Source organism: Stegastes partitus, unplaced genomic scaffold (assembly GCF_000690725.1).
Source record: "Stegastes partitus isolate 25-593 unplaced genomic scaffold, Stegastes_partitus-1.0.2 Scaffold498, whole genome shotgun sequence".
NCBI lineage: Eukaryota > Metazoa > Chordata > Actinopteri > Pomacentridae > Stegastes > Stegastes partitus.
In genome coordinates this window covers 149,097-221,185 of record NW_007578229.1, presented here as the reverse complement: position 1 = coordinate 221,185, position 72,089 = coordinate 149,097, and the positions used below count along the sequence as shown (strand labels likewise).

The window sequence follows — 72,089 nt, the reverse complement described above, 5'->3', positions numbered from 1 at the left end:
ACAGTGCAATCAGGTGCAGAGAGCATTTTTCTTCAACAGAGGTATTAGAAATGTATTAATTATTAGCTGTAAAGGGACCACAGAGACTGAAAAATATCTGAGCATACTGTTTCTTTGCACTGATTACTAATGAACCAAACTACTAATGCACCAATATGGTTTTCTAAAGCTAACATATTTTCAATCATATTTGCCAAAAAAATAACCAGTAAACAGATACAAAAACTGTGAAGTGATTATATGGGTTACCACAGCTAAAATTCACCGTTTTTCTGGAAGCCAATGAAGTCTTCTTTAAAATTATTAAAACAAAAACAAACCAAAAAAAAAACAGTGGTCCTATTGTTTTAAATAATTGCGCCAAAATTTGACTTATAAATTGTCGGTGCAATGTGCTTTTCACCACACATAGACAAGTTTGTCATCACACAACCATCCTGAGTTGTCTGCAGCAACAGTTATGTGTTGTTGGAACATGGATCACTGGAATATCTGATTTCCATTTTTGGGAAAGGCTCCATCACCCCCACGGTCCTCTACAGGTGTATAGATAAATGAACAGATGGGTGGATAATATCCATTCTGCAGTACCATGATGTGAATTAGAAAACACCAGATCTCAATCCAGCTCAACACTGACACGGGTTTATGAAGTAAAAACAAATGAGAAGAGTTCACCTGATTCCATTCACAATAAATCTTTGCTGGGTGGCATTGACAGAGTGACAGAGAGCTTTGTGGTGACCTTATTCTAGGCCTCTTATGTCATGGTCCAGAAAATTCTCCCTTTTCATTTGTTTTCTCGTTTCTCCCCTCCCTGGTGTTTCTTGTCTCTTCTGGTTGTCACAAGGCTCATCTCATTTCACTGATTTCAGCCTCCTCGACTCCTTGACCCTCAGTCCTCCGGCCTGTGACACGGAAATCAATCTTGGTGCATCATAACAAAGGATGTCTCATTTCCTAAAATGCATTTGAAGGATTAATCGCGGATACGTAGGCTTGAATCTCTGGCCAGAGGAGAGAAGTCAAGGAAAGGAATCAAGGATGTGCAATTATTGAATTATTATACGGGAACAGTGTGTGTTTGTTTCAGGGCGTGGCAACCCACTTTCCTTGTAGCAGGAACTCATCAAACACACCTGTTCCTCATCACCCAATCAACCAGCCACAGCCCATAAACCCCGGTTCAGCGCTCCATTCTCTGCCAGATCGTCCTGCCTGCTTTAGTATTCGGCCAACTCCATGTTTGCTTCCTTGTTAGTTCTTCACTAACCCTGCTATCTCCTGTTCCTCAGGTTTCTCTGCCTTCAAGATGTTTTCAAACTGGGGAGTTATCTGCAACTCCAGACCTCCGTGCTCAGCTTTCCAGCCCTCTGCCAGTTACCATCCACCTCCCAAAACACCCTCCTACAGAGTTTTGTGGGGGTCCAACACCTTACTGAAGGTTTGTTCTGTCATAGTAAAGACTTTTCCTCTATTACTTTTGTTTTCTCACTTCCCTCGCTCTCTTGGGAGAGCCTCAGCCCATCTGAATCTGAATCTGTAATAAACTGCACTTTAAACACTGAGTCTTGAGTCCTGCAGTTTGGTCCAGGTTGAACACCGTCTTTCACATAACACCTTGTGATTTAAGACTCTCCCAGCAAGAAGATGATCTTCTTGGCAAATCTTTAATGTTATTCCGACAGAAATTAAGGACCGTAATCCCACGTTACTACCGCTACAGCCCCCTGCCTCGTCTTTTTTTTTTTTAAATCATGCAATCAGAACATAACATGAAATGACACCAAACACACCAGAGCTCTCATATAATCCTTTGACTAAAACCGCAGTTGGCATTTCATATTTCCTGTTGCCCTTTTGTCCCCCGACCACAGCAAATTGACAACATCTCTGCTTGCATCTGTTTGTTGTTGTTGTTTTGTTTTTTTTATTCATATCATACAGCTTCAATTCGACAGGCGTTCATCAGACAATCTGACAAGCTTTAAAACTGATGTTACACAGTGTGACACAGATTGTGACCAGGACTGTATTAGAGCCTTTTCCCACATTGGACACACAATGAACCGAAAAAGTAACCCTTTAAAAGCATGCTGTGTATTTTCCTTTCATTTTACCATCATCTTTGGGTTTTACTTTTTTTTGCTTTAGCTAAGTATATTTACTCAAGTACTACACTTGAGTACAATTCGTGGGTATTTGAACTCCACTGGATTATTCACATTCTATTTCCTGCTACTTTACACTTCAACTTACTTAGTGCTTAGACCACTAACTCAGTTTGTTCAAGATGAGTTGTTTTGCTTATTAAGATTATCAATAATGCAAAATCTAATCAGCAAAAAATCATGATAGCAGTCTTTTATTGCCTGAATGTCTTGCAGAGGTGCTACATTACTATATTAAGATGAAACTTTATTGATCCCCAGAGGCAAATTTACAAATGTAAATATGAAAATCAGCTTCATCTTTACCCAGTGCGACAAAGTGACGAATGCATCAGCAAATATAATCCAGTAATACAATACACCTTTTACTAAAATGGCCCATTCTGCATAATACCTACTTTTCAAACTTCATGCATATTTTACAGCTAATACTTTAGGTTTTGTCTTCATTTAAGTAAAAATCTAAATGTAGATTTACTTTTAGAAATATTTCTACCTTGTTTACTGCCAGTCGTCTTAAAATCTAATTTATTCCTCACTCTAGTTTATACTATTGCACTCTAAAAAGCAGTTCAAGGACTTAATTAAATGCCTGGTTGCAGGATCTAATTTGTAAACATTATTTTGATGGGTTGGACTGACAAACAAATGTTGGTATTTTCATCAACTTAATATTATGGAGCTTTAGTTCAAACAGGCAGGGAGTCACAAAGCCCTTTTTCTGTCCAACCGTTCACTACTTCAGTTCACCCACCCAGTTAGCTGCTTTATAACCGAGGCAGTGTTTATTCATTCATTCATTCATTCATTCATTCATTCTGCTCCACCAGCCGCTGCACATGCGTACATCACCACTGCTGTTCATCTCTTCCTCAGAAATCTCCCATGTAGGTTATAAAATTCAGTTTCTGGAGATTTGATCTTACCTTCTGACTATGATCATGCCAATCCATCTTTAAAGTAGAATTGCAGCGATCAAACCGAATTGGTCTCCTCCTGCAGAAGTTCAGATGATTCGGCTCATCAGCTCCAGCTCCTCCAGGAACAGCCAAGATCTAAATCCGACTCCTCCCCTCGTCATGGCTCCTCCAGGCCTCCATCAGTCTCCCCTCTGAACACCATTAACTTTCATTGAAGCCCCTCCAAGTTTCCTCAGCGCCCATTACCTGCCGTTCAGCTTCCGGGTTCGTCTGCTGACTCCGCCCACCACGATGACATCCTAGTCCAGGGGTGTCGAACTGCGGTCCTCGAGGGCCGCAGTCCTGCATGTTTTAGATTTTTCCGTCTTCCAACACACCTGATTCAAATGATCAGCTGATCATCAAGCTCTGCAGAAACCTGATAACGATCCTGATCATTTGAATCAGGTGTGTTGGAAGAGGGAAACATGCAGGATTGCGGTCCTCGAGGACCGGATGTCGACACCCCTGTCCTAGTCGATCCACCGGAGCACCTCTGTGGCCACATACCGGCAGATAATGATACCAGTCTAGTTAGACTTTGTTTGGTTCATCTGAATCAGTCTGGGGAGGAAAAGTCTTGATGGTTGTGCTCAAATACCAGTTATTCTCAAGAGCTTGATTCAAGGCTATAAAACATTCCAATGACCATCTTTAAGGTTTCTTTTAAGGCTTTTAGATAAAACTTGCATTAGTGTTGCACAGTAAAATCATTTGCTTGTTAGCTCCTCATGACCAAGAGGCTTAAGGCACCAACAGTCCCACCCAGGGCTCCAGACTGCAACAAGTTTATTTATTTTTGAGTGTGTCAGTTAAAATTTCAAGTGGTCACATTTGTGCGACTAAATCATGAAGCTGTTTTGGTGTTGCTCTCACTGGGATTGGCAGCTACTATGTTGGCTATATTGGTGAGAAACAGTACTTTTATAACTTCAGTGGCTCTGTCAGTCTGTTCCTGCCCGATGCGTAAACCAAGCTGTTCAGCTGTCGTGTGTTCCAGGTTCCTTGGTCATCTTGGACATTTCTGACAGTAGAGCTCCTTTTTTCACTCTTTTCAAACAGCATAACCTTATTTTATTATGACAAACTACACTACACCTCAAGGTTCTCATCTTACGCTGCTTCTTTAGCAGGTTTTGGAGACCTTCTTTAACTAACGTTCTTCAGACGTATGGCCAAGGAGCTCCCATCCTTACCCGCTGGCCTCCAGCCTGCCACTCTGTTAGAATCTATTGCCCTACCTCCAGGAAGATAAATGGTAGAGGAAACATCGTGTTCTACGACAAAGTATCAGTCAGCATTATTCAGAGTGCAGAACAGGTCTGAGGCTCAAGCGTACAGAACAAAGACACAGCAGACAGAATATTCAAATAATTTTATTTACAATATCTGAACACAGAATCACACATGAGGGTAAAGGGTTAGGGGAACTGATGGAACTAGGTTTCTTACTAGGCTGACTTCTCACAAGGGAGACTAGTGTTTGGAGGGGAAAATGCACCCAACTGGAAGTGGAAGCCGAGGCAGGATAAAATACTAAGCGTGGTTTACTGAAAAACAAGACAGACTTAATCTTACAGAAGCGTATATATTTTACAAGGGCTGACTAAGGACTTGGTACGACCAAGCTAGGAAAGCCCACATAGGAAATGCTGTACAATGCAGACACCGTGAAACACACACTCGACAAAAGCCCACACGCACTGACAGCTATCGTATGAGGCTGAGAGAATGTGTGGTAAAAACTTAGCTGACAGCCTGACTGGGAGAGCAGGTTAGTGAATGTGGACGGAGGAGGTGTGTGACTTGGCAGGAGTGGAAGCTTCAGCAGGTGCAGGGGCCAGGTGGAGGATATGTAAGATAAATCAGAGCTGAACCAGGTTGGAATTGGCAAGGCAGGAGCTCAGGGTTCAGCAGGAGGCAGGTGGAGCATGAAGGGAAAGTCACAGAACTGAGGCAGAGGGGAATACTGGTTAACACAGAGCATAAGGATCAAGAACAGAACAGTGGCCCAGGTTGACTAACTGGTGTTTTTCAACAGTCCGGTGTCACGTAGTGGTCTGAGTCTGGTTTTTATGGAGCGAGTACTTGATTTGCAGGTGACGATTCCCCGCCGCAGGTGTGCTCACTCAGGTAACTGTCCAATGGCCTGCACCTGCACACATTCCACACACACACCTCACTCATGCCCACATGAGGGAAAAGGGAAAGGAGGGAAAAGGAAGGGAAGGCCTGCCATGCCACCATTTGACCAAACCAATCGAATCCAAGCCTAATCTGGTTTAATACCTGTTCACCTCCTCCACCTCTTGAGTCTTAAAACTTAATTTCTGAAATCTAGTCTATTTAAGACATTTAGACCCTTCAGTTTCTAGCTTTTTTGGGAATAGATATTGTTACATCCTCTTCAGCGGATCAAACAAGTTTACCCAGAAGGCAATGATACACATCTTATTACACTTCCTTGGTCCAAAGTCTGTTTTCACTTAAGGTCCAGGTGTTTTGTCTATATGTAGATATACTCTGAAGTTTGTTTTATTTTTGGCTTAGGGTGTTTCTTAGCTGCAGGAAGTCCATCCTACACACTGAGAAATTCTATCCCTTGCATGACCTCACTATAACTGTCTTTTCTTAAGATAAGCATAAGGAATGCATTCACCTCAGGCTTTCAAAGCTGATTATTATTATTGTTATTATAAAGGTGCTTCGACCTTCATTGCCAGCGCTCATAGGCTTTCTGTTCCTTTTCTATGATTCAGTGCCTGCTATGGTTAACCAATGCAAGCGGAGATGAGCCTCTGTTCAACACAGACTCTGGGAAGGCCCTGCCCAGACCTTGGTTTACACATCTCCACATCTCATGCCAACGCCGTGGTCTCTCCCCTAAGCTACACAACGTATCCCTTCCACTGATTCTCCGCAGTGTACAGAGTTTAATGGCCACAAATAGCTCATATTATACACAATCTGCGACAACTACATATAACTGGGTCACCATTTCATGTCAGTTCATAAAGGTTGCGCATGCTTGCACAAATTCAAAAGGAACATGTCATGCTTGATGCCACTCATGGTCTCATATCTCACATGGTGTATTTCCTTTGTATGAAGGCACTATAATGGTGCTTTGCCAGATGTTCATCTGTGTGCGTTCACCATGCCGCTGATCCCTGCATCCAGACGTGAAGCTTGTGCATGTTTGCATTTTAAGGTGACTCTGTTCATCTGCAGGTTTCAGGGTTTGTGATCTCAGAGACTGTGTCAAGCTGGCTCAGATTGTTCCAGAGCATCACTTGAGCAGAGTCACCGCCCAATACATGTGCATGTCATTCTGAAATAAATGGTTAAATCTGACAAGGTGTCCTGTCTGAAGTGTGAATTTAAAAACTCTAATTTCTGAACCTAAACCTAAATTCAAGAAAAGGTATCTTAATGAAATTGGCTTGTTAAGTATAAGAATTTTTCCCCTTCACGATCTTGACATGCCTGGACAATCTGAGATGGTTAAGACTGGTAATAAAAAAAACAAAAAAAAAAAGTTTTTGAGGAAAAGCTAAAGCCGCTAAGTCAGTGTAGTTTGTTTTGCAGAACATAATTCATTAGAACCTGTCTAACTAGAACCGATGCAAACAGTTGCATTACTGTTTTTGTTGCAATCAATAAGCAGCGGAATAGTAAATGAGGAATTTCAATTCACAGCATATAGTGAAGAGTAATCTGCCATAGTTCACTACATGTACAAAGATGACAGTAACCACCTAAATATTTAGGTTCCATATGGTGTGAAGTGTAAACAAACCAAAAGCCAAAGGAAGTGCAACGGTGTGTTTGACTTTAAAAAGCATTCTCAGAGCCATGTTGTTGACCGCTCTGTGTGCAGACCTTTAATAAAAGCTCAGGACAGCTGTCCCAGTCGCCACCTCACCCCACCTTCCTCATGAGTCCACCAGGATCCTGTTTATTCAACCAACGCTGCTGTTTGTTGCACCCTGTCTAGTCAACGGCAATTTAATTAGAGCTTTTCAGGGACAGGCAAAAATAATAATGCAACGTTATGTCATAACGCTAGACTGTGAAATCCTCTTATTGTTTTGTCTCTCGGCCTGCTACCCTTCATTCTGCACAAAGTAGAGATTACAGTGCAGGCCGTGAAACAACAGTGGAATGTATTTCGAGTTTTTCACAAATGGTCCACTTTTGAGTGTGAATCAACAACTTCACATTTATAAAACCCCCACTGAACGCTATTTTCCCCCTCGTCCACTTCTCTCTGCCAGAGCAGCTTTTCAATGATATCCCATTGGGTTAAAAATGAAGTGTACCATGCACTTATGATGAAATTACATTTCTGGAATTGAAAATATTTAGTTGTAGTCACTTTTATGGTATTAGAGTCCAGCAGGGAACTGCAGTAGTGTGTGTATTATTACTAAGCCCCTGAGTCGAGCATCTGATTCAGTGATAGTTATTGATCTGAAAAAGGCAGCAGATACTTGCAGTTTTAGTTTGTGTGCGAGAAAGTACACAAAGAGGGCTGTAATGTGTGCGAGAGGCAAGCTGTTAGATTACAGCCTGCTTGTTTGGTTTGGGAAGATGCTGCAGTCTGTGCTGTAGTCTGCTGCTGACAGTTTGATAGCACAGCTTCTCCTTCTGATAATGATGCAAAGATGCATCAGCTACTGTACGAAGAAAAACAATGTAAACAACCTTTTGATACAAACGGATACCTTAAGGCCCCAGTGTGTACTTAATATAACAACAGAAAGATGAAGCTGTTGTGCTTTCCTTGCACAGGAGAAACAAGCCATTGTTTTTATATTTGACAGACACATTTTGCTTGTTAATTTCAGCATCACTCACATTTTCCTATTTATTCTGTCTGCGAGTATTCTGGGCCAAAGAAGAAGATGTTAAAATTCAAAGCTGTATAATAATTGCTCCTGCTAGCTGCTGAAATATTGAAGGCACATCACCTGATGCCCATTAATTTTCCTCTAGCTTTCGAGTAATAGGCTTTCTAAGTATAGGCCTTGGTGGTTCTTTCTACACAGAGGAGCCACGCAAGCGAGTGAAAAGGAGGAGGAAACGTGTGTATTCCACATCTTCAAGGTCTCTCCATGAGCATAATAACATTACTTGGACTCACACGCTGGGATAATGCCCGTCTTCCATTCTGCCTAATGAAAATAAACAAATGTGTGCATGTCTAATCCCTTTAATTTTGGTGGTGGGGAGGAAATTAAAAAACACGGGAATGTAAATCACTGCCAGTTTTCATTTCTGGTATTGTTTTACATCTTGAATCCCTGGGTTATGCTAGGAGCTCATAATTTGTGGTAAGTGAATTATACAGAGAAGCTTTTGTGAGAAGGGGGAGGAGTAATTTTGTAAGAACTTAAAAAGAAATAAAGCGATAACTTCTGGCTTCACTGGAGCCTTTGAAGTCCTCTAACTGTTTCTACAGCCGTAATGTCTCTTTCATGTTACACAGAAAGGAAGCAGATACAGGTCTAAAAAAACTGTATCACATCTGACATGAAAGGGAAAGGAGTATTAACTCTACTGCATGAATTATGTTCATATTTGAGGGAACAAGCTCTATTTTTGAGGGTATTAAGAAAATGTCTCAATACAAAAATGGAAAGTTTCCTTCACTACTTTAGATCAGAAAATATAATATACTCGCCCATTGTTGCCAATTAGTATTAGCAGATAGCTAGAACACAGACATAGGTCATCACTTTACATAATACATGATAAATCTTTATCATCGTGCATTTCATTATCCGAACCAATGACTAAATGCATTTGCTAAATGCAAAGTTAGACCTCTCCGTTCTAGAGGTCAGCATGATTTATTTAGATGAAATAACAATTGCCGATCTTGTCAGCTGTGACTTTGTACTGTTTAAAGGCAATTTGTTTGAAAACAAATGGTGCGAAGGGGTTTTAAGTCGGCATTTGATGGCGATCGTCATGACATTGTGCTAAAAGACTGAGACTAAAGGTGTTATCCCACAAATATGTCAGGATTTTAACCAGTTGATGAAAGAAAAGGGGCAACATTTTTCTCATTTAAGGTCAAATATCCACTCTGCTCAACTTATCTCATCAATTAAGAGATTATTGATTGATAATGATGCACGCTATTGATTAGGCAAAGTACCCAAAAGTTAAATCCATAGCACTGTGCCACAGATGATGCTCTCCCTTTACAACACCTGTGTGACTGCAGGCCTACACAGAGAATTGAGGATAGGTTCGTGCTGATAAAAGTCACTTAAAAAATGGCTTAATCGGCCCCATTCCCGAGTTCCAAGATTGTATCGGGACATCCCTAATTTTTAGCATAATACTGTTTACCAAAAATCTGTGGACAAGCAAAACAGAGGGTAGATGTATGCCTTATTGTTTTTTTTTTTAGAGGGCGTTCTGACTGGTATTGTTGTAATAGCAAAGGCTTTTAGGGCTTGTTTCTGTTTGGCAAAGTGAACACTAACTCTTAACGTATCCTTGCTTTGGAATTAATGCTGGGTAAAGTTATTTCTATAGGTCTGCAAGCTAGTCAGCCAGACATGCCAATATTTGCAGTATATAATAAAGCAGAAAAAAAAAACATTTTAAAATCAATGTCTTACACCTAATCTCCTTTTTCAGCTTTAGGGGAGGATTTTCATCACATAGCAAGTATTAAATCTTACTGCAGCTCTATGCACCACTTGGGGCATGTGAAGTCCAATACTTCACTCCTCGTTAGGCCTTTTGTGCTCAGTTATATCTGGGATAATTTGGGATAATTGGTGGTTTGGACAGAAGGTAGTGAATAGTTTTTTAGTGACCCATACACATACTTGTCAAGTTATCTTAATTTAAAGATGTCATTTGAAGATATCACTCTTCTCTTTCATCTGGCTCTACCTACTAAAAGTGTACGCCACAATAAAATGTGACTAAATTTGAATGTGTTAAAGTTGAAATGTTTGTAAATGAGAAGGTTTACAGGTTAAAAAGACTTTGTTTCCTCACAGAAACAATATGTAAGAGGGTTACAAACATTGATTAATGTCAACTAACAATTAATATGTTGTGGTGATTTCATTAAAAAGATAAATCATGTGGTCCTTTACAGACATTTTAATCCTCTAGCTGTAGCAGTTGGTGTTCACAAAGTCTGCTTTCATTTTACCCACAGTATGTAGGCCAAATACATTTTTAGAACATAGCAGACTTCCCCATAATGATAAGTCTGGTTCATCAACTGCAAAACAGTGGGGAATTAATTCCTCACCCTTTTCACAATGCATGTGGAAATGGCTTATCATTCTTTACTTTTGAAAAGTGACAATTATGTAATAGTACATGGGTAACACACTTCATTGCACTTCAAGTGAAGTGTTACTAAAACTAGAAGATTACTGGCCTGTGTGTAATCAATAAGAAATAACAATAGATGAAATACCATTCCAGCAACTGGAGATGGAAATGAGTTCTCATTAGAGACAATGACTGGAACATTAAGCTGTTCGAATAATAGATATTGATACATGAATAATGTATTAAGAAGTTGGCAGTTTGTTGGAATAAAAAACTGCCATTACCAACAACTGAGATGAACGTGTCTAAGGGGGAAAATGTCCATTTCCATGTGAAGATTAAGCCCTGCAACAAATCAGCAAACAAACTGGACAAACACCGCTCAGACACAACTAGCACTGACAAAGTCATTATCAACCAAAAAAAATCTAATTCAACTCCCCCAGCTTTCACAGACTGTGCCTGATTAAAAAGGCAGATTGAATGTGTAGCGTCTGAATCCAATTATTTTTGGAAATGCATACCATGGCATTGTTTCTTTTTGATTTGCACTTGCCTGTTTGCCAGCTGAGGCACCTTGCTCATTGAAACAAAATGTTCCAAAGCCTCTTATATTTAGTGGGAGTAATGTCCTGCCATTCTGAATCTGAAGTGTGATCAGAACATTAAAAAAAAAATCCTATTCCAAAATCATGAAAAACATCAGTGAACTGACACTCTCAGGGGTACAATGGCTGAAAGACATGATGTACAGTTGGGCGATGCCATTCAAAATACAGCAGCAGAACACTGGGCCTGCATTTGAGCTGGTGAGCTTCAGTAGGCAGTTATTTGTTGGTGTCACTGAGCTAAAATTCCACACGAACCTTTCACCACATTGTAATTTAAGTGGATTAAGGGAAAACCAAACTTCTGGTGCTCCTCTTGGCTTTGTTTTTAAGCTTTAGAAAAGATATTCATTGACATAGACCTCAGACTTCATAGCTAATCAGAGGTCTTTTCAGAGAGAGCATAGTATTGCTATTGGTGGTTCTACAAACGCAGATGCATATGAACATCCCTTCAGATTTTGAAACACTTGATTCAGTGGAAGAAAATATTGCAAGAGAAGTTGGCAACTATGGTGGTCTCAGTTAAGATCTGAATTACTGCATATTTCGTACTTTCTTATACTGGATACCATTTTCTAGACAATACACATGTCACGTACTTTAAATTAGCTGTAGTATCTAGTTGCTTACTGTTTAATACTGCAGTGACAAAGAAGAGGTGGTCAGTTGGACTATGGGCAGTTGTGTGTTTGCAAATAGCCTTATAGGTGTCAACCACAGGGCCACCATGACAAAGACCTCTGTGACGCTTAAGGAAACGTCTGTGGCTCATATTGTATGTGCATCGACTACAGCAGCACTACTACTACAGGGCAAATGTCCACTGTTTTCAACTAACCAATTATTAACTGATAATGCCACAGACTATGAAGAATATTATTCAAAATTTGCATGTCTAGTGTTTTAATCCACAACACCCTGCCACAAATTGCACATTCCCTTGATGCAACTGCACCCAAAGGAACAAGGTTTGGTTTGTGCAGAAACCAGTCAAGATCCTGAGCTTTCAGACTGCTGTTTTAACTGCAAAGCAACCCAAAAAACAGGAAGTTGGACTTTTCAAGAAGAGAGTCTGACAATAAACACAATAAAACATGTATTAATAGACAGTAATGGTGACGCATACTTAGGTGCAGTAATTAGTATAAGCTGCTAACTTCATTTCCCTGTGGTTGTGGTCATGTAGTGGTTGGTAAAGTTGTGCTGTTCACCTGCAAGCTGGCGATGAATGGCTATGTTGAATGTTGCTAATAGTTAAGCCGTCTGCCAACTGTAGCCAAATTCTCAACTGTGGCTAATTCAACGTTAAGTTTCTGCAATGTTTACATCATACTTGTGTTGCATACATATATGAAGCATGTGTATACACCAGTGCTTGTATAGTTAAAATTAAGATTTTTCCCCCTTTTTTTTCAGTTTTCTGCTTTCCCAAGCTTTAAAGAGCTAACAAAAATGCACACAACTAGACAAAGCACAAGCAAATTAAGAAAACATCTTCATCTATTTGACAACACATGTTCTTAAATACACACATCCCAAGTCTGAGATGTGAAATTGTCGGGCAAATTAAACTAGAAAAGTGTTTTTTTTTTTTTAATTTCTTTTGGCACACAAATTATGTTTTTGGACCAATTTTGATGTCACAATGTAAAAACCACTGAACAGGACTTTAAGTGAGCAGGGTGCTCATTTAGACAAAGAGCTGACACATTTGGATGCTGTCAGATAAATGGAAAGGATCGCAAGTCTGAAAGGGACTATGGACAAATGTGCTGCAAATGCTTACCTTCCTAATTATGTTTCAAACGCTGACGTAAGAAACGACACTGCAACAAGCAAGACAACCAGCGAAAGTAAGCTATGACAAGAAAGGTATACTATTAATGTAAGTAGGTGCAGTCACATTTCCAGTGCTGTCCTCACGTCCTCTTTCTCCAACTTTCCCTCCATGCTGTAGAATAAACAGTCTTAAGACTTAAGAACACACACAAACCCGTTCACTTTTCATTTGGGGAGCTGTGAATGCAGGTAAACAAACATTCTTGATCCCACAGTTATAACTTGAGCTGAGGTGTCACTGCCTACAGCCAACACAACTGGAGCCGAGTCTGTGCTCAAATCAATTATCCTTCCACTCAGTGTATCTGAAAACCAGTTAGGCTTTTAGTCAGGAATATTGCATTTCTTTTACACTATCGGCTTTTCAGCAGCTACTCCAATGCAGCCAAAAGTCTTATCACAGCTTAACAACGTGTAATCAGTTCATTAACACTTGCAGCATTGTTATGTTGTGTTTCAGTCGTGGCAGGAGGTCACTAAAATTGTAATCTGATTGCTGTGATAACAAAGAAGACATTTATCCAATTTGTTGAAAAAAAGGTAAATGTAAAGGATGTAATCTGTACTAGAAAAATCTATAAGGTCTCAAGGAAGCTTTTTCCATTACATGGCAGGAAAATAACACTCACTGTGGTTCCTGCAGCAAATAGTGGATGCAACATTAAATAAGTAAATATACGCTCCCCGTTTGTCACAGTAATAAGCACGAATCAGTGTTTGCCTGGAGATACTGTCATGCACAGTGTATACATGAAAAACACATTTTCGATAGAATTATATTATTTAATTCGTGGGCAAACAGGCCATTTTAAAATTCAACTGCAGCTCACCTCCCACAGATTTGCTCAAGGACATGTTGCATACATATGAACCCATTTAATGGTAAATACAGAACACATAAACTGAACATGCCCACACACACCAGGAACAGAGAGCACACTGTAACAATACACCTACGGTAAAACATGTGAGCACCAATTATATGTAACAAAAGGGAAGAATAAGTGAATGTGTTTTATACCATATAAATACAAATGTATAAATAGTATATTATTGAAAACAATGAGAATGTGTAAACATTTGAAACCATAGTAGAGGCTACAATGAAGAAGATAAATAGCTTTCTATAAATAAATAGCTGAATAAATATTTAAGAAATATGTTTAAACCTGAACATTTTTCCAACTGGACAAAAGTCGACCCCAAGTACTGTCAAGGTGTCCTTGAGCAAGGCACTTATTCCCTGAATGGTGCACCAGAGCTGCTCAGTGGACAAGCCACAGCAGAGTGTGAGTATACGGGGAAACTCCCGAGAGGGTATGTGAATGTGTAAAGGTGAAAAAGGACATTTTGTGGATTATGTGGCTCAAGGGGCAGTTAAAATGTATAGAAACCAGAACCACTCACAAAAACCAACAGAGAACACAAGAAAACCGTGAAAAATACAAATTAGAACCTTGAATATTGGAAGTAACGGAACTTTTAAGGAGTTTTTTTCACCTTGACTGCATGTCCGTCGTTCATTTATAGGGGTGGGGTCGGTGCAGGTGTTTGGTCTTGGCTCTCTTTGAAAGTCCGACCCGGATCGGTCGTGTGCATGTCTTCAGGGGCTCCAGTCTCCTTGGCTGCACTGGTGGTCCTGCACACACAGCAGTAGCACATAAATATAACATTGTATGCATTGGTCCTGCTGGCTGCCTGAGGGCTCTGCGCTGGATTTCCATTAACTGCTGCAAAGAAACCACAAGAAAATGAGAAAAAATGTACACGCTGCCATTTGTACTGTTTTCTTTTTTTTTTAAACCAAAGCTGACAAGATTAACATAATGTTTGTCAATGTTTGGAGACAGTAGCCGTGGTATTAGACTGATTTTGTCCCTCAAACTGACAAGGTGAGCACATTGCAATCACCAGGTAGGCAGGTTGTTAGGCTGCCTCCCCTGTTAAATATTCAGAGGGAAGCCCGCTTTATTCCCAGCAGACACACATGGGTTCATACTGCAGTGAGGACCAGGAGAGTGAGGAGGAGGAAGGAAAAGGTGAGACTGGCTGAAGCAGACTATGTGTCACTTTCAGTACTTCCATGAGGTTTATTTGTCTCTTTTCTTTGCCATTTTTAGTTTGCTTATGGAGTCTTTAAACTACATACAGCAGAAACAAGAAATAAAGTCAACATGAGTTCCTAATAATCAGTTTAAAAACATTATTGACTGATCATACCACTGCCCACCAGCCTTTATGATATGTAAACACATTAAAAACCTTTCAAATGATTTCCGGGTGCCTTTTTCTTTTTCTTTTTAAATCCTGAAGCAAATCCAAAAAGAACCCACCATTTTATTGATAAAATGCTCTGGGGTTTTAAAGTCTTTTGTCTCTCAGCACAATATGAAACTCACGGTGGCTCAGTTGTTCCAAGAGAGGTAGGCCCATGAAAGACGGAGACCACATTTTCCCTTTCCGCTCCATCTCCAGGGGCTCTGAAAGCAACATATCGACAGTCAGAGAAATCCGAGAATGACCGGCTAATTCTGCTGTATTTGTTTCTGTGTTTACCCTTAAACAATGTTAGTTTTGCATTCATGACGGGGTGTTATCGTTCCACCGCAGCTTATTGAGGAAGGCGAAAACAATATTTGAACATTCATGAGAGTGAGCTGCGTCAATTTGAAAAGACAAATCAATGAAAGTAATTGTATTTCCTCACTGAATTAACCTAGCTGACCTTTTAAAGTCTATCAGCCACCGCTCGGTGAAAACATTGTTAACTGTGAAGCAAAGAAAACAATGGAATAAAAGGGCAGTTAACTCTAATTAAACCATTTGATGAAATGTTTTTAAAGCCTGTCATTTTAGTGGTTGGGAGTTTGTGCTTCTTTGATTGTCCAAACCATTTTCTAAGTAAAATTTCACTCTTCCTATTACAGTGGACTACTGAGTCACTGCTGATATGTGCTGCTTTATATATATATATATATATAAAGCTTTGTCGTTGTGTTTTTCAAGTTTTTGAACTTGACCAGTGATCAGATAGTGTGACTTCAAACCTGAGGCAAGAAATACTGCTTTATTCAAATGACTCATTGCCACAGATGACTAGAGAAAGACAAGAACAGACACTTAAATGTCCAGTTTATCCAGTGCTTCAACCTTTTCCCCTAATCATGACTAAGTATTTTCATTGTTTCATTGAAATGTTGTTTTTATCTAATTATTCTAACTGACTTGAATCGATTTTTGGATAATTATGTCAACCGCTTAGCCACTGCATTTGTGTCATCTTTTCAAATTTGCCCATTTATGGCTGCAAGGTGACTCAGTGGTTAGCATTGTTGCCTCACAGCTAGAAGGTCGCCAGTTCGCGTCCCAGTGATCTTTCTGCGTGGAGTTTGCATGTTGTCCTCGTGCAGCATTCTCCGGCTTCCTCCCACACAGTCCAAAAACATGTTGAGGTTAATTGGTGATTCTAAATTAGCCGTAGGTGTGAATGTGAGTGTGCTTGGTTGTCTGTCTCCAAGTGTAGCCCTGTGATAGACTGGTGACCTGTCCAGGGTGTCCCCTGCCTTCCCCCCCCTGCGACCCTAGTGAGGATTAAGCGGTGTAGAGATAATGGATGAAAGTTTTTTTGAACTGTGGCCAAAAATAGTGATTTAAAAGTAAGTAAACTCTGAACCTGTGTGTTTCTCTGCAGTGTCCATGGATGTTTCCTGGCACGTGTGTCTGCTAACGGGCACTTCTTGTTCACTGTCACTGCCCACAACAGAAACCACCGGATCACCGCCACACATCTCCAGATCTTCATCAGCGTCATCTGAAAATAGGCAAGAAACTATTTATATTTTTTTTTAACACAGTGCAGTCCAGACCAGAGCAGAGAGCAAAACCTCGCACAGTCACTACTTAGAGCTAGGGTTAGCTGATGCAGATTCATCATAATGTGCTCTTACTGGAACTATTTCTTCAGGTTTTGTACTGTTTCAGTCTCTGTTGCACATTGGATTTTGAGATCGACATTAGACCAGTTTATATTGTATAACTACACTGAATCATGAACAAAATTGTACAGAGATGTATTAGATTGTCTTTACATTTTGTGAGGTATTAACCCAAATTACAAATCCTGGCACTGCTGAGTGTAATTATTTGAAAGCAGTTATGACTGAGAAATAAACAAAAGGCAAAAACATTCACTTGTGAATTTTGAAATTTTGAGATATTTTGCTTCCATGACATGTCTTCATATAGACTTAAAGAAAAAACACAGATTTAGCTGCTTCTTTTTACTACACTTTATCTACTTGCATCTGTAGATTTCAACTATGTACCTTTGAAGTCTGTTTTCTCAAAATGCCTTTTTTTTCTCATATCAGAAAGCTCTACTTCAGCAGCTCTTACAAACAGCAAACTTTCGAGGTTTAAAGACATCAATATTTTTGAAAGATTCTCCATATTTGTTCATGTATCATTCATAGCCTGATTTGAGCAACATTTTATTCCTAAAAACATGTCAGAAAAAGTATTTTTTTTCTTGACTGTTGGTAGTATTTTCTGATTTCTGCAGTGATTTAAAAAGGTATCAAAAATCCCCTGACTGAAAATCTTTCACTCTAATATGGCAACAAAGTGGAGCAAACATTTTGAAGCTGTCATTATCCAATGTTCAGATTTCTGTTCTGGAAACTAATGAAAATTAGGGCATTTTAAATATATAATTCCTCATGTGCCTGTTTAAACTCAGGAAAACGTGTAACATAAGATGTACTGTCTTATTCTTACCAACCAACTGGGGAGGTATGGTGAAATTTGTTAATTGCTGAAGCTGCTCTGACTGTACCTCATGCGTGCTGCCAATATTAAGGGTTTTATTTTTAACAGTGTGGTTGTGTGACTTGATTTATTCACTCTACACTGTTCACTAAAGATGAAGCCTATCTATAGCTACCTGATGATGTGTCTCTGCGTTGTCCCAGCTCAAGACTGCTGAGACGTTCTTTACATTTTGATGCACAGGCCTCCAAAGGTCCGGTTATTTCACCACGCTGTTCAGGTGATGACGGTCTACTGTCGCCTGAAAAATCACTTCTGCTGATATCAAAGAACAAGTTCAGCTCTTTCAAGACCAAGTCGAACTGTTTCTTCATTTCAAACTCAGCGCAGTCGCTCACATCAGAGGCAGGGCTGTCTTCACTCTCGGCGGAAGCAGCGGGACACACTGACTGTGGGATTATTTCATCCTGAATGTGCTCGCAGGAATCAGAGGCTGAGTCACAGTTGGGCTGTTGCTCCGGCCGTCCGGGAGCAGTGACATCTGCTGCTGAGATAAAGTTTGGGAGTTCATTACAAGCGGGATCACTGCTCATGAATCCATTTGTCATGTGACGCTCAAATCTCTCCTCCCCCTCCTCCTCTTGTGGTATCTCCTCGTGCTTGTCACTCTCCTCCACTTGCATGCAGTGGTGAATTTGTCGCTGTGATGTTTGCAACAGCTGGCTGGGCGACCTGATGAGGGCAGGGTTGTTGCCCGGGCCAGCGGCATCATCATCATCATCTGGTGAGAGACGAATTTTTTCGAAAGTGTCAAACCCCCACAGCACACGGTTGTGGAGAGTGAAGGCAGATGGCAACAGGGAAAATCTGTCACTGCAGTTAAGTGCTGCGGGGTTGCAGTGAGCGTTTTGTGAATGACTTACATCATGCTGACATGGCACAACTGCATCACTGGTGGAAGGTAACACAAAAGCTGAAAGATGGTCTTTATTTTCAGCTGTGTGTTCGCAATCAGAGAAATGACTGAGCTTGTACTCCGCGGCCAGTTTGCTCCCCTCTGTCCACTGACTAAATCCTTCACCAGCAGACACGTCACTCGCTTTTTTTTGTAGCTGCCCATCATCCTCAGATTTCGCTGGCGTCTCTGTATTTTCTTGCCCGTCAGTTTTCATTTGCTCTCCAAAATTTGTCACGTCTTTTTGTTCCGTTTCCTCAGTTGTCACATCCATCATGGAAATATCAGCGCTAAACAGGTAATCAGACAAACATTGGTCTTCCTTGTTTTCTGATTCACCTTCAATAAGTGTAAATTTGCAGTCACGTTCAAGTGTTTCTCGCTCTGTTGAGTCGCTGATGCAACGGCGATTTGATACTTCGGGTGTGTCATGTTCGTGTTGTTCACTTTGTAGCTGAAGTTTTTCCTCTAACTTCCCATGTTCATCACTTTCCATTTCTGCTATAAAAGGCAGAATTTCTTCTATCTCAGTTGTCTCGTCCACTCTTTCAGTTTCTCTCTGTGAATATTCGACCTCCTGTGTCTTCAGGTGATCAAGGCTGACAGGAAAGCAGCCGGATTTACTCTGCTCTTTCAACTGCTGTCCCACAGTATCATGGCTTTCTTGTATTCCATCATCCCCAGCTGGAAGAGGCTTTGTGAGACTGCTGCTGGGACTGGATTTCCACTGACAGTTGACTTCACTGCCAGCGTTGTCGTGCGTCTCGTCGGTGGTGACAGAACAAGCCTGTGGTTCTCTGCAGGACTGACAGAAGTCCTCATTTTCATCTTTGCCCTGTCGTGTTCCGCTTTGGTGATTAAAATGCTCGGTCTGGTCAGGAGATGAGACCCTCTGTGATGGCCCGACGTCAGAACAGAGTGGAAGAGGTGTTTCCATCTCGTGGTCTTTTACTGATGGAGATAATTCCACACCTGCAGTGCTCACTGAGTTCCAGCGTTTCTCTTCAGCATCCCCGTCAGTTTCACTCCAGATTGCAGGGTCAATTACACTCGAAAGGCCTGCATGATTATCTCCTTCAGCGGGCTCTTGACTGATTCTAACCGGCATTGGAGTCTCTGTTGTGTGATCAGCCGTTTCACTCTGAGTTTTGGCTATTATCTTACAAGCAGCATGCTCTTCTTTTGCCCCACAGAAGTCATCAACTTTAGGACTCCCATTCTCGACTGCAATATTTCTGTCTAATGTCACATCATAAGAACGAAGTGATCCCTCAGCACATTCAGCAGCTGAAAGGATGAAGATTTTGCTCATGCCATTCTCATTAACTTGGCCTTTTGTTTCCTCATCACAGAAAGAAGCTGTTTCATTCTCACAAATCCGCAATTCTAATTTCTTTTTTTCACCTTCTGACAAGTTCCCAGAGTGGTCATCTTCAGGGTTTGAGTGGAATAGTTTAGAGTCTTCATAATAACTGGAGCGACTGTCACCCTCTTCCTCACTAACAAGGATACTCTCACTACATCCAAGCTCGTCCTTCTTCTGATTAGACTCTACAGCTTCAGCAAATTGGCTCTGTGTCGTACAGGACCCTGTGTCATTACAAGCGCAATCAGACTGACATGTGACCTCCTCGTTTCTTGAAGCAAACGTAGCCGCCTGTATTTGATTGACGTAGCTTTGCATCTGTCTCCCATCTTCATTTCCAGCAGAAAGGCTGCAACCACCGGGGGTCTCGTCCTCGAGTGATTTGCCCAGCCATGTGCAATCACGAAGAACGGGTGTGTCAGCGCTGGCTGAAGCGGGAGACTCTGCTAAAGACCCATCTGTATCATCTCCTGGGTATAAGCTGAGCTTGTCTGTTTTAGTAACTGGAGGCTGCTCATCTTTCCCCAGAAGCAGTAGGTGTCTCTCTGCAGTGATAAAACACACTTCAGATCCTGTGGGTGCACTGTTACTGTGTGAAGCAGTCGCCTTAGTAATAGGAGTGACATTTAATTTAGTGTCTTGTGGTAGCTCATCATGTTTCTCATCTTGAAAATCCACACGCTCTTCGGTGAAAATCAGGCCCTGCTTCTTCTGCAGGGTATTTGTTGATGATGGAGAGCTAATGGTTTTGCTAAATGTCAAAAGTTCTGGAAAGTGAAACCCGCTTCTCCCCCTGTGGTCATTTGTCACTGTACATTCTGTTCTTGGTTGTTTTGGGGAGAGCGGTGAAGTAAGCTCCTTTCCATCTTGTGGTCCAGTGTCGCCTTGTGCGGTTTTATCCATCGCCTTGTCTTTACAAAACCTACAATAGAAACAGACTGAGAGTATGAACACTGCATCTGAAAGCAGCACTGCTCAGAGCAAGTACAACTCATTAAAAAAAGAGTAATCCTATCAAGATTGTTTGTAAAGCATAGTTTATTTTTGGTCAATGACGTTCTAGAAAAAAATATTCCACATTAAAAAAAAGACTGCTCAGACTGGAGTGCTGTTTCAAAACAGACTGGTGGTGGATGGTCTTCGTCAGCCTGAACTACCCTGCATAATATTATCCAATGTGTTTTGTTGCATACAGCTGCAGTGTCTCACCTTATACCAAACTTGTGAGTCCAAACACATGGAAATAATCCCACAGCAAACCTTTGAAGAAAAAAATGAAGACAAAAGAAATAATTGTTCAGTCCCTAGATGTCCTGTACCAGAACAGATGCACACATCATAATGCTAATTCGGAACGCGGAGATGGCACTGTAGCACTGTTGCTGTTTTGTTGTCCACAGAATTTAACATCCCAATCAAGAAGTCCTCTGTTTCTGCTCAGTTTCTGACAATGATAACATTGTTTACAGTTCATAAAAAAGACCTTTTTCACAGCAGACTTTTTGACCTGTCACAACAGGAATACAAGTGCTACTAACAGCATTTACATTGGGTGTGTTTGCATCCCACTGAGCTACGACACCACAACAGTGATCCAGCATGCACAATGTCAGGAACCTCAAATTAAAGCACCTGTAAATGCAATTCAGTTAATGTGAAAAGAAGGAAGAATTTTAGGACGCCTGTGTACCTTACAGGCCTCACCAACCACACAGACTATATATAAAATGCACTGGTTTGTGGACTACTGTTTTGAAGCCTTGAGTTTGGAATTTGATATCTTGTTTTTTTTTAAATCAGACAAAATTAGTGACGAGTGGATCAGACTGAAAATTCAAGGAAATGATGTACATCCATTGGGTTGTGTCTTGTGAAACGCAATGCACTCCTGCCTTAAAGCATATCCTGCTTTATTGTGTATTTTACTGTAAATGAGACCATAATACACAAATTGAACACTGTCACTAGTAGGATCATTTTCCTATACATTTCTATATCGGCATACTTATTTTTGTAGCCACAGAAGTTGTGCCCTGCTGGGTGTTAGAAAGAATGTAGGTCATGATATTAAATGTTTAAACAGAAATTAGTATTCTTATTTACAGTATGAGAATTGGTACTATTTAAAACAGCAAACAGTACCACAAAAAAGTACTACGCACAACAGAATCTTTATGTTCCTGAAAAGGATTCTGTGTAATGATTTGTGTCACCCATGCTATGAAGGCTTATGCCTTTTTTGACCAAGAAAGGAAACTAACCTTAAAACATACTTTCAGTCACTGAATGTAATATTAGTTTGTACCTGAAAGTAATAAAACCGTTCATAGTACGACTTCGTTTTTGCTCTATTTTTGCAGTTATTACTTTAAAATTACTGCTAACACTTGGTTAGCTTTCTAGCAAACTTTATTCTACACTGACAGTGACACTAGTTAACACCTAAAGCTACTAATATACTTCATTTCCTTATCTAGTCGTTACGCTAATGCTCAGTTTGTTAACGTAAATCTTACTTTCAGCTACTGACTGTAACATTAGCTAACACTTTACTTCTTAACCTAGTTGTTATTAGTTAACATTACTCACAAGTGACTCACCGTTCACTGGAACTTTGCTTTAGTTAGTTTAGCATGAAACCTGGCCTACTTGGATTAGCTGGTTACCTAATGTTGTTATTATTTATCTTCTATATGCATATTATCTTTTGCGTTTATGGGATTTTTCTATCTATGTTATTGAATTATGACTGCCCTGTGGACTAATTAGTTTCACCCATGCAGCAGGTTTTAAGTTAGCTAACCGCAAATGCTAGCTTTAATTGTTACTCGACTTTACATTATAGAAACAGAGTTGGCCAGAGTGACAGAACAAACACGAATAATTACCCGCTCTTTAAGAGATGTGAGAATTTACTGTTTGCTTTTCTTTGAACCACCCAATGTTATTTTTGTGGTTATTACTTTAAAATTACTGCTAACAGCCAACTAGATAGCTATCAAACTATATTCTACAATTGAAAAGTTCAGACCAATGTTTAGTTTATGGTAACTTCAATCTTACTTTTAACCACTAATTGTGACATTCGTTACCACTTCAAGCTAGTCCTATAATTTATTTCTTTATCCATTTATTATTAGATAACATTATTTACACGTTACTTACCTTGTACATGGACAGTGCTTTAGTTAGCTTAGCAGTAACCCTAATTGATGTGGATTAGCTAGCTACCTAATATCAGTATTATTTATCAGCTGTGTATTTTTATGGTTTGTTATTATCCTATTTTTGTAGAAGTTCAGACTTCAAACCCTGTGCAATATCAGTGTAGTTTGTTTTTTGCTGTATTTTTGCAGCTGTTACTTTAAAATTACTTTGTACAGTCAACAAGCTAGCTAGCTAGCCAGCAGTATTCTACACCATAGACAGGGAGGCTAATGCTCATTGTACGCTAATTTAAATCTTACTTTAGACCACCTATTTTGAGATAGGTTTGCAGTTTTACAATAGCAATGTCATTTACTTCTCTATCCAGTAATTACTTAACGTTATTGCCAAGTTACTTACCTTTTAAATGTATGCTGGTTTTTTAGCATTAACCCTGGCAGATGTTAATTAACCGGTTAGCTAATGTTGCTATCGTTTTTCATGCTATGCTACATGTGGCGCGAAAATTAAAGCAGATGGACGACTAGTAGTTCAGTTCATTTACCAGCTAGTAAAGCATTACGTGGATGTGCTTTTTTGTCTAGAAAACCATTTAAATGTCGTTTCTCTAGCAGTAGACGGCACCACACGGTTGATATTGGTGAACAAACACAACCTTCGCCGCTCCTCGCCGCCCGTGTTGTGTGCCCGGTGCTCGGCTCAGCCACACGCAGGCGGAGAGAGACAGAGCTGCTCACTGTCTCCTCCTCTCTGCACATCAGCAGCAGTTTGTGTTCAGCAGCATCATCCGACGGACCTGCACCGCTCACTTCTTTCAGTCGAGGCTCACTTTTTTTTTTCTCCCTGCAAGAAAAAAAAAAACAAAAAAACCCCACAACAACAAAACAAAAAATCTGAAGCTACTAGAGGCTCGACAGAAGAGCATTTCTTTTGAAGCGCTTGTTTTTTCCCCCCCTTCCTCTCGACCACTCCAGACAGCACACCGGACTTCTCTCGTTCACTCTCGCAAGGTAGGATGGATGCTGTGTGTGATGTGTTGACTGATGCATGGCAGGGCTTTTCACATTGCCTCCTTTTATTTAAAAAATTATGATTATTTTTTGTTATGCATCTGAGCGCGATGCAACCTGGTGCGTCATCCTTTTGCTTTCATGAGGGTAATTTATTGATTTATTGGCGCATTAAGTCCATATTAATGAGACGTACATTACAATGAGGACACATGCAATCTATCAATGCAGCCTCTGGAGCTGCTTGCTCAAATCCTGATGTCATTTTTGTGTTTTTTTATTTGCACGCATTAGATAAACACGGTTGTCTTGCCAGGGTTTACACTTGCTGCCTCCTCACACACACACACACACACACACACACATGCCAGGCTTTCATCAACAAAAGTGTAATCTTCTCGATCAGGGCAAGACATGTGTGAATTGTGTAGATTATAATTATGGCTTGCATGTGGTGTCTTGGTGTGACATGACACAGTGTGGTGTGATGTCTTCTGGTGTAGTTGGTGCAGATGTTGCAAGGAAGGGTGTGTGTGTGCAAAAGGAAGGCGGGGATGTGTTGTGTATGTATGTGTGTGTCTGCTTAACCCACATCACCCTCAATGGGAAGCTACTTTTTGCAAATCAATGCAGGCGTGAGCACATCCCACGATTGTTGTAACCCCCCTCCAACCTCTCCTGCACACAAATTTCTAGACAATAAGGGAAGCAGGATTACATTAAAAAGATAAAAAATAAAAATCTGTGAGATTTCCCCAGATTTAACCCCCCTCAAACTGCTCTGCTTCCCTTCTGATGTTGCCTCTCTGGTCTCTGCCTTCCTCTCAAGGTCATCCCCTGTTGGCAAATGATGGTAAGGGATAGTGTTATGTAATAGCCTGATGCCTGGCTCAGGGGCAGCTCCGTTGCTTGTTGCAGGATTGTAAAAATTCCTCTTTTGGCAATATATGTTTGGCCGCACCTGTCTGCTGATGTGTAACTACAGCTGTTATTTTTTTTATTTTGAGTCATTTTTAGGCCCCCGGTGGACTGCGAGACAAAGGGCTATGACTCAGGTTTGGAGTCGGCAGGGTGCTTTTGCTCTGCATTGCACTGCAGAGTGACCCCAGTGTTGTCTTGTCCCGGCTTCGGTCCCACTCATCTCTCTCTCGCTGAAACAAAGCACTGACATTTGCTGATGAGGCACCAGCTGTCTGTTCATTTTTAATTTTTTTTCTCCTGTGGTAGATGTGAGTAACTGGTGCAAAACATTATGATGCATAAAATTAGGAGGAAGCGGGCGGGCGGGGTGTGTGTTCGCCAGTTTGTGTTGACAAGAGCGTGTTGCGTTTAAATCACACCTTGATTACTTTTGAAATCACTTTCCTTGCATTTATGTGGCGTGGAAGCGGTAGAATGATAACAGAGCAGAATGTGAAAGCAATTTGTCACATTTTGTAAGCTGAGCAGAGAGATGTTCCTCTCAGACACGATTTGCATTCCATTCGTCAATTATTGCAGGTTGATGGCAAAAAAGCAACAGGAAGGATGAGGGAGTGACAGGGCTCGTAGGCAGCTCTGGAGAATGACAGTTAGTGGAGGTGTTGGACGGAGAGTGACAAGTATGGAAGACAAATATCAGATATTTAAGGTATGTGGGTTGCTTTGATACAGCCAATCTAAGTCAGTCAAATCAAAGGCTACAGGCACAAATTGAAGGGCCCCCCCCCCAAAAAAAAGTATATTTAAAAATGTGTAGGAAGACGATGTTTTGGAATTGCTCCACCATAACATGTTGCCTCTTGCGTCACTTTAAAGATTGTGCAGTTGCAGCTTTTACATAAAGCGAGGCGAGTGGGCGGTATTAAAGAACGTGTGATTTATTCGTGCACCATAAATTAAACGCTCAGTGCGCGTTCCTGAATAGTGAAATTAACTGCATGTCATTATCTAAACATTCTTGGCATTAATTATTAAGATATATAACTGCATGACATGGGGAAACCGCTCGCATATTATTGCAAAGCTGGGCCAAACAACTGACACAACACAGATGCAGATTCAGCTCTGCTGCTTGTTGAATGAGTGACGAGAGACAGCGTGGTGAGTAACACTTGCATTGTGATGCAGTGCGAGCTACTGGAAGCACACTGTGCACATTTTGGGGAAGAGTGACCATTTAGCACAACAGAAGCATGTATCTTGTAGCGAAAATGCATTAATCCCCCAGAGTGGCTTCATGTTTTGTGTCATATATGCCAACAGCGTGCATGTGCTGCGCTTCAGTCGCCTTCAAATGCAGCACTTAAGCTTAATTCTTTATGATTCCTGTTGTCCTCGGATGCAAAGTGCACTCGAATTCACAAACATTCTTTAAACGTATGTGGCAGACATCAGGGTTTTTCCTGCTCAGAGTGGGAGTTTGGGGGATGACTGCACAGCAGCCATTTACAGTAAAGGCGTACAGTAAGGTGTTTCCCTATATGACAGAAATCTGTGTGTTTTCCTGTAAGTTTAAGCATTTGATTCATTATGCATGAGTAAATGAAACCCCGATCAATAAACCTAGTACAGCTTTGAACAAAAATCCTCATTTCTTATCTTTTTGGCATTGGCGGTTTTCCCTTGGTGCTGGCTTTTATCTCTTTAGGTGGCGCCAGAAATTCTTCTCTGCAGTAAAAAACTCTGCACATGCAGTCTTCAACACATAAATAAAACTGTAACGAACCAGTTACATACTTTGCATACATGCCGTATAGATACAAACGTGTTTACTTTTTCTTTCTGTTACACAAGCGCTCACACACACCTACACAGTGACATAATGGCAAAGCTGTCACGCATCTCCAGCTCACATCTCTCCCAGGACACATCTGTCTCCAGCTGCAGCTGCCGTCTTCAGCCTCGGCCAATCTCGTAAAGGAAAAGCGTTAGTAACTCGCTGTCAGAGCGCATCGCCTCCTCGGTTTCACTGCAGCACTGGGAGGTTTCGTTGTAAGACTGCCAAACATAGTGGAAACGCGAGTTTTCTGTTCATTTCAGTATCGTTTAACCCCTTACGACTGCTGCAGATGCATCTTCTCGTGTACTATCATCATATCTGTGGATGCTTGTTTGCCTTTGGAAAGCTGGAAACTGGGATCGGCAGCATTGTCTTAATCTGGTGGCAACATCCCAACCTTTTTTGCAATTAAAGGCACTCAACTCTCATCGATCCCTTTACATGGGTAGCTTTTTATCCCTTAAGCTTAATATTTAAGAACTAAAACCAAAAGATTAGCATAACAAGACATAGAATTAGAGATTTCTTAGGCGTGTAGTCAATTAAATTCAATTCAAAGGGCCTTTTATTGGTTTTAGGCCAAAGCATCAACACTCAACTCAAACTTTGGATAGTACACAACAACAGTAATAGAAACCTCCATACAAAATTAAGACTGGCATTTATTAATTATACATGTGCATTATATCATATGCATGTGCAGGGCTGCAGGGTGAGGCGTGATGCACGTGAGGCGTTCAGGGAGCATCTGTAAACTGTACTGTCTGCTGATAGCCTGCATGTGAGGCGTTTAGGACACATCTGTGCATTGTACCTTCAGAAAACAACCCGGTCAACTGTTTCCCTCGGAACTGCATGAGTTTGTGCATGCATATTGGCCACGCCGCTCCACCCACCACAGCAAATATATACTTCATCTGTGGGAAACACTGGAATATGACATTATAATGCGCTCCATTTATTGCAAAGAGTGCCTCCAAAGCATGGCTGTGAGCAGAGCTTTTGCTGTTGCAGCATCAACGCTCCGATTTAAGTTGGCATGTTGATGTTTGGCAGCAAGATGTGTGCCATGTCTTTCTCCTTGTAGTGTTTTTTTTTTTTTTTAACTTTGAGAGCTTATTTAGTTCTTCCAACTGCAGCTCTGAAATTGCAGTTGAGTGAAGTAAAACGAAACATTCACCAGCGATCCCGTATTCTGTCACTTTTGGTTGCCGTGACTTTTCCATGTCTTCCCTTTATGGTTCGTGATCACTGAGCCTGTACTTGGTTTGGATCTGTCGCTGCTTGTTGTCTCTGACAGTATAGAGATGTTCTGCCAATTCATAATCTCTTTTTAGAGCCAGATAACATTCTAATCTACTTTGGCTTTGGCGTTTCTTTCTTTCCAACGTTCCAAGTTGGTTTCTTTACATACGTTGTAGTTTGGTTCAGCCTGATTGGTGTTTGGGAAGCAGTGCTGTTGCCAGACTGGTTAAAGTGTGTTTCAGAATGAGCAGTTAGTCTCAACACCAACTGGACTCTTTTCTGGGCTGAGCTCTATACACTGTAGAAGATAAAGGATTTCATGAAAGCTCTGTTTGTAATTTGACTACTAACTAAAGGGAGCACGCCACCAATAGTTGTATAAAGGCAGTAAAATGGTTGTAACATGGGATTTTATTCTACACCTTGTCTGCTTGCAGTGGCAGTTAGAAGTGGAAGGTCCGATGATATTATATCGTTGACAATCTTAATTTGGCATGTGATCTGCTTTTCGGATGAGTTGTACAGATTTCCTCATTTCCGGCCCGTCCTGTGTTTCCCTTCCTGTCAGTTTGCAGTTGTAGTGATCCTTGATTTCATTTGGCTGCCTCTGCTGTGAGTCCCTCGTCCTGCAAATTAACTGCAACTCCACCGTCTTGGACTGCAGCTGGAGATTGTAGCGTTATTCCAAACAGAACCTGCAGCGGGTGGAGGCGTGCCGCTACGCTAAGCTCACCAAGGCTGCAGAGCAAAACAACGGACACCATAAAATCCATCCATGAGGAGACGGAGGACTGCCATCGCCAGCTGCAGTCCAAGATGGTGGAATTGCAGTTTGTTCGCGGAACAAGAGACTCACAGTAGAGGCAGCTAAATGGCATCGAGGACCTCAACAGAAACGTGGCAGCTCATTTAACAGAAGGCAGCGTGATGGACAACTGCAGCAGCAGTGAGTGGATGGCTCCCATTAAAGACTCTTTCTCTATTGATTAATCTTTTGACTATTTTATTACTATAGTCGATTAATCTAAATGATTAATGTTCCTTCAAAAAAATCTTAATTTAGACTCATTTTACTTTTGGGTTTTGAGATTCATGAGTGTGTTTAGCAGCTACAAGGACAAGCGATGTTAAAACTCTTTTCCTTTTAATGAACAGACAACACTTAAGGTGGTTTTTCGTTTTCTGGTGGTGCATCTTCCATAAGACCAGTTGTGTGTCTTCTCTTCAGTTGCTCATGCATTCGCCTGCTGTTGCTGCTGTATGCCATCGAAACTTTGCACAGTGTATAAACCACCTTATCTTTTTTTCCCTGAAGTACTCCCAAACTATTAAAGTCTCTTTGGTGACTACACTTAACCAAGTTGGACTTTGCTGCCGTCAGCCGACCAGTGACTGGAGCCAAAAACTGTCATTTGTGGCAGTTAGTGATACTGAAGAAAAATCTATTTTACAATGACATGAAACGAAAGAATTTTAGAAACCAGACATCAGTTTAAAAGATGTTGACGCCCTTTCAACATAAACATTGTCACTTGTGCTGACTGACAGCGGTGCTACGTTGGACCAACATCCTGAAAGAAGCGTCAAAGTCGCAGAAATATGAAACACCACTTCTGATCTTGAAATACCAGAAAGAAATCAGAGAACAAGATGCAGAGATTTGCGAGTTGTGCCTTCAGCCTTGAGCTGAAGTGGCAGGCTTTGTCTCTAGGCAACCATTCATGTGATCGCATGAGTTCAACTAAATCTGCAGAGAGAATTGTGATCCAGATTGCGGATCATGGTCCAGCCGCAAAACATCGTGATATGATCTTTTTGGTCAGATCTTCCACCCCCTAGAGCTGATTCACTGCTGCTAAATGAGTCACTGCTGAACACAAATTTAGTTGATTGTCACATTGAGACTGCACTTGAAGCATCACAGGGTCGGTTATGAATGAGAAAATTGTACAACTTCCTCTCTTTCTCACAAACACCTGAATGCACTTAGGATGCCCGGCAGGTCACCGTAATAAAAGGCTGTTTTTCCTTGCTCTTGAAAGGCTCCTATTTAAGAGATGCAAGGTTTTTATCTGGGCACTTTTGTATGCTCACATTGCGTAATCTGTATTATAACTACCAGAGTACTGCGTCCTCACATACGGGTCATGGTACTGGAGGGCCTTTCAGTCAGGGGCTATAAATGTAGGGGAAAAGTGCAGATCAATGGGGTGTATTGGTGCAGTGGCTTTATGTGCCAAAGTGTTTTGGCTCAATAAATGACCCACATTTCTTTGATTGGCTCCAATGATATCCATGGCATTTGTGTGAGTGTCAATTGTGAAATGTGGGCTTCCTAAGCAGGTTATTTCCTGCCACAGAGAACAAAAACGAGGATTTGTATTAATGCGGTGAGACCTTTAAAACTAATGGTGCTCACACAGGTCAACAAAGCTCCTTACCTGTAGTTAATTCATCACTGTTCTGCGGGAAGTGACATTTTTCAGTGAGCTTCGGCCTTGTGGAGGCGCTTCATGGCGCTCAACTGATTTTTGGATCTTGGACTGCTGTGATACTGCGTCCCTCTCGATCCCTCTCTGTTCCAAATTCTTCCCATTCTTGGTTGGATTCTCATCTCTGCCTCCCACCATCTATTAAACTCGATAATATTGTTTCTAATTTTTATGATATTGTCACTGATTTAATTAAATTCTAGTTCAGCATTATCTAAATATCCAACCTCATATGTACAACATAGCCTTTCTCATACCAAACCTGCAGCAATTCAATTTAAATGACTAAATTTATTTGTTGTATTTTAGTTCAGGGGGCACAATGAGTCATTACATAACTTAAATTTCAGTTTTCTACGTTATTAATCTGAAGTTCCTCTATGAACTTTGGTCATGCTGAGCCTGGATGAAAAACTTTTTGAAATTGGTTTTCAGGGCAAAGTATATTTATCTTCCTTAGACAAATGGCTTCCAGATTGCGGCCCAGGGACCGTCTGAGCTGCTTGAAGCGGCTCTTCACAAGACCTTCACAAAATGAAGAATTGTTAAATTTTTTTTCTCCACCATTCACTAAGAATAACTTTCCTGATGCAATGTGCTACTTTCGACACTGCTCTCTCTCCATCAACAGTGCAGACTGTCAGATTAGATGAAGCAGCTGAGCTATGGATACACATTTGCACTCACAGATACATGTTTGTTTCTCTAACACTTGAGAGAAACCCTCATTGACATGATGTTTTCTTTAGCCCCTTGCTCTCACCTTTCTACCTTCGCAACTGAACTAAACTAAACCCAATAAACAAAAACAAAAAACAGAAAAATACACAAATATGTATGTACATAGGCCTTTTAAGCTAATTTGATACGGTGACTTGGAGCCGATATAACCAAAGATATGCACATCTCAATGTTCAACCCAGTCTCCTCAAATTTACGTTCCTATTCAACTAAACTGCACTCTCAATTACATTTTCAAAGAACGTGTTGCTTCTGTTCAACCAACCAATCATACATTAGATGGGGCAGGACTTGTCATGCTGGTAGCCCAGAAAATAAAGGAGACACTTCAAATACGTAGCGAGAGGTTGCATTTGAACCCAAACCATGACATTTTATATTAACCCAATCAAACCTTAACCGATCTTCCAACTTGTAAAAGTGTCTAACAAAGCATGATATCTACCTCAAACTAACCACATAGTTTTGGTTCCTAAACATAACCAGAAATCAAGTGAAAACCAAAGGAAAATGACACTTATACTGATGGTTTCTCAAATTCTGGGTGTCTTGGTGGAAGTCCGGTTGCTGATTTTATTTCTTCAATGTCACAGGCCACAAATTGCATGTATTTAAAAATTAGGCGAGAGAATATAGTTCAGTTGTAGAGGAATGTTATTTTGTGGAGACAGGGTCGTGCTATTATGCATAGAAACATCAGTGAAGTTGCTGTTTATGTCCATGTCTGTCCAGTATCATATACAGATAGGTGCCAAATTAGAGGACAAACCAACATAACATGTCTGTAGAAGGTGTTGGGGCATCACATGCTTCCAAAACTAATTCAGTACTTCGTAGCATTAATTCTCAGAGTGTCTGGAATTCTACTGCACGAAAGGAGCAACAGTCTACCAAAAGATATTCCCTCATTCAGTGTTTTGATGATGGTGTTGTATCATGTTGGTCCAAAATCTTACAAACAATATCAAATGGGTTGAGATCTGTTGACTGTAAATGGGCATAGCACATGATTCACATAATTTTCACCAAACCATTTAGTGACCCTTTGTGCCCTATGAGTGACGGCATCGTCTCCCATCAGGACAGAAATGTTTCGTCACATAATAACGGTGATCACTCAGAACAATGATGTATTGGTTGCAGACTCTTCCCTCTAAAAGGACAAATTGACCCAAACCATGGCAGCAAAATGCTTTCCAACAGCATAACAGAGTCACCTGGTACCCTCACTGTAGGGTTAATGGGTTCGGCTTTTTACTTTAATATGCCACTCATGTGTCGTGAAGACTCAAAATGTTCATTGAGTTAAACAAAAAACAGTCAAATTCCTACACAAAGTTGTAACCATGACAGGACACAAAGCTTCATATTTAGATGTTGCTGCAAATAAGCTACACACACATCTTAAACCGGGCAGCACAAAACAGCTGCACAATCACCACAGTTCCAAGGTGGTCGCCCGTAATCAGTGTCACCAATTCAGTATCTGACCAAATGTGAAATATAATCACAATCCCCCATCTGTTCCTGAGTTATGACGTTGAATAATGTTGAAAAATGGTCTAAAAATAGTGTCTGCAGATCATTATGATACCACAGCGAAGCTGACTTTTGAGGTTTTGGCTATAAAATGTAGTCACATCATCAATTTATCCTATTAGACATTTGTGTGAAATTTTATCTTAATTAGAAACAGATTTTTTTTTTCAGTTATGGCCAAAAATCTGTTTTGTGAGGTTGATCTTTGACCACCAACATCTATCTTTGAGGGCAAAATTGAAATAATTCCATCCAGGCATTCAAGAGATCATGTTCATGGCGGCACGATGGACAGACAGCCTGAAAAAGCAGTGCTCCTGGCTACATCTATCGCTGGAGGCATAAAATAACAACACAGACACTGTTCTGAACTCAAACTTGTATAGCCAGATGTCTGAAGAAGTATTTCGATGGTTTTGAAAGTTTGGAAAGACTCTTAATGATCGCTGAATGAAAAGATTGGAGACTGTATAACCCATAATGTTATTCATTTTAGTGTTGTTTTTTTTTTAATGTCCTTTTTATTGTGTTTCTTTACACCTCACCGCACTATGAACATAAACCCGTAAAGGCTTGCTTAATATAAGCTATCACAGAGGAGCTGTTGACCTTATTTTTCTGGCACAGTTATGTTTCAACCTGTTTTATTCTGTAGCTGTGAGCAGGGACTGTTTTGGAAAATTGCCTGAATAGTGTCACCCCGGTTCAAGACAAACCGACATCCAGGGTTGAACAGTTTTAACAGTCATTCCCGAGGTGTGCTGTGACAAAATCAAAGCCAAGGAGACGATCAACAGGCAAACCTGGATTCTGTGAAAGTGACTATGTTCATTTAATAATTTCTCACAGGAACATGGCTGCTCTTTCGCTGCCAACTTTAGAGTTGGATGTGGGAGCGTCTTTGAAAGCACCGCGGGGACACTTTGATAAAACAGTGCTCACAATGTCATTACCACACAACAGTTATGTAATTTTGGCACTGAAATCCGGCAGCAAAACGATGTACTACATATTTCTAGTGATTTATTTTTTTTAGGTTGCTGTGTGGTGATTTTCACAGCATCTTGAAATAAACGGAAGGTGCAGCTAAACGCAGTGAACAAAAGACCTGTTCACCGCTCTGCAGAGAACCACACGCACTGTTGCTGCCTCGCATCTTACTTTCTTTTCAATCTTTTCATGCTAAAAAGGTCTAATACACATTTCAGCAGTGAGTAGGAGCAGAAATGCTCCAAAGCGCTAACCATCTTGTGCAAATTATGATAATTATGGGTTGGTTTATGATCTAATCAAGGCCATAAAGTGTCAGCATTAGCAGTATACAAACAGCGAGATACAGAGGCAGTTGAGTGCAAACAGCTGCGGAAGGGAAATTAAAAGACATTAAACCAAAACATACTTGAGTTTTTCTAAAAAGTCACAGTGGGCCAACTACTTAAAGATGCCATTTTCCAAAAGCCAAAGAGCTTTGTTTTGGAAAGTGGGATACCCTACATTTGGAAAGGCTAGAATAGGAAATGGTTAAAATAACATTTCATTTGCCAGGGCTAGAAAATATTAATTTGTAACTTTAAAAGAAGGGCAAAATTGGTAGCGCTTTTATTGTTTTTCCCCAGACTAAAAATCTACATACATGGCACACCCCTAAGACAATTTCGGCATAAAAAATATATAGTTAAGTTGATGTTTTCTTAATGAACTCTGATTGGAAGGATTTCAAAGGTTGAGGGTTCCACAAACAGAAATGAAACAACAAAGAAACAAAATGAGGACAAACAGCTGCTCAAAGTCAGACAAATAAAGCCAAGAAGTAGAAACAGAACAGGAATAATTTCCGGCGCTATTCCAATGCCAAAAATTACAGTCCATTTGTTTTAAAGCCTATTTTTAGATGGAGCTTTGGTTTGCAATCTCTAGTTTCAGCCTTGATGAATCACTCTTCTAAACGCCCTCCAGACTTTCACAACATGTAGAGGTTGTGTTCAATATTAATCAAAAGATGCCTATTATCATTAATTTTGTGCACGTGTGTGTGTGTGTGTGTGTGTTGTGTGTGCGTGTGTGTGTATTGTGTGTGTGCCTCGGCCGACATTTTCGCAGGAAAAATGGGGAAACAGAACAGCAAGCTGACCCCCGAAGTGATGGAGGATCTGGTGAAGAACACAGAGTTTAATGAACACGAGCTGAAGCAGTGGTACAAGGGATTCCTGAAGGACTGTCCCAGCGGCCGACTCAACTTGGAGGAGTTCCAGCAGCTCTATGTCAAGGTGAGGCTCCACTGACTTGCTTTCACTTGATGGATTACACACATATTGTATGCTACAACACAACACTGACAGTCTAGTATGTACTCGCCACACACGCTGCACTAACTCAGCACGCAGAGCCGACAGGACTCAGAGTGGAACTGACAAAGCAGTAGATGTATGGCCGCTAACACTGGCGCTGGATAGATTAAAGCAGAGTCAGGATGGTACAGTGGGAGCAGAACAAAGCCGACCGGGAGTTTGTTCGAAGAGAGAAAAGTTCACCAGAAGAGAGCAACGACGCCCAGACACAGGAAAGATGAACTTCACACAACACTGCAGAACTCATCATAGCTGTAGTTATGGTGGTGGTTGATTTGATAGCCTATGAAAAGCCAAAAATGTTGTATCATATTCATGACATGTAAATGTCTAATCAAGAAATTATACAAAATTTACCAAATAATGCAAATGTATTATGTAGCTTTACTACAACACTGTGTATTTTTTTGGGGATTGCTAGTTACTGCCTTTGGCACTAAAGATAGGTACAATAGCCTAAAGCAGCGTCAATTGATTTTTCAGGCTACTCTGGTGCAGTGGAACGAGCTGTAGGCACCACACTGACATCAGCACACAGAAACACATAAAGATGATCCATCCATCAGTGACACTCGCTTTGTCCTGTAGAGGGTCACAAGGGGCTGGAGCTTATCACATGTAATTGCGGGGAGAGATGGGGTGCACCCTGGACAGGCTGCCAGTTCATGGCAGGGCTAACATAAAAAGACATACAACAATGCACGCTCACACTTTCAACTACGGCCACTTTAGAATCACCAGTTAACCTATCAACCATGTCTCTGGACTGTGAAAGGAAGCTGACGAGCCTGGAGAAAACCTTCAATTCAGTTTTATTTTATCAGTGCCAATTGACAGCATATGTCCTCTTAAGGCACTTCAAATAGTGAGGTGGGGACTTTATAGAAATTACACAGAGAAACCCAACAAATCCACCTTCTTGTGGACCCCCTTTATGCAAGTACTTAACAGTAATACTGACATTAACAGTGGGAAGAAAAAAATTCCCCTTTAACTGTATAGAAAAGTAAACCGACAGCAGAATCAGGCTCAGGGAGGGCAGCCATCTGCCTCGACCAGTTGGGGTGAAGGTAAAGAGAAGACAGAACAGATAAACACCACATAAGAGAACATAAGTAATTTGGAGGTCAGTAGCTGCAGATCACAGACATGTAGCTCCACATCCAGAGACACCTGCAGAGACAACAAAACACAAACTACAGGAGAGAGAAGACACTAAGTCAGTGACATGCAATGGTGGTATATAGTGTAATTGTATGGGGAGAGAAGATAGAGAGTAGAACAGAGAGTAGTGCATCATGGGTATCCCCCAGCAGTCTACCCTGTAGCAGCAAAACTAAAGAACAATCCTGGTGACCCTAAGCAGCCCCAGCTGTAGGTTTATCAAAGAGCAAAGTTTTAAGCCTAATCCTAAAAGTAGAAAAGGTGTCTCCCTCCAGAACCCAAACTAGGAGCTGATTCCACAACGCAGGAGCCTGATCACTGAAGGCTCTCGTTCTATGTCGGGTAACTGTAGGAACCACAAGTAAACCTGACAGTCGGAGAACAATGTGTTCTTTGGGAGTATGATACAAATCCCTAATGGAAAGGCCCTAGCTAACTCAAACCTAGTGTCTTCCTGCTGTGAGGTAACAGTGCTAACCACTGCGTAAATCCCACATTTAGTCTACTTTTTTCAAATATCTCTTTAGTTGCTAGACAGACTCTGTCCCACCAACTCTCCCTAAACAGGAAGTGTGTGTGTTAGACTGGTAAACTTGACCCAAAGCAGTACATTTACAGGCTGTAAAACCAAAACAGTAACCTGAGAGAAGCTGAGATGCTCAGTACAGCTAAGGGAAACTACAAATCATTCTCCACAGGTTTGTTACTACAGGTGACCCCTCACACATTACACATAGCTATGCCATCTGCTGTTAATACAAAATATTATATATTACATAATATTCATTAGTGAATGTTAAATTCAGGTTAGGCTGTCATGTTTATGCTTATCGTAGGATTTTGTTCAGAGTGTAGACGAAAGTTTTCTCTGGTCGGTGATTTAACCTTTCAAAGCTCTTCTCTATGTATCATAGTTGTGTATTTAAATTACATGAAAATAATCTCTTCTTGCCTGAAAATGGCTCAGATGTAACTACACTGTTGCCTCCTTTAGAATATGTGGACATATGAAGTTTCTTTAGCCATCCACCCCTCTGCCATTTGCTGCACCCTGAGCACGCCAGCTCACCTGTAACTCTCCAACACTGTAGAACTACTCTATGCTACACCAATAACTGCACATTTCACATGAGAACAGGCTTTATTAGTAGCAAAATGGTTGAAATAACACTTGTACTTATAGAAGTCACAGCAGAAGATGAACACAGCATCAGTAATAGTGTTCTAGGGTCTCTAGCACCAGCAACTGTGTCAGTTGTTAGCTATTTGTTCATTTTAATGAGAGCAACACACTGTATTCTTAGTGGCTTCAGTGATTAGGGTCTCACGAATACACTCTGAGTCACCACAAGAACCACTGAGGGAAATTGCATTGTAAACCCTGCTATATTTTAGCAGGCCTCCTGCCATGTTCCCTTTCACCCCTGCTGCAGAAAACCAACAGAGAGGCTGATATGAGAGGCGTACAGATGATTATCTTCTCGTGCTAATAAGTATCCCACCGTATCTCATTACCTCTGACCGAGCAGTGTGAATTTATTCCATGATTTATTCATTTGGTCTTATGGAACAGGGAGCAACACATTTACAGGAACAATGATGATCTAAGAATGAAGCAGAAATAGCGATGAAATAGCCATAAGTGGCTAAAAATGTTAACAGATATTCTCCACTACTAAGTGGCCTTTACTGCTATTACTAATAATACAGTCTGCAGCTGAGAATATAAAAAAAGAAGCGTTTTCTTCTGGCTAAAAGTGATACCACACCTGTGACCTAGAGAGCCTTAATGTAATCATTATTATCAAATTGAGTTTATATCATTAGATAAGATAATTCTTTATCGATCCCCATAGGGGAAATTAATATCATTGTAACATAATCACTTTATAGAAAAGTACATTTACAGACATGACACATCCATCACAACCAGTCTGTCTGTCTTTGTTTAGCCTATAAGGCTGTTAATCCTCTGAACTCCAAGCAGTTTCTGGGCTCTTTTACTGTCACATTTTTCCTCACTGTGGGCTTATTTTTCACTGTAATATAAAGTCTTGTACCTCTATGGAAACAACACAAGTAGAGAGAACCTGAACATGTCTTTTAAGTAGTATGACAGTTATAAGGACATAAGCAAAATAATAATAAATTTAGAAAGACAATAACAAATGCAACCAGCACTGGAAAAGAAGCAGTGGTTTCACATTCTATATATTTTACTGTTTACATTTTTGTCACTGCTACAATCAGGTGTTTTACACACTACTCTACATATCAGCTCTAGAAAGACGTTTCACCGTGCCGTATGTATCGTCCAACAACTGGTTTCTCTGTTTACCATTTTTGAGTCATGCTGGATTTGTTTTTTCAATGAAATATGATTTATTTTCTCCTCAGTCATCTCCTCTCTACTCTGAGTATACACAACCTGTAGCTACAATGAAAACCTTGTGAATTTTTTTCACATTAGTGTTGGTCACAGCTGAGCAGACCGTCACCTTCCAGTCACACAGAGGAGCGCTGATTTTTTTTGGTATTTTAAAAATTTTTTTACAGGATCTGGTGCGAGTGGGGTTTTTTGGGGCAAATTTTTGATCAAGACATGTAGAAGAAAGTGATTTCAATGAAGATATCTCAAGTTTATGCTTATTTTTTTAATTATTTCTTGACAAAACCACACACATGATGCGTTCACAGACCATTGAGAAATTGCAAATCTACTTTTACAGTTTCTTTTTCTTTTAAAGAAAACATGCCTTTCAAGTTCACTGGGTTTGAGATTCAGAAGGTAAAACAAAGATTCAAACTCATGACAACGACAATAAAAGAAATCCACCACATTAGTTCTTCATATCGTACAGTGATTAATAAAGTGTTTTATGTAGCATCTTGCTGTTACATCAGACTTGTGTCACAGCATCTTTTTTGACTCTTTTGTTGTATGTTTTAACTTCCTGGGAGTTCTCTCGGAGGAAAGCACTCTCTGACTAGTGTAAGAATAGGCATTAATCTTTTATCGGTGGTGCCAGGAAATGCTTCATAACCAGAGGGGGCTGCTGTTACATAAGACACGCCTGGGCATTGAGGTCACGGGTGCACTTCCTCTAAATGCCATCGCAGCTCATGCATCAGCAAAGACTGCGACAGAAAAAAAAAATGGGAAAAAAAAAAAATCAAAAATACACAGAGACATTCTTGAAAAACTCTGAACAAAGAACATCTGTCTGCACCAGAAGTGACATTTTTTTTCCATTTGGACCCACCGAAAGGCACCGAAATCTTTTTTTAAAACTGAACTGCAAAAATAACCTGGGCTCCTGGGAAATAAAAGGGTGTTGGCAGCTCTGATAAAAGGGATATAGGCACAAAAGATATCCCCCTACATCCTCTTTTTGTGCGACGAGGAACAGCGGCAGGAAAATCTGCAGCGGCACAAAAGGGGCAACACGGCTCACATCTAAAGGGGTCTTGTAGGCTTCGGGGTAAATCCTATTATTGGTGCATCCTATTGTGTTTCTAGGCAACAGTGTATCAGTGATAGGGCTTTATTTAAATCCAGAGGGCTGATAAGTGGAAAAATGGTCTGCCGCGACCTCACATTAACGGGACAGATTGTTCCTGTGAAGAGTGACTGTGTGTGTGTGTGTGTGTCTGATTGTGTGGTGGGGGGGTCGTATGTTCAGTAGGAGGGAGAGGGAGACGGAACAGCATGTTTTGCGTCGGCTGAAAGTGCGAAACAGAAAAGGTGGTGCAGAGATGAGAAAAAGTAAGCAAGCGCAAGAAAGTGCGTATACATTATTTATTAGTCATTAGCTTCATCGGAGTCATGCAACAGAGTGATGAGCTGCGTTTAAATGTGTGCGCTTGCATGAGAAAGGCACCAGGCATATTTAGTTTTCTACCCTCGTCGTCGCTCCTTCACATCTCCTCGTGTTTGCACAGATCTGCAGCTGTAACAGTTGTTCAGAAATCCTCCCCTGCCTGGGTGCTGAATGCAGCGTTGCCTCCACTCTGCTGCCATCCTGGAGTTCATGGACTGCTTCAGTTGGACACAGACACACTGTTCTCTCACCTTCTTTTGTCTCCTGCACTCTGTCTCTCACTCTTAGGGAGACAGCAGGATAGAAAGAAGGTTGGAAGCAACAGTACTCTATTTGAGGGCATATTTGATTCTGTGTAATCCTTTGAACCCCCAAACCTACAGCTGAGATCGACTGAATCTTGAAAAATGCCAAAAATGAGACCGTTTAAAGAACTAGAAGCTGAAAACAGGAAGAATGTGTGGATTTTCAACTTTCCTACTTTTCTTGAATATACTATTTGAAATTAACCTAATGTATGCATAAAAATCATGATATTTCATGAAAATCACAAAAAATCTACACACCTAGTTAGAAAATTAGTCAAAATATATCATTCTGCGCTTCTCTGCGTAGCAGTGAAGCCATTAATTAATCGGGTCTGACAAACAGTCACAAGACAAATATTCAAAAATGATTCGGCTGAACTTCAGGCTGTATTTACACAGGACAGGTAGAACATAAGTATAGAAGCACATTAAAACAGAAGTAGTCAAACATCTATGGTATGTAGAGTCACCATTTTTTTTTCCAATATTGGTGACACATGTATGGAACAATGTTATACATGCCAAGTCCTGTTTTTTCAGTTTAAGTAAATAAATATTGAAGTTGCATTTTTTTTCTTTTATTTTTAATCTAAGGCCCCTTTGCTAGACTGCATTTTAACCTAAAATATTTCTGTATACTGCAACTAGTATGATTGCCAGTTTTACTTCTCCCATTTTAGTATGTTATAAAGTACTTAAACGTGATGAATCTTCTTGAAGCAGATTAATTGCTTTCATATAGTCCAAGAATTACTTCAGATGGCATGCTCAATTCAGAAGTAATGTTGAATAGACTGACAGGATTTCAAATTGTAGAGTTAGGCGAAACCGAGACAGTTTCTCAGATAATACCACAGTTTAAATGTCCATTAGTTTGGCAAATTAAATAGGAATAGCTCATTTAAATGCAGATTTTGTAGTAAAGAAACTTTCTCTGCGATGAAGAGATTGAATAGATGAATGCACTGATGGATGAAGTTAAACCCTTCATTTATCAAGGTTGTTTGAGTTAATTATTTGTAAAAAAATTCAAAGTAAAGTTAGCAATCCAAGTACAGTGCAGTTTTTGTCAAGTTCAGTGAATATCTCCTCACGGTGCGATAGCTGTCCATTTGGCATGAGCTCTTCAAAACAACTGTTTGTGCAAAACCCTGTTCTGTAAATGGAAAACAATTTCCTGTGAACGTTCATGCTCGTGTACACGACAGAGGGAAAGGGAGATGGATGGAAAAGGGGCAGTGGAAGTGAGAGGGATGGTAAATCTGACATGTGGTCGATGTAGGCATGGAGCGCTTTAGCCACTAGAATTAAGTATTGGCTGTATGCGCTGTCTGAGACGGCTTTCAAATGGTGGTCAGACCCCGCCCACTCAGCACACCAATGACATCTGTCGGTGTATCTATGTCCCACTGGCTCTAGAGAGGCCTTTTGCCGTTTTACACTGAAGTTGCAGCTGCTGTAGGTTTCCAAACGTGCTCGTAAAGGGGGAGCCGAACGAAGGGCGCAGAGTTGGCTGCAATCTGCAACTTCACCGCTAGATGGCGCTAAATTCTCCACACTGGTCCTTTAAATCAGAATTTTTTTTTTTTCTTAGTGTTTCACATCTTGTAATTACCTAAGAATCAATAAAGGAGGGAAGAAGGTTCTCAGAGGTAACTCACATGGTTGTCAGTTGCATCTTACCCTGTTATATGTATGCAGCCGTTTATATTCCAACAAAGTAGGTTACATAATGTGAAGGAATGAAATATAAAACATGCAGCGTAGCTAATAAGATAGAACAACTTTCTCCATATTTGACTCTCCAGCTCTCGGTTCCATCAAAGGACAACACCACCAATTCGCTTTGAGGTTTGAATCAAATTTGCTTGTCAGAGGTCACAGAAGTCGAGCTACATGTACAAATTTAACTCACTAATGCTTGCGACGAATCTGTTAGTATGAATTGACTTTATTACATCCTTCTGTAATCACAATCAGAAACAGATTTATTGCCCGGTCTAGTTCTCACAATACAAGGAATTTATTCTGGTGGGTTGGTGCAACAAAACAACAATAAATACACAGTAAACAATAAACATACAGTAAAATAAAGTAACTGGAGGTTAACCGTTTTTTTCAGTATTGATTAATTAATAGATGAGTGTTTGTTTGTGTATCATAAGATTATTTAGCGGTATTTGTGCATAAAGTGTGACTCCGACAACCTAAATTGATATTTTCAGATTTATTGTGATGTTTGGCCAACAATCTAAACTTCAATATTGAGATTAACTGAAGGTAATTTGCAATATTACAGAAAGCTGTCATCACATTTTCTAAGCTTAAACCAGCCAATGTTTGGCACTTGTTCCGAAACTTTGTCATCAAATTAGCAATTAATTTTCTGTCTACGCAACCAACCTGTACTGTCTTAAAGAAACTGCATCCAACCTGTCCCCATGGATAATGACTGTGTATAAAATAGCTCAACTCTCAGCATCCGTCTAGAGGTTTGGGGCGATGTCGCCTTGTCTGGCTTGTTTTCAGTCCTCCAAGTGGTAAATCCAGGCCAGACTATCCGGCATCATTAAAGTGACCCGCTGCAGCTTTCGTCTCCCAGTGGATTTTCACGTTTAGTGGTTCTGCCGATGCCAGACAGCGATATAAAAATGGAAGAGAGGCATTGGTGCCAATTCACACTCAAGCGCTTGCGTGCCACAGCGTGTGAAATTTCTCATCCCTGACACGCAAACCGCTCTGTGAGCCATTTGTAACAGGATAACGACACTCCCTGAAATGTTAAGGTGATAGATTCTGTCACTTGATGGGGTTTTTTTTTTTCTCGTGGTTGATGCATGCAGAAACGATCACAGACTGACATGTAACAGTGATCCACATCCGTGCACAAGGCAGCATGCGTACTTTTATTTAGAACAAGGTTAGCATAAGACGCTGTTTGCACCCTGTTAGTCTCGTTGCATCTGTTGTGGGCTTGTCTGTACGTTGGTTGACAGTAAATGAAATGAGCATCAATACTGCTGGTCTCCTGCCAGTTAGTGTTGCTGTGAAGAGGCAGCATTTTAACATCAGTATGATTGATTTTATCTGCCACGAACAGCAACTCTCTGTTTGTCTCTTAACTCATATTACTCTGTTAACAGTGAGAACATGTGCGTGGAAATTAGGCCTGAGATTAACAAATGTTTTCATTGTCAATTGACCTGTCGATTATTATCTCAATTGGTCAACTAGCTGATGTTGATCAGTGTTTCCCAACACCAAGATAACATCCTGAGATGTCTTGTTTTGCGTACAATCAAAAGATATTCAGTTTAATGGCACAGAGGGGTAAACAGGACATTTTTACATTTAAGAAGCTGGAAAAAACAATTTACTCAAACTGATTAATTAGTTATCAAAATAACCCCCTGAACTCCAAGCAGTGTCGGGGTTTTTAGTTTGTTTTTTTTCCCTAATTTTTCATAGCAATATAAAGTCCTCCATGAAAACAATACAACCATAACTAGAAGTAGAAAGAACTCAAAAAATGTATTTTGTGCAGTATTGAAAGAAAATATAAGGAAAAAAATTGTACATTTGTACATTTTCTCAAGTCCCAACAGGTTTTTACCAATACTGGAAATAAATGGTGGCTTTACGTACTAGAGATGTTTTCCTGCTTACAACCTCTGCAAACTTTCCAGATCAACGTGTACATTAGCTCTAGAAAAATATTTCACCACGCTGAATGTGTCTTCTAACAATTTGCTTGCTCCTCCGTATACCATTTTTGAGCTATACTTCATTCAGTTTATTGATCAAGTATCTTTTTCTTCCCTCAGTCCCTCAGATTTGTTTCCATGCTTGTCCTCTATCTGCTCTGTGTAAACACAGCCTGCAGTTCAGCCGAAGAGTCACCGAATTTTTGTCCTGTAACCATTGGTTGCCTCTGCAGTTGAGGAGCACGCAATCTGGTGCAGTTTATTTTTGTAGAATTTTTGAATGAAACATGTAAAATAAAGTGATTTTAATGACATTTGGTTTAATTTTGAAGTAATTATTGGTTCCCGACATAACTGCATGTCACACGTGGTTAGTTCAAGGACTGTATGAAAATTGAAAATCCAATGATTCTTTCTGCCTGTGTCATTTTGGCAATTTTTAAGAAGATAATGTGCCTTTTGGCTGCAGGTTTCGTGATTCTGATGGTTTATTTTAAGGTGGACAACTAATCAATTAATCAAATAATCATAGCGGCTCTAATAGAGCAAAATAGAGCAAAGAAACAAATAAACCAGTTCAAGATTTTAGTTGTACTTCCAAATTGCAGCTGTTGTCATTGTTCATTTTGTCTGTAAGGGCTCAAAATGTTTATAAAATGCGTTTTGTAAAGCCTTGGATGTCACTTGTAGCACCATACATAAAACTGGGACATTTTTAGTCATTTAACTGATGGTTTGTTGCTTCAGATGAGAGGCAGCATGAAGGGGACAGAGGAAGTCCTTGCTGTAGATTGAATGCATTGTTGTGACAATGGACCACACACACACACACAGACACAGACACACACACACACACACACACACGGATGCTGACCTGAATATAGATGTATGGGTGGATTCCGCTCTGTTGCGTCTCGCTTGCGTAGCCTCAAGGCTGTAGACGGGTGTGGCGTGAGCGTGTGCGCTTACATCGGTGTGTGCGCACTACTGACCATTCAGCAGCACTGAATGCAAGACTTCCCTCAGCCTCCACAGTTAGACAGACAAACAAACAGACCGACAGATCGACAGCCACAATGATAGGAAGGTAAATGGAGCAACAGAGGGACACTGACATCATCTGGCTAGCAGCCTGTTTCTGGGAGGAAACATATGTCGCCTAATCACAGGAGACAAAAGACAGACAGAAAAGATGGAGATGCAGCGTTAGATTGACGTGGAAAATTAGCTGTGAATGCCGGCCCTTTTTCCAGGAGAGCGTATTTGGAAACTCCTTTTGTTGTCGTCTGGATGGATGTGACACATGGTGCATCTGGCCCTCAGGTGACAGATTGTACCCTGACAAAAACACATAAATAAAAATCTTATCTCATGTTTAATCATTCTGTGTGTGTTTGCACAAGTGCAGCCAAAATGTTATTCAATATTATTTTGATCCATATTTGGACTCAATTATTCAAAATATTTTTATTCTACTGCTTTCACTTCCATGTTGTGCGACATTCTTGCTAATTTATTAATATTTGCATCAAAATAAGACTTTAAATCACCTTCTAGTGGCAAATATAAAAAAGTTGTATCTGAACACCTGCTTATCGATAGACAATGAAAATTACTAATGCTCCCTAAATGCCTCACAGCAGGCTGCAGTAGAAGCTAGCTAGGCTGCTGTGCACGGAGAAGCTTCTATTCTCCACTCAGCTACTGCACTGCAGCAACTCAGACAGGTGTGTGACCACAATTTACTTTGAAATGAGGCGTTCTAATGTCCGATTTACCCAAGTTGAAACCAAGAGGTTTTGTTTGCATGAGCAATGATGTTCATTAAACGGTGGTAAACTAAACTCATGACATGATTGACATGACAAGACCAAAAACAAAACCAAAAAATATTTCAAATTAAACAACTGGAATCAGATCATTTTCATCAATCGATTAGCAAAAGAGTTGGCGATTAATGTAATACGACTGGCTGGAGGTTTCCTGGTTTGGCAGTTACAGATTAGATGATTTGCTTGTTGGAGCGAAGCAGCAGGACATATTTCATTCTGCTGCCATCTTTGGCGTTACAGAATTCTGAAAGATTTTTGTTCGGGAGTCTTTAAGTAATGGGTCTCTCCCTTATAATGTCTGTGACAAGCCTCACCACAAGAACAGCCCCTATAAATGTCCGCATCTCACAAATTTACAGCTTTTTTGGTGAAAATGCCAAGCTATGACACATTCCTTTGCGTGACAGGGCTGATACCCTAAACATTAGAGAGTGCCTGGTAATAAGGCTGACACCTGATAGGAAAAAGAATCACAATAAAACAATGTATTATTAAATCTTCAATCGCTGATTTCTTTAAATTTGAATAAGAACATAATGACACCAAGATATGCACTGAGCAGTACAACCCACAAACCAGGGTGCGCTTCAAAGCCTCAGTGCTCTAAGAATATTATCATTATTATATAATTTGTGCTTCCTTCTCTTTTCTGTCTCTTCAAGTCAGTTTCTTCCATTCTCCGTTTTTCCCTTCTACGTATTTCACTCGTTTGCTCCATCTCTCTCTCTGTTTGCCCACTTCCTCTCTCACCTCCCTTCCTCTCTGTCCAAGTAGGCTTGTGGCTGCCACGCACTAAAAATAGCTTTTGTCATCTCAGAAGCTCTCATGCCATCCTCCATCGCTGTCACAACACACAGCTGAACGGTGCACACGATGCCTCCCGAAAGGCATAAGAATTCTGTTAACAACATGAAACACTTTGTGTTGACTTGGAAAAAAAAAATAAAAAAAGACTTCGACTCATGAGTTTGCACAAATATAGAAACAATCCTGGCTCTGTTTGAAGATAGGAGATGTAGCTCAGAAAATTTGAAGAAGACGAATGATAATGATAAACCCTGGACAAAGTGACTCACTCATTATCACAGTGAGTAGTTTACAATGTTTGGGAAGCACACAAGGAGGAGAATCTGACACTGAATTAGCAGATTGTAATTTCCACAAAGACAAACAGTGTTTTTTTTTTTCTTTGTGAATCTTCTCCAGTCCTTGTGAACAGAAAATCTGTGTTAATTGGAGTGAGCGTCTTTGTCAGTGTTTGCAGATGACATGCACCCGACATGTACCAGAGACAGAGAATATGACGGCATTAATGCCATCAGAGAGGCAGAAAGCAAGACAGAACAACAAATAACATAGAAGAGAGAGAGTGAACCTAGTGGACAGATGGTTGGGTTTATAAAAATGAATTGCTTTTGACTCATCAGCTGCTCTCTGGCTCATTTGCAGCGTCTCACTTCGGACTGGGAAGATATAATTGAATTATTCAGCAACTTTAGGCGAATCTCACCTCTGCTGCTGAGGTCTGAGAGCACGGAAGAGGAAGTTAGTAAGTGCCTTTAGATGCACAAAGTAAGATAATGGGGTCCGTTCTGGGGGGAAATCATATTCAGACCGAGCTGTGCGTATCCATTAGTGCATCCTCTGTGGTAGCTGAATGGTGAACAAGGCCATTAGTCTCACGGTGAAGGTTGAAACCCGGCGGTGGAGCGGTGGCAGTGATAATGACCTTCAACTGGTTAACAAGGGTTCAAGCCGCTGTGTCAGCGAGCGTCCGCCCCATGAGAGAGACGCCGAATCCCCGTCAGTCTGACCTCTGACCTGCATCTGGAAGGAGACAAGTGGCAAGAGACAGCCAAATTTCAATTTCTCCCACATATGAATAGTGAAATTATAGGAAATAAATGCTGTATTTTTAGCTAAGCAGGTCAAGAAATCAGTCAAAATAGGAGAAGGCATGTATTAATGTCTCCCTGTTCTTTATGCCTTTATGCTGTAGAGTTAGAATCCAGACGTTTCGAATGTCTAACACTTGTGCACAGTGTTGTACGGCGTGGATACGCCTGCAGGTCATTTTGCATTTGTCAAAAGGACTCCACAAATAAAATCGGTCTTGTTAATCAATGGAGCAGCCCTCCTCTTCCCAGCTCGCTGTGCTTTGGAGTAGAGCATTATTAGGTTAGGAGCCTGGCTTTCCCTTTTCTTCCACTCCTGCTCTCCTTATCTTGTGTCTTATTTTTACTCTCCTTATCCCTCTTGCTTTGTTTAGCCATTTGTAATTGTTCACTCTTGTTGCTCTCAGTCCACTCTCTTTCTCTCCATCTAGTATTCTGTTGTGTTTTTTGTATTTAAAAAAAAAAAAACGTCCTGGACAGATAAAGAAATAGCTTTACACCTTAGGAAATATGATTATTTGATGCCTGGTTGAGAGTTATATGAGGAGACTGATAGCGGTTTACTGTCTATTTTGGATCATAGAGCTGGAGCTGTTTCTTGGCTGACCAGTGACGTCCTGGAAACCCAACAAAAACCAAAAATATATATCTTTAAAACTAGTACTAGGTTTTTGTAGCCAGATATTTTTTGGGGACAAAGCCTTCAAGTCTTTATTTTAAACTAATCTAACTGCCTGCTGGCTTTAGCTTTATATTTAGTTTTGAACATTTTTGGTGTCTATGTCCTGATCTTGGACATAGCGTGGTGGCAAAATATTTTTCAGAATGCTGCAGGAAAGATTCTCTGTTCTGTTAGTACATCATGTTACAGGAATGTTTTATAAAACGTCAACGGAGGCCTCGGTAACATCTTTAAAACATGTTTCGAATGTTGGTTTCAAAACATTCTGCCTTTGTTTTCCTGTAATATGATCTGTGGCCCAACAACGTACTCAAAACGTTCTCTGAGAGTTGCAGTTAAAATGTTATGTCTTAATTAACTTTGAGCCTTATAGGAACATAATTTTAAATGTTGAATATCCTTAAAGCATTCCTTTAAAATGACATTAAAATGTTGCCTTTCAACCATTATAAGATCTTTTAGACAATGGGAACATCCCCTGCAAGTTGAGTGTTCCTTTAAAGGGAATAGGATCAGAAACAATAATCGGCCTTTTGACCTGTTTTTAAAGACATTACTGCAGTTAGTTTTATCTCTGTTTATTGTATTTAAGTGTTCCACAGGGATCAGCATTCGATCCACTTTTTGACTTATACTGCAGAGATTGTAAGAATGTCTGTTCTCTTTCCATTTAGATTTTCTATCGTGATAGGTACTAATTACACTTTCAGTCCTTTTAGCATAATGAGTCTCTCGTCTGATCTCCCTTGGTTTGTTTCTCTTTGTTTTACCTGTTTTTAAGTGAATTTAAGTTTAAGGCAGTTCAGCTAAAGCAAAGCAACACTTGGGCGCATTCAGAGGTATATCTGTACCAATGTGAAAAATGAATCAGTGTAGAGCCTGGACAGGAACAGTACTGTACTTACTGTGGTACAGTAGACCACGTCTTGCTGCTAGCTAGGTATGCCTTAAAACAGAAAGAAAATTAGAGGTGAAAAATAAAAATGTTCATCCAAAAAAATGTCTACAACATCCCACCAAGTTATTGGGGTCATATGTCGGTGTTCCTCAGGGATCAACATCAGATCCACTATTATTTTGACTTAGACTCCAGGGATTGTAAGAATATGTGTTCTCCTTCCATTCTGAGTCTGTCATTATAAGTACAACTTAAGTTTTTTTAGTGTGATGACTCATCTGGTCTCTCTTGGTTTGCTTCTCGTTGTTTTACCGTTTTTTGAGGTGAGTTGAAGCATACTTACTTACTTCTTTGACACATTCAGAAATAGAGTTGTACCAATCTGAAAAATTCATCACTTTAGAGCTTGGAAAGGAACAGTACTGTACTGACTGTTCTTCGTGCTGTTAAAGTCCACTGACTGCCGCCCCGAGTGCAGCTTTGGTGTAGATTTAATTCGTACATTTTGTTCATTGCAGTCTTGTTATCCGTCCTCACTGACCCAGCTGTCCAATCATCACAACTTAACATGACTACTCGACTGATTAAAACTATTCTCAGAACTGAAGGACAAGAAAATCTGGGCCACTGTGGAATTGAAACCATTAGAGTGATGAGAGCCAAAGGCTTTGTTCTGCCACAAAATGATAGTAACAACATTACAGCTCATGTCACGCTTCAGATTGTGTCATAATTGCATCCATATGATTTGAACAGTTAGATAAGCACATTAGTAAAGTTGTGGACATCCACTTGTGGTTATGTAGCGAGGGTCTCCTAATCAGGAACATCTGAATTAAATTCCTCATGGATGCAGTGTGTTAGACAATATACTATAGCCTCTAGATTCCCAAAAAGAAGTTACACAAGAAGCTTTTTTTTTTAATACAGTTGTCTAAAAATGTAATTATGGAAGCTAATGTGAACAGACACTGATACAGCTGGGACTGCTGTGATAAGTGAAGTAGAATGAAATGTATACTGTAAACGCCCATAGAAACATAGTACTCAGCACTCAGCTAGAGCTTTGTAAGCATATAAAATATCCTACACATCCACTCTACGGGTCAATAAATACATTTCATGTGAAGGACTAGGAAAAATAGCAGCTTTCAGAGATTTCACATGTTAAAAAGCAGACAAACAGCCCAATCAGTCACAATAGGTGGCTTCAACCATGATGTTAACTCCCCCACAAAAACAACATCAAGTAGTTACTGGGCGTAACTCCACTTCTATGAGCGTGCAAGAAATAGAACAATGGAGGGGTTGTTAGGTTAGATTATATGCTGATTTTTACATTGTTGATGGCGAAGGAAGTGGAGATGGCTACTCGACGAGGACGTCGAAAGTGAAGAGAAATGGCGCTTATTGTCTTTTTTGTTTTTCGAAACTACTTAAAAGACCCCAGAATTATTTTCCTCCAGTAAAAAAGAGGTTCTACAAGAGCAGTTCTTGTTACCAGAACATGCACAAAGGTTCTCAAAATCTCCCAGAAGTTCTTGCAGTTGAAAAGAGTCTTATCTGGTGCTCATTTACACCCAGTAACTCTGCTTACCAAGTTCTTGGGGAGAGTTGGTAACATTCTTGTATTGGGTTATTCCATCTTAAATCATCAGGGGCCTTCTGCTCAACCATCTCTGATTTTCTTGAAACTTAATATTTATCATAAACTATAGCTATTTAAACTCGTAGCTATGAACTTTTACACTGATATATCAAGCAATTTCCAAAATGTGTTATTTTTTTAAATTGTCTGTCGACCCACTTTCAACCCTTTTTGTCTAACGTTGAAGTTTGAGGCAATGTTTGAAATCTCAACAACTATTAAAGATAAATGCCTGAAATTGATTGCTGCTATTGATTCAGAATCTGCAATATTAGTGACAAAAGATCAAATAATCTCTGATTGTGGGTGAGTTAAAATGTAAAAAACGTTGAAGTTGTTATGAAAAGTCCCATTTTTGAGCTCACATTACCAAAAGCATTAATAATGCAGTCAACTCGTGATATTTTCTGAACCATATGTAGTTGCATGTCACAATAATACAAAACAGAACATATAGAATACTTATGATATTAAATATGTAGTCACAAAAATGAAAAAAATTGTATATTTGTTGAACTTTCACAACAGATTGAGCAGGTATGACAAGTTGTACCGCCAAAACGACCTGGTAGACTCTTTAACCAAAGTAGAGTTCTGAAGCTTCAGAGTGGTTCCCCAAGCATAACTTAGATTATTACAAAAATGTAGTCATTTCAGATGAAGTAAACACCATTAAAATGTAGCAAACACCAATATATCTCGATTGGAGCTCAACACTGCATAGGTAACAACGTTCACACTACCTGTTAAAGTTTTCCTGTTTTGGCCAATTAGTGAAAGATAATCCAAAAACTATTAAACTTCTACGTCAGAAACGCAGACATAAACAACTTACCGTGAGTATTTGTCAATAGAAACCTCATGTTAAAGAGAGAAGACAGAGACAGAAGAGACATCGAGTAGTAAAGTGAGCATTTCGTGCCAAACAGACTAGTTACCCTTCAGGCAAACTCGAACAGTCACCAGAGAGCAGGCAAGGCGCCCATACCTGTTAGAAGAGAATAGAGACAAAAGCTGCCACTGTTCATCTCAGCGCAACACAATAAAACTACACAACAAAACCAGAGCACTGCTAATTACTTAGAGCAGTCATCTGGCAAGAACTACAATGTGTGTAATGCAGGTGCTTTTGAAATGGGTCACAGACTTGTCGGTTAGCGTTGGGTCCACTTGTCAAGAGAACACAGCGAATTCTCTGTTTGCGTCCACCTCAGGATTGGAATAAATACACATTAAAATTAGATCCTTGACTTTTATAAAAAAGGACTCAGACATGATGGAGGTGATGGGAGACCTTTAAACATCTTGTGGGTGTTTTCTTTCTCTAAGTCAGGTGGAAATAACACAGTGGCAGCAGGGACCGCAGACACTTTTGTCTGATGGTAGTGGGAGATTTTTCATGCGTGCACCGACTCAAACATGATTGAGCACTCATGAATCATGGATTTATCCTTGAGGAGGAAAACCCAAGGATGTTTGATGAGTCATGTAAAATGGAGGCACAATGTAAGTAATGAAGCGTACTATAGAGAGAACTGAAAGGAGTTTGTGTTTTGTCGTGTGGTGTTTCCTCGCTCTTTCGCCTTTCTTCCCTCGCCTTCTTTCTTCTCGCTTCCGCTCTGCCGCTGTCTTTTTGGCCCCGGCTGTGCGGGAGAAGCTCGTGGGCCGATTATGAGCTTTTTTAAAAGGTGGTTTCAAACTGCACAAGCTGCTGTGGATTTATCCGCCAAGCGCTTATAAAGACTAGCCATTCTGGACACACCGCTGGCAGAGGAAGATAAAGCAAGCCAAGTCCTCTTCCTTTTTTTTTTTTTTTTTTTTCTCCCTCTGTTGTTCTGCCTCGCTTTGTATTGCGTCAGGAGGAGCAGAGGGTAGCCCTCAGGTCTACCTGCCAAACCTGGCAGCCAGCAGTGACTCACTCTCTGCTTCCTGCCCTCTTTGGCTGCTTTTCTGTATCTGATTTAGATCAGAGTCGGAAAAAGGCAGGAAAATGGCACTGGTGGAATGTGCCAGTTTTTTGTGCTAATTTATTGATAAATACCTATTTTTTATTATGACCTTTTCAATATCAGAAAGAGCGGCTATCATCAAGATTATTGATTGAGGATTTTGGTATGTAGGAAGCTTCCTCTGCTCATTGTTTCCTCAGTCCTTATTACCTATTCTCCTCACCTTCCACACTCAATAGTGCCATCTGCTGTTGTGTGGTCATCTACACTCCCTGTGCAGAGTCAGTGCTTCCAGATTGGTGTTTTGTAACCTCAGAAAACTAGAATCAGAGACAGGTCCGCACCAGATTCCTCTAAACGACCAAGTGCAGTGGACAAATTGGCTGTTTCGGCTGATTCCTGAACTCTGCAGCAGTGACGGTCAATCTTTTGGTCCATCTATGGTTATCATCTGTGGCTGATGTTTCCGTGAAGTGGCCTCTGTTCTTGAGCGCCTGTTGTCTCCCTAAATCTCTTAAGACTAAAGCCACCTTACAGACCTTGAAACAGAGGTCATGCACACTCCAGTGCAGCACAATAATTGATGATAGAGCCCCGACATTTTTTTTTTTATCGTCTCGTCTTTTCTCATGTGAAGAAATCAAAGGTTTCACAAAGACTTTAACATGTAGATATTAACGTCTTGCCAAAAGCAGTCGCCTCGTTTACTCTCCTCAAAAGTGTAATCTTTTAAGATTGCATCCCTGGTTGATTTGGCAACACTCACGGTTGCCATGGTAACAGCAAGTGTGGTTTAATACTACGGCAAACACCGCTTGAGCAGCTTTGTCAGGCGTTCGGCAGAAGAGCAACTGGTGTGTGTGTTCACAGCGAGGAGAGTCAGGTCGTAATAACTGCAGGTGATGAGCACAGTGTGAGGAGTTTTCTACACAACAGGAGAGCAGAGGAAAGTTTGGTACCTTGTTTTTAGTCAGCTGCAGCGATTACTTGATTAGTTATCGGCTGCTAAATTAATCTTAGACTATTTTGATGATAGATTAATTGGTTTGAGTACACTTTAAGAAAAAAAAACAAAACTATCAAATACTCTGATTCCAGCTTCTCAGCCTTCTGCACCCCGAGCAGTTTCTTGGAGTTTGTTGCTGCTGTCACATTTTCACTCACTGTGGCCTCATTTTTTACTGAAATATAAAGTCCTGCACCTCTTTGGAAACAGCACAGTGATTAAAAGTAGGAAGAACCTAAACATCTTTTGTGCAACATAACTAAGTTATAATGCCATGAATCATAAAAAAAATCAAAAGGTCAAATTTCTTTGATTCTGAGAAAAACTGAAATCAACACGTTCAACATTTTTTTCCAAGTACCCACAGGTGTTCCCAAAACAATATGACTCTACATACTATAGCTATTTTACTAGTTCACTATTTTTTTCCCACACTTGTCCCCTATTTCCTCTGTGTAAACACAACCTGCAGATCAGCTGAAAAGTCTCTGAATTTTTGTCATGTGACTGTTTTTCACAACAGAGTCACTAATAGCTTCACAACTACACCTAATAACTGCAGATTCTTTAAATGAGGCCTGTAGAGTAAAGTGATTTTAATGAAATATCACAATTTTAGGCTTGGATTTGGTTAAGTTGTCATGTAGAACAGCAGTCTACAGGTGAGTAGCTCCAGCACAGTCTGAGTGTTGAAAATGGGATGATTCTTACTGTTTGTACAGTTCCTGGCTATGATAAATGGTGTAATTTTGGTGAAGGATAACATGCCTTTCAAACCAATCTGTGTATTTAGGGGTTCAGGAGGTTGATTGAAAAAATATTTGAAAATGAAAACAACTGTTATTTGCAGCTCTGAGTAAATTCCAGTGTGATTGCACCAGAGATTAAAGAGTAAGCTGTAGGTAGGCGATTTTGGGGAATGGCAGGCGCCTCACTCACCAAAAAACACTAATAAATGGGGAGACCCCCACAAAATCTAAACGAGAGGCTTCTGCAGAATAACAGAGAGGATCTGGGTGGTTGTTTTTCAACAGTTGATATGATTACAGTAAGGTGTGGTGCTGTCCGTTGTTTTCAGGAATAAAATACTGCTAACTTGTTTAGCTTCGGCGCCACTAATATCACAGCAGACACCCGTCTGAGGGTAACAAGAGGATGATTAAAAATGTATTTTATAGAGCAAAGGGGATTGTGTGTGTTTGTGTGTGTATGTGTCTGTGTGTTTTCTATCTGTTCGGACCCTAGAGGCTTGGAAGCAGTAGCAGCTACAGATTTGCGCTGGCTGAGTTTCTGTAGCTTCCTGGCATGTCACTGAGGGTTTATGTAAGAGCACACGCAGACGCCGTCTCCCTCACGCACACACACACACGCTCGCGCACACACACACACACACTGTAAACACCCCTGCGATGGATTATGCGTGCATCCCTCCCTTTCTCCCTTTTCCCCTCTCGAGCCCCCGCATTCTGCTCGATGAAGCAGTATCTAAGCGATGCTTTGACGAAGCAACGTAAACAGCCATATGCAGCGACAGCCAGTCCTGTCAAGCCGAGGTCTTCCCAGCGCTTTTCTCCAAATAGGCCCGACTACATCTGACAATGTTAGGAAAGGGATGCATGAAACATAAGGCATTATTTACACAGCCCCTCTGGTGCCACGGCAGAGTGATGGAAACCGTAAGAAACAAGTCAAAGCTAAAAGCCTCATGTTTTCGCTAAGGGGAAAATGCAGACCTCGAGTGCTTTGAAGGGTAAATTACAGTGTCAGGCTGACCTCTGCAACCTGTGCTTGTATGCTGGAGAGATGAATAGCCAATAGCAAATCCGCTTCGTATTGTTGATAACAATAGAGGCAGAACAGAGTGTCCTGCAGAGCCTTGAAGCAAGGAGAGATGACCTTGTGGGCTTTGTGAAAGCTCTGTCGAAATATTAACAGCATTAGATCATAAATTCTTATTACACGTATAACTCAGATGCATTCCAGTCACTGATATTCCAGTTTTATTGGTCACTAAACAGTTAAGGATTCATTTTTTTCTTTTGGCACTCGTCCTGCAGGTAATGATAACATTTATCCACGGGGGGAAAATGATATTGAACCATCCATACTGCTTACAGAAAGGGAACCCAAGCATAGAAAGTGTGTAGACGACAGCATGTGTGTCTCTACGCTACGGAAGCAGCAAGCAGAACGATACTGAGAGGGATAGATTTGGAATCAGATTTAATCAGAGAAAAATTGAGGTACAAACGACAGAGCATGGCATCGACGTGGCAGCGGCCCAGAACAGGCATTATGGGACAGTGAGCGCATGAATGATCACGTGTAAGGTTATCTTCTGGGAGTGTGTGTGTGTGTGTGTGTGTGTTTGTGCAGGTCTGTGCAGTGCATTAATAAGTCCTAAAGAACTCCCGCTGGTGAAAAAAAAGATTTTTTAACCTTGTTGTTGAGTCCATATGGTTTTTATTTACCCACCAAACATCAGATATTAGCTAACTCGTGAAATAGTGGTATATTTATCAAAATAACGAGCTGTGATATGTTTTCCTTCCAGTGAAAGTGTAGTTTATTTTTTAACCTTGTTATTATGTCCAAATCGTGTTTTAATATATGCTGGAAGACAGATAATAAGCCATACACAGTGCCTGTATAAAATTGTTTTCACCTTTTATTGCATTTCAACATTAAGTCATGGTCAATTTAGTCTGTCTTTTTGGACAAGAATTCACAAAAAAGATTCTTTCGTGTCAAACAGAAAGCAGATTTGTACAATGTAATGTCAATTCATTACAGAACTGAAAAAAGTAAAACAAGTCACCTGAGTCACCTAATTCAATACAGGTGCAATCAATTGGTGCTTAAAGCTATACAATTAGTGAAATAGAGATCATCTGTGTGCAGTGAATGTGTCTCAGGGATTCTGGTATAAAGACGTCTGTATCTGGAAGGTCCAGTCACTGGTGAATCAGAACTCCTGAGTTTAACTACACCATGAAAACAAAAGAGCTTTTGAAAAGGATAAATTAGAAGATGGATGCAACAAAATTTCCACGTGACTGAATGTCCCTCAGAGTCCAGTTAAATCCACCAATAAGAACTGGAAGGAATATGGAACATGAATAAATCTGACCAGACCTCAAAAACTGAGTGAGCGAGCAAGAAAAAGACTAGTGAGGGAGGCTACCAAGACACCTATGACTCCTCTGAAGGAGTTTCAGAAAGGTGACTAGTGAGGGAGGTCACTATGGAGATACCTATGACTCCTCAAGTAAAATGGCCACAGCTTCCCAGGGGGGTGAATATTTTTTCTAGGCGCTGTAAGCAGTATTTCTGCTTTGAACAGTTCCAAAAACAAGGATTCAGACTTCCAGGGTTTCATATGTAACAAACCTGAGGGACCAATCTTGTCAACTTGCACAGTGGACCTTTCGAAATCATTATTCTTTTTTTAGAATTGGTTTTAAAGATAAGGGTTTCCTAGATCTGCACATTTTAGAGGAGGCAACGGTGTAAAGTTACATGTAAACCAGTCTGAAGGAATACAGAGTTATTTTTACTGAAGAAACATCTCATCTTCATACATGAAGAGAGTTTTCGGGGTTTAATTAATGACCAGGGAGGGACATCAAGGGTACTGGTTGAGCAACACATAACTTATTGATTTCAACTTTAAAGTTAGAACACATTATTTTTTTTTATCTTTATATACAATTTTATATGACATTTTTTCAGCAATAGCCAGTGAGTATATCCACATCACCATTATACATTGTGATTGGAGGAATCCGCTGTTCCTTTTTGGTCCTGTTTGAATTGTAGCTGGTAACATTTAAAAAACAATAAGCTGAACTTTTGCTGCTAAAAAGTGGTACGTCTACCAACTTCCTTTGAAAAGAGTCTTCTGCAGCTGTTCAGTGGCTCGTCTTCATACATACATTTTGAATGCTACTATTAAGGCAGTCCCATCTGCATAATAAAAACATGCAAAATAACACTGTTCTAGTGGATGGTGCTATAGTTACACTTCAGTCCGAATTCTTGATACATTCCTGCTGGTTGTTGCTTCTGATCTTGTTTTCAAGGTCCAGCCAGGAAGGCAACACTCTAAATTAACCAGTTCATCTACATTCCCACCCTCATCTATGGTCAAGTGAGCCAAAGAATAAGATTGTGGATACAGGAAGCTAAGATTTCCTCTGTAGGATGGTTGGGCTCAGTCTTAGAGATAGTGAGGAACTCAGACATTTAGAAGCTCAGAGCAAAGGTGCATCAAAAGGAACCAGCAGATGTGGTTCAACATCTGATTAAGAGGCTTCTTGGGCGTCTTCCTAGAGGGTTTCACGTCCAACTTGAGAAGACCCAGAGCGCTCTGGCGAGATTACATATCTCATCTGACGTGGGAACGCATCGGGATCCCAGGAGGAGCTGGAAAACATTACTGGTTAGAGGGATGTTGGGAACGCCCTGCTTAGCCTGCTACCTCCACAACCTGACCCCTTATAAGAAAATAAAATGATGGACTCAGCCACATGTTGAGGCCACTGGAGGGCATTGTAGACATAACAATAGAAAAAAAAAGACCTTAACTCAAGGTCCACTTTCTAGCCTTTTCCAGAGCTTTCACCTGTATATTGCAGATGATTCAATGGAACGAGTTGGCTCAGTTATCATGAAGATGAGCCGGTATCATCAGGAAGACGCGGTTTAAAATAAAAAATTATCAAATACCAAAATTATCCATTTTTATCTAAACTTTTATAACTCAATCACAAACTATGTAGCTGACAAAATTATTAACAGATCAACCAAAGGCAATTCTTAGTTAATGATCAAAGGAATGTAAACGTCAGATTCATTTTGCTTTGTGACAGCTGGGTGCCTCAGTAGGTGAGGAGCTGCCCTTAAACTACATCTATCAGGACGCTGCAGAAAGCAAGAAATATCCTAAAATTAGCTGCTGTGGGCTGCTTCAGATCACTCTCACATATAAAGGCTCACATTACCATTTTTGTATATATATAAATTTTTTTCATTTTCAGATAACAGTAATCCAGTTACATGCAGCTCCCAAACTGCAACAGAATCTGTGTATAGTAAATATATCTTCATCGCATTTGAATCCTGACCCTCGTGAGCTCATCACTGGAAGCTTTTAAGCTGCAAGATGTCCGTCCAGCTTAGCTGTTATCTGAAGAGCTGGCAGGCGCCTGGCGGTTCAGCCGAGGAGAAATCTGCATCGGTACCTAACTCTGAAGTTATTTTGGAATCAAACAGAAGTCATTTGTGGCTTGTTACTGATGAGCTGCTGTTGAATCACGCCTTTGTGCCGTTGTCGAGCTGCAATATTCATCTGTTCCATGATCCTGCAGTCAGTCGCTGTTCTGTTACTGTGAAATGGCCTTTCTTTTAACTTGTGATGTGTCTTTCTCTTTGTCAGTCTTTCTCCCACACACTTTTTCTGTCCGACAACTTTCTCTTTCTGTCATTTCCCTTTTTCCCACCGCCCCCCCCTTCCTCCTCCTCCTCCTCCTCCTCCGCTGGCAATCCCTCTCCCAGTTTTTGGAGCAGCACCAGTGCCAGCTTGCAGCCTGATTACGAGGGCTTTAATGTTCCATTTAGCAGCAGCCTGTTTTGGGTTGTGTGCATGTGGAGGAAAAGGGTAGCTGTTTGACAGAGCAGGCCACTGACACACACATATATGATGACAATAGCCTTTATTAAGCCAGCTGTGCCTGTCGGCCTGGCTCTACCCTGAGTGGACAGCCTGGCATTCAGCCTTCCCTTTGATGCCCGACTGCAAAGAACCATATCAAACATCCGCAACCACAAATGGGAGTCAGATCAGGTGAGGAGTAAGACCTAATGGAAATGTTAACAGCCTAATAAAGTCGAGGAAACAGCCGCTTCAAGCTCTGACTGGGTCATTTTTGGTTGTTAAACGGCAATTGTGTGGCATTTCTTGTTTTGTTTCCTGCCCGTCTTCTCTGTCTGCTTCCGAGCGTTTCTCCGCCGTCTTCGCTCCTTTTCTTTCCTCCGTTTTTACATAACAAAGTGTTTCATAACTTGCCAGATTGTTGAGGAGCCGCAGTGGCTTTCTCTCCCCCCTCCCAACCCTCAAACATCTCTCCTGCATCACTTCCCCAACACCTTTTCCTCTCGCTTTCCCCCCTCTTCCTTCAGCATCCGTCCACACGCCGTCCCTGCAGGGAACAGGCTCGTGGGGAAAGAAGCCACATCTCATTTATGCAGAAAAGCGTCCACTCTGGCCCATCCCCGTCCTGAGGGGGGCTTCCTTCCTCAAATTAGTTTGGCTTCTCTGGAGCAGCAGGGCAGACGGGGACTTGAGCTCTATCGCGCCCCTCCAACACTTCCACTGTCACTCTTGTTTTAGTCTCTTCCTGCATCTTCTCCTCCCTGTCTTCAGTCTTCTGTCTCTTCTCATCTCTTTGCTTGTTGACACCCACCTCCCCCACAGTTTCTTCTGCCTGTCTGAACTTCTCTTAAGTTCTCACTGCAGTCTGATCAGTTTGCTACTGCAGCAGGATTTACATGGGTGGGACCTCATTGCAGATGAGCCGACTCAAACGCTTTCTTCTTTTTTTTTTTTTTTAATCTCCCATCCACTGCACCCTCCTCTCCCATTAGGATTCATGGCCTCGACTCCCCTCTACCCCCTGCCATGATCGCAGACAGTTTGTTCATGCTGGGGCTGTTACTCTTATGAGAGGATAAGGCAGCATCCTCGCCTTTTTATTTCTGTGTATGACAAAGCTGTCTGCTATGCACATGGGCAAGGACACAATGTAGAGGCGTCCTGAAACAAAAGTACACGTGCTCCTGATTGCTTGCTGCATAAAACCGCAGCAGATCTTTTTTTTCCCCCCCAACTGTTAAAAAAGTTCTGGCTTTTTAAGTAGCTGGGTTTAAAGAGAGATGAAAGTCGCTATAATCAATAATTTATATTCACAGTAGAGTCGTGATGCTCACAGTGAGGAAGCCTCTGATGCCTATTATCTAAAGTTAGGGTTTACGAAACATAACATATGGCAATTATTTTGACAGATATTGTGATATGAGTAATAATTTTAATATTAATTGTAAGTTTTTCCATTTCTTTTCTAAATGCACAAAAATGAGGATGTGGTTTTCGCTGTGGTCTGTACCAGACGAGTATGTTCCCTGGAATTTTAGAATATTATTTGTAGGCCAGAGCACCACGCTGCCATTTAAATACTTCATCTAAACTGATATGTTGTGTCACATTTGACCTTTTTGAGAAAAAAAATAGCACCTCCTATATTATGGATATTGCAATTATGTGTATTACAACTTAGATTATGTCATGATTAGTTGTTTAACCCAATCAGAAATTGCTGCTCCACTTTTGCATCTTTTAGCTTACTGTTTTGATTTTTTCTTTCTGCAACCTCGCTGTTTTGATTTGCGCTACAAATTCCTAAATATATCATTTCAAAAAACAGCACAAACTTCTACAAGCTCACTTTGCTTAACCTGCTAAGGAACAGACTGAACGCAAAAACAAAGTTAGCATCTAGCTAATTAACATCATGGAGCATTAAAGAGCCCATATTGTTATGTTTTTTGGGATTTTCTGTTTCTTTTAATGTTGTTATTTTGCTGCTTTTTTATGTCAGTCTTCAAACTTCCACGCCCCAGAAAACTCTGCTTCTTCCCTGCCTGAAAAGCCAAATTTTTAATCCAGGCTTTTCTAATGTTACTTATCTACATCACCTTGTCACACATTTACATGACACGTTTCTAGCAGCTAGTTTGGCCCTGAAACAAACAAGCTTCCACACAGTTTGTCATTATTTTCTCACCAGAGGTGCTTCTGTTAGAGCCACATCCCTACACTCCGAGATCTGGAGTTACAGTATTTCACCAACAGTACCTCACTTTTGTCAGACCAGCTGACCAATCAGAGCAGACTGAGGGGATCTTAAACAGGCAGGAGCTAAAACAAAGCATTTCAAACCCAGTGTGAGAGAAATCATGTAGTTTCTGAACATTAAAGCGTGTAAACTTATTCCGTTAGACCCCAAAAATAAAAATATAAAGCTGTAAATGTGCGTGATGTGGGCTCTTTAAGCAGCTAATTAGCCAGATAGGTTTCCAAACCAGAACTAGAAGGAGGGTTGATGCTGTGTTTACATTCAGCCAGTGGATGTAGACAGAACTCTAAATCAATACTGATCTTCCTCTCTGTCTGTGGTGTATAAATAAGCAAACGCTTGCTAATATATTAGTCACATCAACCTAAAAAATGATCCGTCAGCAGGTTTATAATGCTGCTGCCAAGTAGTTAAAAAATCAGCAAGAGGAGCTTTAAGAAGTACAGAAATACAAAGAACTGGTTCAACTAAGCACAAAATAAAAATAACAGTGTACCAAGTGAAGATGTGTAAACAATGTGGTCTGATCCACTTTACTGTTTTGGTTCAACCTCAGACTTATTTTTTAGCAGGTTTACCACTGTTTAAAAAAAAAAAACAGACTGTACGCGACCTGTCCAACACTAAACAATGAATATTGTGGAGCAAGTAGCTTCTAAAGAAAAGATATGTATTTGTGGTTTTGTTTTGTTTTTTGGCCAAGATAGAGCCCAAAACAGAGCTAAATGGAAGTAAACATTAGCATCTAAGTAAATGCTTATGTTGATTTGTGTCTGCTTGATTCCAAAATCAGTCACTGTTAGTTAAAATGTTCCCTTTGAGAGGTCAAAATAATGGGCAAAAAAAATCTGCTAATGCAGCTTTAAAAAGATATCCAGGGGTGGAAATGCAGGATACATTTTAATGTTTTATTTTATTTTTTTTAAACTTAAGAGATTCCTTAAAAAAGTGTAATTCAGCTCAGCTGTTCATCGTTTAGTCCTGCAAATATCAGCGCAAGCAGGATCTCTTGACATTTGGAGGCTTATGAAATATTCAAATGACGAAGGTACTTCCAAGTTCATTCGTCTTTAGTTTACAAATTTATGCTCCCAGTGGTCACTGAATATGAGCAAACAAAAGCCACAGAGGTCACACAAAGTTTAAGTTTTTCAGTGATTCCTCTGCTTACATCTTCCATGTTGATGATGTTGAATATATAGTTTGTGTCCACCTAACCAGGACTGAGTTATTATTGTGGAATTAACAGAAAAGATAGGAAATGTTTTCTCTAATAATGAACCGACATGGAATATCTCGCCAGTTTATTTTCTTTTCCTTGATGAAGGCTGAAAGGCCTCTTTTGTTTACACAAGTCCTCAGAGAGCCGCCGCGCTCAGCTTACATTACCCATCGGCTCTGAGAGTTTTCACCAGAGAGGTCAAGTGGAAGGTTATATCTAATGAATCGCTCGGCTTCTCGCTGCCACCCACAGGGTTCGCGGTTTCTAGTCGATGACGGGCCGAGCAGGGGCTCAGCGGTCATCCGCAGAGTTACGGCATTAACCTCCGATCCTGTGTGCATGTAGTGCAGAAATACAGTAATGACATGGATGCCTTGGACTGACCACACACGGAGGAGCTTTAAGTTTTAGCCGCTAAGAAAAAACTAATCCGCAGAGTTGACTAAATTGTGAGCAGTAGAGGTGAGTCGTGGACTTCGGCATCACTGGACAAAAACGCATCGAGCTGGAGTGTAATCCAGTTTTGCAACGACCTTCTGCATCTGCAGAGGCCAAAGAATCGAATTATGTTGCTTTAATCCGAGTCACGCTCACATCTCCAACAGTTGTTGCAGGGTTTGGGTTTGTTTTTAGTATTTGGTTTTACAGTTCAGTCATGCTATTCGTCTGAGGAATCACAAAAGATAGAAAGTATTTTAGTGACTTTAAAGAGCAACTTGTCGGACCTCAGTGAAATATTGTGCCCATACATGCACTACAGTAACATTTACAGTTGTATTAGAATTCCAGATTAACAAAAAGAAACATGGATTTTAACAGCAGTTTGACACTGAAGAGGCTGCGAATATACATTCACACACTGATGACAGAAGGCAGGTTTATAATTATGAACCTGCTGGGTGTCAGAGAGACACACAAGGACTAGAAGAAATAATGAGCATCAGTAGGAAATTCATGATTGGTGTGAGAAGAAGCAGTGGAGAACAGGACAGGTGTCTTTGGAGGATGAACAAGGATCAATAGCTTTAGTTTGCAAACACCTGTCAGAATGTAACGCAGCTAGTATTGGCTATTTAACACCGGCAGGAATATTCATTTGTACCATAACAGAAGCTAATGCGCTGGGATTAATTGGTATCAGCCAAGTCTCACTTGTGTACATAAGATAAGGTAAAATAGGCCTTATCTTACATAAATGAATGGGAAATATATATGAGAATAGGAAATATATATGAGCACTGTTAATTATGTGCATATTCTTCTATATGTTGATATTCAGATATTGCACAGATTCCTTTGAATTTGGAAAAATAATAGTATTGCATGATATTTTATTCTATATGTATAAAAACATGAGTGTTGCACAGATTCTTCCATGAGTATAAAATACAAACATAAAGCAACACATTATAGAGAGTGAGGTGGGACAGAGCTGGCTAATTTAGAAGTTTGCAAACATTAAAAAAAAAACACACACAATTTGCACAATTTCTGTTTTCTTTGGGATGAATCTCTGATGGATCTGTGATCATTTCTACCACCGGAACCAGAAGCTGCTGCTGAAGGTGGAACTGATGCATCTGTGCGCGCCGAAAGAACCAAACCAGTTGTCAGACATCCCATCTGCAACTCCATCATATCTCTTGCTTCAAACGAGCGCCGCACACAGCCACACGATTCATTACAGATACAGCAGTGAGCTACCAACTCTTCATCTGTAACAAAATGCATGAAAACTGCTTCTGTGGTCAGAAAAGAAAAATGCAACCTGCACAAACAAAACAATTAACTGAGTTGAAAAGGAGACAACTCCCTTATGTGACATAATATGATGTTGGTTAAAGAAACCAAATTCCTGCCTTTATGTCTCATAAAACATCTAAAATTGTGCATTAACTTTTCAAATCATCATTTACAAGAACTGTTAGATATAATTTAAGCGAAATATTCAACCTCCAAGTTGCTATTTAATATTTACCATGTTCACTAGTGGGCTGCACGGTGGCGCAGTGGTTAGCACTGTTACCTCGCAGCAAGAAGGTCGCCAGTTCACATCCCCACCCGGGATCTTTCTGGGTGGAGTTTGCATGTTCTCTCCATGCAGCGTGGGTTCTCTCCAGGTTCTCTGGCTTTCTCCCACAGTCCAAAAACATGTTGAGGTTGATTGGTGATTCTAAATTGTCCGTAGGTGTGAATGTGAGTGTGCTTGGTTGTTTGTCTCTAAGTGTAGCCCTGTCCAGACCTGTCCAGGGTGTCCTCTGCCTTTGCCCTAAGTCTTCAGCCCCCCGCGACCCTAGTGAGGATTAAGCAGTGTATAGATCATAGATGGATGGATGCTCACTAGTTTAGTTACCCATGTTAGCATGCCAAGGAGCATTGAAGTTTTGGACAAATTAAAATTCAGATCGAGGTGCGAGATGAGCATAATGGGATCATCAAAGTTATTACAAACATTACATTTGATAGTAAGTCAGTGAGGATATGAACCCACAGCACCTCAAACAGAGTTTCATCAGTTTATTCAGCTTCAAGGTGACACTCATATCCATTAAGTTTGAGGAAACACTTAATCCTGTTTTTAGGGGATATAGAATTATAGCACGGCAGATCTGCATATGGACACAGCAGGGAGGTGCTGCAAAGTGAAGTTGTGAAGGAGAAAGTTCTGTACCGTAGTTGGAGGATCCGCATCCAAGACACATGTGTCAGGATGCATCCGGTGTGTGAAAGTTTCTGAGAGCAGATAAAAAAGCTCTGCAAGGGAAAAGACGACTTCACCTTCAGGGTTGCATTAATTTTTGTATCTTGAGGAGAAACCGCAGGCTGAAGAACATCCTTATAGTGCGGATGGTTGTGTACATGAATACACAGAGCTGTGCTGACATTTGCAAAAGTAGAGCCAAAAGAACTGGACGAGAATAGGAAATCGAAATTCACTTACTTACCTCGGGTAATCAATGTCTGCTGATTGTAAGTGCAAATAATTCTTTGTCATTGTGTCCTCAGGTTACACTATCCGTCTTCATTATCCTGCCATGCAAAAAGCCATATTCATTAAACATGGTCTCTAATCACCAATGAACAGAGGACCTTATTATAAAAGAATACATACTTTACACCTTTTTCTGTTTCCTTCCAGTTCTTCCCTTACGGTGATGCATCCAAGTTCGCCCAGCACGCCTTCAGGACCTTCGACAAGAACGGCGACGGCACCATCGACTTCAGAGAGTTCATCTGCGCGCTGTCCATCACATCACGAGGAAGTTTTGAGCAGAAACTCAACTGGGCCTTCAACATGTACGACCTGGATGGAGACGGCAAGATCACACGGGTGGAGATGCTGGAGATCATCGAGGTACCACGGCAACGAACAATGTCATAATAATCTCACTAGAGGAAGGTGTAGGGCTAGGCTAAGCTAACCTGCTGCAGGCCACAGCTTCATATTTGACAAGCTGGTATGAAAATGGGATCAACATCTTTAATTTACTCTCAAGAAGAAAGCAAAAACGTGCTTCTGGAAGTGGCTGCGATAGACGAGCCTGAGCCGCGTTACCTTGTTTGCTTTTTAACTTGCTGAGTCACGAGGATGTAGCACTTATGAATTTTTGATCTCAGTTAAAGGTTATACAGCAGAGGACTGAGTCTGCAGGGCCTGACAAGACACTAATTATTCATAAATTCAAACAATATGCAACAGGAGGCAAACGCGCTTGTTTAGAGCAGACTCATCTGGAATTCATTGTACTTCTGTTGCTCGAGGAAATCAGCTGCGTGTCCCCTCTCTGTGTGGGTACATCCCAGTTCCCTTTTTGAATCACTCCTCAGTCCTTGTGTGATTTGGAATGGATCCAAGTCAGACAGATTTTTATATTTGTGATCCATCATTTCCCCTTTGAATGTGTCTCATGGATAATATTACATCCTTAAAAAGGCACGAACACTTCGTGTGTCGGTGTTCGAGGAATGACGTCCATTTGCAGACTGTGACTTGAAGTGTCTGTGTGTGCTGTAAGTCCAGAATAATGTTTGTAAATGCTTTAATATACAGAGAGTCATATCTCACACATGTAAGAGGACATCAGTGACAGAACCCATAAGTGCAGGCTGTACATATTGGGTGTTGTAGTTATTTTTCTGACTGTGCTGCACAATTTGTCTAAAAGGACAAACTCTGAGGCATCAAAAGACATTAGACTGCTCAAGCTGTTACCTTCTGATTCCTTGCGTCTTAGCTCCACATTAGAGGTTACTAAAGCCTACTTTCTCCTCGCTGCTTGTTTCCAGGTGCATTTAAAGAGTTTAGAAGATCCATGTTGGCGCTGGAAGAAAAATTTATGGGTCACAGGAGGAAGCATAAGTTAGCGTAGTGAAAAATTCAGTTTAATTCCTTTCAGTTTTTATTCCGTTTTTACGCCAATCCACCATATAAGTCATGTCAGGGCACATCACTTGGTAAGGTCAAGACTTTATTATGTTTATAACATGGAGAGAAACCCAACAAATCCAACTGCAGAACCAGGTTTAGGGAGAGCAGCCATCTGGCTTGACTGGTCGGGGTGAGGGAAAGAAAATGAAGTCCGACAGAAATGGATGGCACGTAAAAGAATAAATACTTTGGAGGTGGATAACCAGTACCTGCAGAGAGAAAGCACAAACTATAGAGGAGATGTTGAGATGTAATGGTGGTATGAATGAATGGAGAGAAGAGAAGAGGTGCTCAGTGCATCATGGGAGGTCCACCAGCAGTCCAGGTCTATACCAGCATAAGTAAGGGATTGTTCAGGGTCCCCTGAGCAGCCCTAACTATAAGTCGTATCAAAAAGCAAAATTTTAAGCCCAATCCTAAAAGTAAAGGGGTGTCTGCCTCTTCAACCCAAACTGGGAGCTGATTTCACAACAGAGGAGCTGATAATTGAGCATTCTAGTTCTGGAAACTCTGGAAAACCACAACTAAACCTGCAGTCTGAGAGCGAAGGGCTCTGTTAGGATGATACGGGACAAGAAGGTCTTTAAGATAAGATGGAGCTCGGTTATTAAGAGTTTTTTTTATGTGAGGAGAAGGATTTTAAATTCAATTTTGGATTTTACAGGGAGCCAAAGAAGAGACACTAATACAGGAGAAATATGATCTCTTACTGGTTCCTGTCAGAACTCGGCTGCAGCATTTTGAGTTATTGGGGCATTCTGATAATAAGGAGTCACTGCAGGCCAGACTAGAAGTTACAGTTGCATGGACTAGTTTTTCAGCATCACTATGAGATAGGATGTTGACAGTGTTACACAGGTGAAAGAAGACCATCCTACAGAGTGTTTTATGTGTGAGTTAAAGGACATATCTTGGTCCAAAATAACTTTCCTCGCAGGATAGCTAAAGGCCAAGGTGATGCTATCCAGAGCAACTGCATGGCTAGATATTAACTACTTCAGTTTGATCTGACGTTAGAAGAGGAAAATCTCAGGTCATCCAGGCCTCCATGTCCTTACGTTATGCTTGAAACACCCAATGTCTAATTTCATGTTTCCTCAATTCGTCTTTCATTGCATCTCTCAGGAAACGCAAAGAGAAAAGAGGTAACATCCGTTGCCTTCTCTCTCCCTCTGCAGGCGATCTACAAGATGGTTGGCACAGTGATCATGATGAAGATGAATGAGGATGGCCTGACGCCCGAGCAGAGGGTGGACAAGATCTTCTCCAAGATGGATAAGAACAACGACGACCAGATCTCGCTGGAGGAGTTCAAAGAGGCGGCCAAGAGCGACCCGTCCATCGTATTACTGCTGCAGTGTGACCTCCAGAAATAGGCCGGAGGGCGAGCGGAGCGCCGCACCAGCCGCCACGGACTGCACAGAAAGAATTTCATGTTCCATTCAGTTTGCAGCTATTTCCACTGAAAAAAAAAAATGCTTGGACTACCTTTCAATGGATCTGCTTCTTGTGTTTGAAACACTTGTGTGCATGAGAATGTTATTTGCTATAAAATCAAGATCTACACACAACATATGACAAAGTGTGCGGGTGCAACAGTGCGGGTGCGCACCACAGACACACTCACAGTACATACAAAACACACACACACACACACACAGACACACACACCTCTCACACACCTCGCACAAATAATATTATATAGAAATATAAATATGAATATATATTTAAATTATTTAAAGATCAACTGCCAAAATGTGAAGTGTGCAAAGTATTTTCCATAAAGTTTCATTCTACTGGAGCTTGCGCATCAGTGATGTGCTACGTTGAATTTGCCGCTACTCTATTTATTGTTCCGAGTTTACTGACGCTAGCTGTATGTGTTTCATAATACCGAGTAATGTCGACCGAACCAAAATTCCTATGATAATGTATCTGCCTCCAATAAGACACTCTATCCATCATCTCGAATATTAGCTCTAGAAGAGATGGATTGTCCAACTTTTTCCTTCCAAAACATGCTTGTACTGTCAGTAAAGAAATCTGTAAATGTAGTTAATTTGCATGCCTTTAGGTTTCTGCCTTAAAAGACTCCTCAGTTTGCATCCTGTAATCGAAGACAGAAAGCCTTATCAGAGCAGCGCGGTGACACTTTTAAGGGGGGGAGACCGTGAGATCATTTTTACTGACTGTATAGGGAGGAGAGAGAAAAAATCACACTGCAGGAGGCCCTTCAGCGCGTACCGTCGTACGGGATGTAATTTTTGTGATCTGTCGAGACGTTTTCTTTTGACTGCTTTAACTGTGGGAGCATGTTTCCTCGTAGATTAGCTGTGGTATATGTTGCTAAGAACTAAATCCTTGCCCCATGTGCATTTAAACACACCCTCTCGCTCATCACAAACGTTCAAATGTTGGAGGAATCGATCTTCTTTTTTTTTTTTTTGGCGCTAAATTGATTCATTTGTGAAACAAATGAAGCGGAGGCAACATTCAAATCAGGATTCCCCCACAGAATGAATCAAGCTGGAGTTTAATTAGCAGGTAGTCGGAGAGCATCACATCCACTGTTTTTTTCACTTAGGGTTGCATATCATTACAATGAATTCAGAGGAGTTTTTTTTTTGTTTTGTTTGTTGGTTTTTTTTAAGACACTTGGAGCGTTAAGGAAGAGCATTTTCTTGCTTGTCTTTTTCAGTGGAAGTCAGTGAAAGCAGCGAGAGGAGCAGTGATTTCATTAGAGCTACTAGAGGACAGTCCTTACTGTAAAGCCATGTGTTCAGTAGGTTTCGCCCCTTTTTTCAACCCTCCAAAGTATTTCTCTCTCTTTACCAATCAGTCGATCTTTTTGTACTTTTTTACTCCCGTCTCTCACACATTGTACACGTACTTAAATGTAGAGAAGTTCAGCGACGCGTGGAACCACCTGAGGACGATTTAGAAAACAGCCCACCTGTATCTCTTTAAATCAACCCGCATCAACACTCGCCGTGTTTTACGAGGATGAAGTCATAATATACAGTACTGCAATAAAGATCTCTCACACCAGTCCATCGTCATCTCTCAGCAGTGTGGCTTGTCCCCCCCTCCCCCCAGTCAAGTTTGTAATCTGAACTTCTTTACATGAACATCTTTGGCCAGTTTCTAATTACAACTCTGTTATTACTATTATTGCTATCAAGATACCAAATGTAAGCAATGGCAACCGTGTACAAGGATTCTTTTGTAGCATGTATTGTGTCCCTGACGACATGGCTGCACTACTCCCTGTGTTGTGATTTAATCTAATAAAAGGAACTCTATGGGCTGTTGTCTCGTCTCATACCTTATCGAGCCATCTTTAAATCTGCACCCACACGCCTGGTTCTCAGCTTTTTATGCGATGTAGCCCCACATTTCTATCAGATCAGCTTAATAACACTAATACCGGTAACTTTATCACATATAGCACTTTTAAAAATCACCAAACAAAACAAAATTAATGTGAAATTAAAGTTAAAGCTAAAACAAGAAGATGGAATATGGGGAAATTAAATAATATAAAATTAAATCAATAAAATAATATCTACAGATAATTTAAAAATTAATACAAATAAATAAAATAATACAAATAAAAAGCAACAAATCCCTAAAAGGTAATAAAAAAAAACATCACACAAGATGCAATATGTCAGTATTATTAAAAGCACAATAATAAAAGCAATGAACCATTAAAAAGTCATAAAAAAAGACAAATTATCACAAAAGCAAGTCTATCAAAATTAAGAAGTGATTTAATAGCCTCACCTGAGGGTCTAATATCCTAAACTGGCTCATGTGGGAACCAATATTTCTGCTGTATAGCTCAGGGCCAGACCCAGACAAGCTTCAGTAAAATCTTACGATCAATTATAAAATGAACAGAGAGCCGAGAGGAAGAAGCCGGGATTTGGGTGATGTGAGGTCGTCCGCTAAAAACAGCTACAAGCTGAGCTGCTGGATTCTGAGGTAGTTGGAGGTGAGAGTTAATGCCAGAAAAGAAGGAGTTACAGGAGTCCAGAGTGGAATAAAAGGGAACAAAAACATCAACGCAGCCTGCAAAGTGATTAGAAACAGGTTACATTCAGCCGATTGTGCACAAAAAGTGTGTGAGATGTTCAACTAGGTGATGAATTCTTGACCATTGAGTGAATCCACACCTTGATCAGGTGAAGCTCTAAAGGCCAGTGATCAGATAGTGTGACTTTAAACCTGAGACAAGAAATACTGCTTTATTCAAATGACTCAATGCCACAGATGACTAGAGAAAGACAAGAACAGACACTTCAATGTCCAGTTTATCCAATGCTTCAA

The 72,089-nt window shown here is 40.6% G+C and overlaps 1 protein-coding gene across 1 annotated transcript; it reads left to right on the top strand.

The window, feature by feature from the left end:
• Positions 1-24,076: 24,076 nt before the first annotated feature.
• vsnl1a (visinin-like 1a) lies at positions 24,077-69,441 on the top strand. Its single transcript, XM_008287386.1, has 4 exons — positions 24,077-24,160; positions 35,039-35,205; positions 66,468-66,683; positions 68,936-69,441. Exons 2-4 carry the CDS (start codon positions 35,044-35,046, stop codon positions 69,131-69,133), a joined length of 576 nt encoding a protein of 191 aa, XP_008285608.1. The 5' UTR covers positions 24,077-24,160; positions 35,039-35,043; the 3' UTR covers positions 69,134-69,441.
• Positions 69,442-72,089: the final 2,648 nt, after the last annotated feature.

Bases quoted from the DNA above. Each gene is read 5' to 3' on its own strand.
- vsnl1a (XM_008287386.1), top strand. From the start codon at position 35,044: ATGGGGAAACAGAACAGCAAGCTGACCCCCGAAGTGATGGAGGATCTG. The intron at 35,206-66,467 runs GTGAGGCTCCAC...GTTTCCTTCCAG, and splicing joins TCCAGCAGCTCTATGTCAAG to TTCTTCCCTTACGGTGATGC. The intron at 66,684-68,935 runs GTACCACGGCAA...CTCCCTCTGCAG, and splicing joins AGATGCTGGAGATCATCGAG to GCGATCTACAAGATGGTTGG.